Source organism: Xyrauchen texanus, chromosome 29 (genome assembly GCF_025860055.1).
Source record: "Xyrauchen texanus isolate HMW12.3.18 chromosome 29, RBS_HiC_50CHRs, whole genome shotgun sequence".
Taxonomy (NCBI): domain Eukaryota; kingdom Metazoa; phylum Chordata; class Actinopteri; order Cypriniformes; family Catostomidae; genus Xyrauchen; species Xyrauchen texanus.
In genome coordinates this window covers 7,718,416-7,782,962 of record NC_068304.1, presented here as the reverse complement: position 1 = coordinate 7,782,962, position 64,547 = coordinate 7,718,416, and the positions used below count along the sequence as shown (strand labels likewise).

General features: G+C 40.1%; 2 protein-coding genes across 2 annotated transcripts; both read left to right on the top strand.

Moving 5' to 3' along the window:
• The first annotated feature begins 3,853 nt into the window (after positions 1-3,853).
• On the top strand, positions 3,854-40,111 carry LOC127622852 (neuronal acetylcholine receptor subunit alpha-5-like). Its single transcript, XM_052096961.1, has 9 exons — positions 3,854-3,992; positions 4,385-4,492; positions 18,197-18,348; positions 18,602-18,646; positions 18,870-18,979; positions 24,171-24,348; positions 26,628-26,960; positions 30,278-30,649; positions 39,418-40,111. Exons 2-9 carry the CDS (start codon positions 4,420-4,422, stop codon positions 39,574-39,576), a joined length of 1,422 nt encoding a protein of 473 aa, XP_051952921.1. The 5' UTR covers positions 3,854-3,992; positions 4,385-4,419; the 3' UTR covers positions 39,577-40,111.
• A 6,013-nt stretch (positions 40,112-46,124) lies between these two features.
• On the top strand, positions 46,125-50,266 carry zgc:101040 (Arylamine N-acetyltransferase, pineal gland isozyme NAT-10). Its single transcript, XM_052096969.1, has 3 exons — positions 46,125-46,208; positions 46,715-47,166; positions 47,718-50,266. Exons 2-3 carry the CDS (start codon positions 46,749-46,751, stop codon positions 48,170-48,172), a joined length of 873 nt encoding a protein of 290 aa, XP_051952929.1. The 5' UTR covers positions 46,125-46,208; positions 46,715-46,748; the 3' UTR covers positions 48,173-50,266.
• The last annotated feature ends 14,281 nt before the right edge of the window (positions 50,267-64,547 follow it).

Genomic DNA, 64,547 nt, shown 5'->3' with positions numbered 1-64,547 from the left:
AGTGGCCAGATGGAAGCCACTCCTCAGCAAAAGGCACATGACAGCTGTCTGGAGTTTGCCAAAAGGCACCTGAAGGACTCTCAGACCATGAGAAACTAAATTCTATGGTCTGATGAAACAAAGATTGAACTCTTTGGCCTGAATGGCAAGCGTCATGTCTGGAGGAAACCAGACATTGCTCATCACCTGACCAATATCATCCCTACAGTGAAGCATGGTGGTGGCAGCATCATGTTGTGGGGATGTTTTTCAGCAGCAGGAACTGGGAGACTAGTCAGGATAGAGGGAAAGATGAATGCAGCAATGTACAGAGACATCCTTGATGAAAACCTGCTCCAGAGCGCTCTGGACCTCAGACTGGGGCGAAAGTTCATCTTCCAACAGGACAATGACCCTAAGCACACAGCCAAGATAACAAAGGAGTGGCTACAGGACAACACTGTGAATGTCCTTGAGTGGCCCAGCCAGAGCCCAGACTTGAACCTGATCGAGCATCTCTGGAGAGATCTAAAAATGGCTGTGCACCGACACGCCCCATCCAACCAGATGGAGCTTGAGAGGTGCTGCAAAGAAGAACGGGTGAAACTGCCCAAAAATAGGTGTGCCAAGCTTGTAGCATCATACACAAAAAGACTTGAGGCTGTAATTGGTGCCAAAGGTGCTTCAACAAAGTATTGAGCAAAGACTGTTTGTAGAATTTTGAGTAAAATAATGAATTTAATCCATTTTGGAATAAGGCTGTAACATAACAAAATGTGGATACTTTCCGGATGCACTGTATCTATATATATATATATATATATATATATATATATATATATATATATATATATATATATATATATTACAGTAGTCTGCTTCAGTCTGCACCATGCCATGTCTCAGCCAAGCCCCACACTGCTCCATGCTATGTCTCAAGCAAGCCTTTGGTCCATGGTCCAGGTCCGCCTCTGTTCCAAGGTCCAGGCCCGCCTCTGCTCTACGAGCCGGTGCTCACGCCTACCACGGCCAACGAGTCAGCATCCACGCCTACCATGGCCAAGTACGTGATCCTGCCGTACCATGTTACCACATCATGTGTGGATATGTACAAAAGTGTTTTTGTTCATGTTTTGTGTTAATGTCTTTTATTTTGAAAGTGTTTCCATGTCAAGTCGTGATTATCCTGTTTCCCTCATGTTCATGTGTCCTGTTCCCATTGGTTATAGTTTTGTTATTAGTTCTGTTATGTCACTGGTTCATGGTCATTGTCTTGTTATCTTATTTATTAGTTCAGTCTTGTGATTGGCTGTCTTGTTTACTTGTTAGCCATGTCTGTGTATTTAAGCCCTCATGTTTGCTGTTGTCTGTTGTCAGGTATTGTATTTATGTAACGTTGTTTAGCTAAGTCAAGTCAAGTTTATGTTTTGTTCACGTTTGGATTTAAGTTTTTTGGATTTCACGTTTGTAATAAACTGCACTTGGCTTCTTCACATCGTGCCATCTTCGTCTGCCTGTCATTGCCTGCCAGCAAATGTTATATACACTGTTTACATACAGTATTTACAGTATATACTCTCACTGAGCACTTTATTTTGAACACATTTACACCTACTTATTCATGCGATATCTAATCAGCCAATCATGTAGCAGCAGTGTAATGCAGAAAATCAGGCATATATGGGTGAGGAGCTTCAGTTAATGTTCACATCAACCATCAGAATAGGGAAAAAATGATCTCAGTGATTTCGACCATGGCATGATTGTTGGTGCCAGGTGGACTGGTTTGAGTATTTCTGTAACTTCTGAACTCCTGGGTTTTTCATGCACAAACGTCTTTACAGTTTACTCAGGATGGTGCCAAAAAAATAAAAAATTCAGTAAACAGCAATTCTGACTTGTTCAAGCTGACATAAAAGCTACAGTAACTCCGATAACCACTCTGTACAACTGTAGTGAGTAGAATAGCATCTCAGAATGCACAACATGTTGATCCTTGAGGTGGATGGGCTACAACAGCAGAAGACCACGTCAAGCTCAAATTCTGTCAGCCAAGAACAGAAAGCTGAGGCAGCAGTGAGCACAGGCTCAGCAAAACTGGACAATTAAAGACTGGAAAAACATAACTTGTTCTGATGAATCTCGATTTCTTTTGATTTACAGAGATGTTAGGGTCAGAATTCGGCACCAACAGCATGAATCCATGGACCCAACCTGCCTTGTGTCAACAGTCCAAGATTGTGGCGGTGGTGTGGGGAATGTTTTCTTGGCACACTTTGGGCCCGTTAATACCAATCAATCTTCTCTTCAGTGGCACAGCCTATTTGAGTATTGTTGCTGACCATGTGCATCCCTTAATGGCCATAATTTACCCATCTGCTAATGGGTTGTCCCAGCATAACAATACAGCATTGTCACAAAGCAAAAGTTGTTTCGAACTGGTTTCATGAACAAGAAAATGAGTTCACTGTTCTTCATTGGCCTTCCCAGTCACCAGATCTGAATCCAGAAAAACACCGTTGGGATGTGGTAGTATGGGAGATTTGTATATATGGTTGAACAAAATGTAACAGTAAGGGCATTTTAATTTGTAATACTCTACATGTCAGTTTTGAACTTTCATTGAATAATCCCATGAATCAGGTCACCAGCTTTAAGTTGAATTATCATTCAAAATTGCAGTCAGATCCATTTGAGATGAAAAATGTCAATTGAATGTCAATTTACAGCCCATATATCATTTACTGTAAGTTACTCAAACAAGGAAATTATGTTAACATAGTAATGCATCACATAGAGAGCTGTCATTAGAGCTTGAAATGTATGTACAGTTTAGGAAGTAACCACACTTCAGCTGTTGTGCATATAACCAACTTCTCACACTGTGTCTCGTGCTATTATAAGTCTGCTCTCATTTCATAGCTCTAACCACAAAACACAGCATTCAATTTATTTTTGCTCACTAATACTAGCAGGGGAAATGTATTCAGTAACATAACACCATCTGTGTTTCGCACAAGAATAAATGAGCTTCAGAAGAACACCAAGCAAGGTCTAAATTAGCTGGTTTAATTTAAGTTAAAATTATTATTGATTACAATTTACAACAACAATGGCTTGTATACACTTTTACACAAATCATGAGTAAAAGGGCAGATAATCAGTTCATAAATGCTTATTTTTCACCATGTTCCTCACACAATGCTATCTTATGACATCTAAGCATCTTTACTATAGTGCATGACTTGTAGGGTGATACATTTTAACGTTTGGATGACATAACCAACTACATTCAGCAGACTGCTCTCACTGTGAATTCAGAACAGCAGGCTGACATTTCTCGAGCAAATTATCTTTGCTTATCGAAATGTGCAACACTGCTCCCAGTGGCCAAAGCAGGAAGTGTTTTTGAACATAAGTGCACGTGTGAGCTCCAGTTGACGGGAGAAATTTCCACTGATGGGCACCAAAAGTGAATTGTTTTTAGCTGTAAATGATGTAATACAGTGAAAAGAAATGCATATTTGATTACCTCCCAACCCTAAACCTAAACGTCAGTGGAGAAAATCTATAATGTTAGAGGGAAAATGGAACATCCAAATCGCACACAACATTGATAATATGAACATAATTACTTATTGTCCTAAAGGCAAAGATCATATTCAGTCTCCCCTTATTAACCTAAAAGTATGCATGTGTGTAAGTGTAATATGGCCGCTAGTGTAAAATGAATATGTGTGTTTGGGCAAGAGTGGGCAGAATTTACAAGAGAATGGACAATCTATAACTGTGATTGGATTATTCTTCTTAGCAGGAAAATGAAAGGAGGGGGCAGGGCTGCTTTTCTGGAGAAGGTGGAGGAGGAGCAGGAGCAGGAGAGCATGACAGTGTACAGTGTGTGTGTGTGTGTGTGTGTGTAAGCAGCAGCACACATGCTGGTCGGCATAGACACACAGCAACCAAATGGAAAAGAAAAATTCTGAAGATTCTACTCTCTTCAAATTCATAATCAGGTTAGTAAAAAGAGAATGACAGAAAAAAGAGAGAGAGACTGGATATTTGTAGACTGGTGGATGTATGTATAGTCTCACCAGACATGTGGATAGATGAATGCTGTCTTTGTTCATGTAAAGGTGTGTTCACATGTACATCATAAAACTTCGTAGTATTTCTACAGATATTTACATGATATGGTCTATATATGATTAAATATATATATGTATTTGTGGTCATTCACAATCACATGAAAGATGCAATAGATGCAACGAACAGGTACCTGTGCATGCGCATTGTCTTAACTGCATGTCTATTTTTGCATTTAATTGTCAATGTGCTTGTAAGTGTTTAATAATATATCTGACTGTAATTTGTATATAATAAGAGGTTTACTTCTGGCTGCTTGCAGGTCTTCTGTGTGGTTTTGCTGCTCCTGATGGAATCATGGTAACAGCTCACAGCACAGTCACATCTTTCCTGCTGTTAGCCTGTTGTTCTGTCCTCTGCACCTCTATAGGTGAGTCTCTCTGACCTTGGCTCATTGCCTCATCCAAGAACATGTCCAGGTAATTTCATCCAAAAATTCAAAGAAAGTAAGAAGATAATATATTTTGCTTAAAGAAAATGAAGCCTAAGGGTAATAGTTTAAATTGTTGGTAAACAAATCATTTGGTAAATTTTACTGAGATGATTACCTTGCATTGTATCTTCATTTGTTTAATTTAATATTTAGTGTATTCAGTTAAAAAAACATTCATCCATCTAAATGATGTGATCTGAGTTTGAAGAGCCGAGAAACACTTTCTTATGATGTTACATTCATATATCAGAAAGATTGAAAGGGTGTTCTGTATCGTATCAAGACTATCTCTCATATATCTCACATATTCTATATGTATAAGGAATGACCCACTTGGTCTGGTGACATCAAAACACCATTTCAAGGATGTAAAAAATAACTAAGGAATTGGATCACTACTCCTGGGAGCACTTCCTGTATCATTACCGGATCCTTAAATAATAAGAAGCTGAGTTAACGTATTTTCCTTAATGAGTCATTTATTTTTAATATATAATTAACTTATCCAGACGTGTTGTTGAGAGGCAATGAAGTTGTATCATAGTTTATTCATCATAATTATTTCCTTTGCGGAGAGATCGGGAATATTGTATTGCTCCTATTATAATCAATAAAACTGAATGTCTGCGTGACATGCAGAAAACATGAGGATTTCTGTTTTGTGTTCATAATTTGTAAATCGTTTTGGATTAAAGCATCTGCTAAATAATCAAATGTAATAGTAATTTACTTGCGCAGCTTCAATCAAATCAAATCAAATCACTTTATTGTCACACTACCATGTACACAAGGGCAACAGTAGGTGACAGTCTTCTGTGCAGTTCCGAGCAACCTAGCAGTCATGACAGTGATGAGATATATCGTTTGATTACGTATGTAACCTCCGTTCCCCGAGGGAGGGAATGACACGTTGTGTCGGAGAAGCGACACTAGGGGTCTCTCTTGAGCGCCGATATCCACCTCTGATCGATGAAAAAAGGCCAATGAGAGTTGGCAGCCAGTATTTGCATGTCCCGCCCCCGGACATACGGGTATTTAAGTGGCGCAAATACAGGAGTTCATTCAGGATTTTTCTGAGGAGCCGGAAATGGTCCGCCACAACAGTGGCTCGGTTCAGCGACATGGCGGAGGAAAGACACAACGTGTCTTTCCCTCCCTCGGGGAACGGAGGTTACATACGTAACCAAACGTTCCCCTTCTGTCGCTCTCTCCACGTTGTGTCGGAGAAGCGACGCTAGGGGACCCATTCCAATCTTGCCATGCGCTGAACCGTGTACGTGAACCGCCGATACAGATTTCATCCAGTGCCGCGCATCGTCTGTACCTGGCTGCATGTACCCTTCCCCAATGCCCCATAAGAACATCGGGATCCTTCTAGTTACCCTGGGAGTGGAACAAGGCGATGTTTGCCAACATGGGAACGGGCCAGCCTGGCTGGGCCTCTTTTCTCTCTATGTTTCTCGCATAGAGCAATCACGGCCGGGGCCCTTACACGCATATAGGGAAGGGGTCTTACCCAGACCCTCGCGGAGACCACACCTGCCCTTTTTCTTGGGGAGGAAAAGTGGTAGACACGTCACACGGCCGTCTTAGGGCTCGTGTGGAAAGTATGGTGCGGTGGTAGATCCAGCCTCGAAAGGGGAGTTGCTACAGCACGGCGATCGGGCAGCTTTAACTGCCTAAGGGAGACACGGGGTCCGCTCGTAAGGGGACAGAACCGTGGAATTACACACAGGGGGAGTCCGAACTGGAGGCCTTCTTATTTTACCTGTGGAGCCCCTATACCAGTACGGGGTGGCCATCAGGGTACCCGCAGTGGCTTGGGTCGGCGAGTTCCTCCGCTGAACCGCGGACCCGGAGGGCTGGGGAGGAATCGACCAGGGTCCCGACTCGGAGTGGGGCGCCCTGGGAAGAAGGCGCACTACTTTACCTTGACGTCAGGAAAAGGGCGTTGGGCGCAAGCGATCCACCCGGCCGGTCGGTCTACGTGTTACCGAGTTCTACGGGCTCGGACCTGAGAAAACACGAGACACAACCGACTCAACGCAGAGGTTGTAAAACCTCGCAAAGGTGTTGGGTGTTGCCCAACCCGCGGCTCTACAGATGTCTGCTAGGGAGGTGCCTTTGGCCAATGCCCACGAGGACGTAACACCCCTTGTTGAGTGAGCTCGGACCCGCAAGGGTAGGGGCACGGCCTGGGTGTGATAAGCCAGTGTGATGGCATCGACAACCCAGTGGGCGAGCCTCTGTTGGAGATGGCATTCCCTTTCTGCCGTCCCCCAAAGCAGACAAAGAGCTGCTCAGAGCGTCTGGTGCTCTGTGTGCGGTCCAGGTAAATGCGCAGGGCGCGCACTGGACACAGCAACGAAAGGGCTGGGTCTGCCTCCTCCGGGGCAGCTTGCAGGTTCACTACCTGATCTCGGAATGGTGTGGTAGGAACCTTGGGCAAATAGCCCGGTCGCGGTCTTAGGATCACAGACGTATCCGCCGGACCGAACTCCAGGCAAGTGTCGCTGACAGAGAACGCTTGCAGGTCCCCGACCCTCTTGATAGAGGCGAGCGCGATCAGCAGGGCTGTCTTAAGAGAGAGGGCCCTGAGTCCAATTGATTCAAGCGGCTCGAAGGAAGGTCTCTGGAGTCCTGCCAAGACTACCGAGAGATCCCAGGAGGGAACTAGGCCTGGCCAGGAGGGATTCAACCTCCGGGCACCTCTCAGGAACCTGAGGATCAGGTCGTGCTTACCCAAAGACTTGCCGTCTACAGGATCGTGGTGGGCGGCAATGGCGGCAACATACACCTTGAGGGTGGATGGGGACAGCCTCCTGTCCAGCCTCTCCTGTAGGAACAGGAGCACTGACTTGATCACGCATCTCTGCGGGTCTTCAGTTCGGGAAGAACACCAATCTGCGAACAAGCGCCACTTTAGGGCGTAAAGGTGCCTGGTAGAGGGGGCTCTGGCTTGGTTGATTGTATTCACAACGGTCGCCGGTAAGCCGGCTAGCTCTTCCGCATCCCATCCAGGGACCAGACGTGGAGGTTCCAGAGGTCTGGGCGCGGGTGCCAGAGCGTGCCCCGTCCCTGAGAGAGGAGGTCCTTCCTCAGGGGAATTCGCCAGGGAGGAGCTGTCGTGAGATGCCTGAGTTCCGAGAACCAAGTGGGCCAGTAGGGGGCCACTAGCGTGACTTGCTCCTCGTCCTCCCTGACCTTGCACCTCCCTGAGAATGCTCACTGGGGGAAATGCGTACTTGCGCAGCCCCGAGGGCCAGCTGTGTGCCAGCGCGTCTGTCCCGAGGGGAGCCTCTGTTAGGGCGTACCAGAGCGGGCAGTGGGAGGTTTCCTGGGAGGCGAACAGGTCTACCTGGGCCTTGCCAAACCGTTCCCAAATCAGCTGGACCGACTGGGGGTGAAGCCTCCACTCCCCACCGGGCAGGCGTTGTCGTGATAGCGCGTCCGCTACGACGTTGAGCTTGCCGGGGATGTGAGTGGCACGCAGTGACTTGAGTCGCTGCTGGCTCCATAGGAGGAGACGGCGGGCGAGTTGTGACATGTGGCGGGAGCGTACGCCGCCTTGGCGATTTATGTACGCCACCACAGTGGTGCTGTCCGATCTCACGAGGACGTGTTTGTCCCGAACTAACGAGAGGAACTTCCTGAGGGCAAGAAGGACGGTCAGCAACTCCAGGCAGTTGATGTGCCAACGCAGCGGGGCCCCTTTCCAACGGCACTCCACCCGGACCGGGAGGCGTCGGTTGTGACCAGAACGCATCGGGACACCTGCTGCAGGGGCACTCCTGCCCGTAAAAAGCAGAGGTCTGTCCAGGGTCGGAGTGTTTTGAGGCAGGCTGGGGTGATCCTTACCCGATGCGTGCCGTGGTGCCATGCTTGTCTCGGGACTCGAGTCTGGAGCCAGTGCTGGAGTGGTCTCATATGCATCAACCCCAGCGGCGCGACCGCCGCGGAGGACGCCATATGCCCCAGGAGCCTCTGGAAAAGTTTTGGAGGGACCACTGTGCCTGGCTTGAAGGAAGCGAGGCAGTCCAGCACCGACTGAGCACGCTCGCTCGTGAGACGTGCTGTCATTGAGACTGAGTCTAACTCCAACCCAAGAAAAGAGATGCTCTGAACCGGAGTGAGCTTGCTCTTTTCCCAGTTGACCTGAAGCCCCAAGCGGCTGAGGTGCCGGAGCACCTGGTCTCTGTGTGTGCATAGTAACTCTCGAGAGTGTGCTAGGATGAGCCAGTCGTCGAGGTAGTTGAGAATGCGGATGCCGGCTACTCGTCAGGATCAGGATCAGGTCCACCCCCGTGCATGAGTGCTTTGGCCTGGTGGACTTGCAGGAGGGCCATCGCATGCAGGGCGGAGGCAGCGCGTCCAGCCGCACTGTAGGCCTTCGCGTTGAGCGAGGATGTTGTCCTACAGGGCTTGGATGGGAGTACGGGGCGGCCACGCCAGGAGGTAGGGCTACCGGGGCATAGATGGTACGCTAACTGCCCTATCGACCTGGGGAATCGCCCGTATCCGTGGCGCTCTCCGCTGTCGAGGGTGGTGAGAGTGGAGCGGGTGGCACCTAGACGAGCGGAGAGCGGGGCTCTCCACGTAGACGCCAGCTCATCATGCACCTCCGGAAAAACGGGACCGGGGATGCGTGGTCGCGAACGGCGTGCTGCCCCCAGGAACCAGTCATCCAACCGTGAAGGCTGTGGGGAGGATGGAGGGTTCCAATCCAACCCCACGCTCACGGCGGCCCGGAAAGCATGTCAGACATCTGAGCTGCCGGCCTCAGCCTGGGCCTGCTGGCCCGAAGGCGGCAGTCCAGGGGAGTCCTCGGCATCAGACATCACACTCTCCAATGCGGCGGCGAGCTCATCTGCTTCGGGCTCGGGAGGATAGACAGCCAGGCCATGAGGCGAGCCGCTAACGCCGCGAGCGTGTCGGGGAACGGGAGGTTCGCGGGGGGCTATCCGGCGAAACTGCACCCGCTGCCGCCCCCAAATCGCCCCCAGCGCCAACTGCATCGTCCTCAATCCCGTGGGAAGAAGGAACAATGCGGGGTGCGGCTGGGGTGGCTTGCTTTCTGTTGAAAGCAAGCTGCGACCGCAACGTGGTCATGGTCATGTTCACACGAGACAGCGCCTGTGGCCGTCTGAAGCAGAGAGGCTTCTACCGCATCCAGGAACAACACAGGGGCGGAAGGGCATTTTAAAAAAGACGCGTCCTGAAAAGGACGTTCAACGCCGCTGTGTTTTGCTCTTTTAGAGAAATTCACTCTTTTAAGGGACATAACTCTTTTAATACACAGTATGTGTGTGTGTGTCTGCGCTGTCGAAGCGCTTAGGGGCAACAATGCACGGCGTGCAAAGTAGGAGAAAGCCGCTGTTGTGCGCCGTCAAATCCAACAGCATTCAGATCATCAGAGGAAACAGGAACGTAGTGGTGTGTAAACTCACAGGAAACTGCAGACAGACCATCGGCTCCGAAGAAATTTTCTGAATGAACTCCCGTATTTGCGCTGCTTAAATACCCGTATGTCCGGGGGCGGGACATGCAAATACTGGCTGCCAACTCTCATTGGCCTTTTTTCATAGATCAGAGGTGGATATCGGCGCTCAAGAGAGACCCCTAGTGTCGCTTCTCCGACACAACGTGGAGAGAGCGACAGAAGGGGAAACCAATTTATAATAAACAACATATTAACACAACACAATTTACATATCAAATGTACATATACTTACACAACACAATACTAATATACAATGTACAGTAAACAATACACACAATATAGAATACACATACAATAAAAATAAAAAATAAGAGTATATAAAAATGTATATGCAGTATTTATATTGTGTAGAATATATTTGACAGTCCAGTGTGGGATATAAGATGAAGATTAATAAAGTGCAGTGCTGATTGTTGATCGTAAGAGATCAAGTGTTCAAAAGTCTGACTGCTTGGGGATGAAGCTGTCATGGAGTTGGCTGGTGCGGGTCCTGATGCTGCGATACCGCCTGCCTGATGGAAGCAGTTAGAGCAGACCATGACTTAGGTGGCTGGAGTCTCTGATGATCCTTCGAGCTTTATTCACACACCGCCTGTTATATATGTCCTGGAGGGAGGGAAGCTCACCTCCGATGATGTTTCTGGCAGTTCGCACCACCCTTTGCAGGTCTTTGCGGTTGTGGGCTGTGCTATTGCCGTACCAGACAGTGATGCAGCCAGTCAGGATGCTCTCTACAGTGCTGGTGTAGAACCGTGTGAGGATGTGGTGGTTCATTCCAAACTTCCTCAGCCGTCTCAGGAAGAAGAGGCGCTGGTGAGCCTTCTTCACAATGGCCTCAGTGTGGACGGACCATGTGAGTTCCTCAGTAATCAAAACACAGAGGAACTTGAAGCTGCTGACTCTCTCCACTGGTGCTCCATTAATGGTGATGGGGCTGTGTTCTCTGTCTTTCCTCCTGAAGTCCACCACAATCTCCTTGGTCTTACTGACATTGAGGGAGAGGTTGTGCTCCTGACACCAGTGTGTCAGAGTGTGCACCTCCTCTCTGTAGGCTGTTTCATCATTGTCAGTGATCAGACCTACCACCGTCGTATCGTCAGCAAACTTAATGATGGCATTGGAGCTATGTGTTGCCACACAGTCATGTGTGTACAGGGAATACAGGAGTGGGCTGAGAACGCAGCCCTGCAGGGCTGCAGTGTTGAGGGTCAGTGATGAGGAGATGTTGCAGCCCATTCTAACCACCTGACGTCTGCCTGACAGGAAATCCAGGATCCAGCTGCACAGCGAGCTGTTTAAACCCAGAGCCCGGAGTTTCTCATCAAGCTTGGAGGGCACTATGGTGTTGAATGCTGAGCTGTAGTCTACAAACAGCATTCTCACATACGTGTTCCTTTTTTCCAGGTGGGAGAGAGCAGTGTGTATTGTAGATGCAATGGCATCATCAGTAGAGTGGTTGTTGCTGTAGGCAAACTGCAATGGTTCCAAAGAGGTGGGCAGCACAGAGCAGGTGTGATCTCTGATTAACCTCTCAAAGCATTTGCTGATGATGGGGGTCAGAGCAACAGGACGCCAGTCATTTAGGCAAGTGATTTTGGCTTGCTTCGGTACAGGCACAATGGTTGACATTTTGAAGCATGTGGGGACTATAGACAGGGAGAGGGACAGGTTGAAAATGTCCGTAAAAACACTAGCCAGTTGGTTCGCGTATGCTCTGATGACACGGCCCGGAATGCCGTCTGGACCCGCGGCTTTACGGATGTTCACCCCTCGGAAGGATCGCAACAGAGACGGAGAGTGAACCAACCTCTGTAGTGTCGGCCGCGAGTGCTCTCTCCACGAGGGCGGTGTTGTTGTCCTCGAAACGAGCATAAAATTTATTAAGCTCATCCAGGAGAGAGGCAGCGGTGTTCACAGCGGAATTTGTATTCCATTTGTTGTCCGTGATGATGTTAATTCCCTGCCACATACTTCTGGAGTTGGTGGTGTTGAACTGTCCTTCAATTTTGTGCCTGTACTGGCATTTGGCTGCACTGATAGAGTTACGGAGGTCATAACTGGCTTGTTTACGCTCCTCCGCATTCCCAGAATTAAAAGCGGAGGTCCGTGCATTAAGTGCTGCCCGAACATCGCCGTTAACCCATGGTTTCTGGTTGGGGTAGATCCGTACTGTTTTGGTTGGCACAACTTCCTCTTGGCACTTCCTGATGAAACGCTTTACGCGATCAGTGTAAACCTCGATGTCGTCATCAGAGGCGGACGGAACATCTCCCACTCCTCTGGCATGTCTGTAAACAACGGGTCGGCATTGAGGAATCTGAAGTCCGGATTTCGGTGTGTAATGGACGAAAAAAAACTAAAAACTGTAAACAAAACAAACAATAAACTGCAGTGTTGTTTCGGAGCTCGCAACGCAACAGCCATACTCAGTGACATCTTGAGTCCAAAAAAGTTAATTTATTATAATGGGAGTGATCTATTGTCCCTTTTAGAGCTCTGCCTATCAAACTTACAATTAGCCCTCATTAATGTTGTTCACCAACCAAAGATATGATGTTTACTACAGTTGTCAGTACTGCACATATCAAACTGTCTCTTTTCACTACAGCTCTTCATGTGTCCATTTGCGGTTGCTTTATTTGAGATCTAAACACTTTAATTTCCATCAGATCTAGGCTTCCAATGAGCATCCAGCCACAGAACAAAATTGTCTACATTTTAATAATGGCATTTTGACTGTAATGTTAACATTAATAATGTTAGTTTTGTTAAAGTCACTATGAAAATATTAGAGTCTGACTATATGGGATTGAAAATTCACTGATTACCGATAAAGTACATTTTTGAGCTGGAATGAAAACAGACCTTTACTGTGTGGAATGTGCACCGATTTTGCACTGATATGACTATGCAACAAATATTTTATCAAAGAATATTTAACATTATTATTATACATTGTCAACACATTCTAGAAATTAACAAATAAGAATAAAGAATAAATAAAATACAATAAATAGCTAAATAAACATAATTAATGTATATTCAGTATCAGTCTGTTGCTGACCATTTATATAAATAACAAATTAAAAATATAACTATATAAACATCCGTAGTACTGTTTAGTATCAGTTAAATGCTGTCGACAGCAGCCATATCACCCTGTAGCTTAAGTCCAGTTACCCACTGAAGCTAAGCAGGGTTGAGCCTGGTCAGTACCTGGATGGAATCCTCCTGGGGAAAACTTAGGTTGTTGCTGGATGAAGTATTAGAGAGGCCAGCAGGGGGTGATGTGTGGGATGTGTGGGATGTGTGGGTCCTAATGCCCCAGTATAGTGATGGGAACACTATACTGTAAAAAGGCATTGTCCAATGGATGAGATGTTAAACTGAGGTTCTGTCTCTCCTTGGTCATTAAAAATCCTGAAGCACTTCTTGTGAAGAGTATGGGTGTAATCCCAGTGTCCTTGCTTAATTCCCCCCATTGGCCCTTCTCAATCATGGCCTCTTAATAATCCCCATCCATCAATTGGCTCAATAACTCTACTCTCTCCTCTCCACCAATAGCTGGTGTGTGGTGAGTATACTGGTGCACTGTGGCTGCTGGAGTGGTGTTTGAGGAGAGTTCACTGTGTCAAGTGCTTTAAGTGTCGTGTCAGAAAAGTGCTATATAAATGTAATGCTCATTCAAATGCTGACTATTTTAATACTGGCAATCAATTAGAGGCAGGTTGTAAAACAAGAAGAATTTACACCTGCCGAGTCAAGAGAAAAACAGCGGCAGTGGTGTTACACAGTTTTCTGCTATACAAGTTTACACATTAGCTTCCACTCAGCTATCAAGCTATGAAAGTAGTTATGTGGATAGCTTGTTAGCTATAAGCTCTGTAATGTTTGACGTGTTTGTTCATTTTGAAAGTTTATTTCTTGTTTCGTGTCATGTGGTTCCCTAGAAATGTGATTTCATGTTTCTCTCCATGTTCATGTGTGTTGTTTTCATTGGTTTATTGTTTGATTATCTTGTTATCAGTTCTGTCTGTTCATTGGTTCCCTCATAATTGTTTTACCCCTTGTCCATGTATATAAGCCCTCATGTTTACCATTGTCCTTTGTCAGTTATTATGTGTTTGGTAATGTTGTCATGCTATGTTAAGTCAAAGTTTATGTCAAGCCAATATATGTCAAGACTAGTCAAGTTCATGTTTTATGTTTCTTTCATGCTTACAGTATTTTTTTTTTTGGATTTCACTTTTGTTTGTTTTTTGTTTTTGGTGGGGATTTTTCCCCCTTTTTCACCCAATTTGGAATGCCCAATTCCCACTGTGCTTTTAAGTCCCCATGGTCACGTAGTGACTCGCCTCAATCCGGGTGACAGAGGACGAATCTCAGCTTCCTCTGCGCCTGAGACGTGGCGATCACGAGGAGGTTACCCTATGTGACCCTACCCTCCCTAGGGGCCAATTTGGTTGCTTTGGAGAAGCTTGGGTCACTCAGTTGCCTGGTTTGGTTGCTTAGGAGAAGCTGGAGTCACTCAGCACACCCTGAGATTTGAACTAGCGAACTCCAGGGGTGGTGGTCGGCGTCTTTACCACTGAGCTACCCAGGCCCTGGTGGCTTCGAGCTGGCAACACATGGTGTGGTTCTCAGACATTCTGCCTCTTTGTGGCAGGGTGTCTCTCTGAAAGGGACTTGTGAAGCCACCACATGATCATCTCCATCTACTTTCACTAATTTCTATCAAGCAAACGTTGCAGCCAGTCCCTCCTTTAGAGAGTGTGTGCTGGGAACAACTAAAATCTAACTTAGTCGTATCCTGGCTGGGCTAAAGCCTGGCTGTATTGTCACTTGTCTGCTTGCTTCTGGAGGGCTGATGTGACTGGCCTCTTCAAACCTCAGTTTAAGGTCTCTGTGTCTGGCGAGATTGATGAATAATGTGGCTGTGTCTTGCTCCTCAGCTAAAGGAAGTACTGCATCTGGCAGTATGGATAACAGTATTACAGCTAATAGCTGTGAATAGTGCTAGGGTTGCTCAGTACCAAAATTTTGGCTTTGGTACGATACCAGCCCTGGTACCTCAGTTTCAATACTAAATCAATACTTCGGCAACAAACAAATAACCTCAGATTACTGGTAAAAACACAGAAAATGAACTGATTATAAGAACTGTACAAAGTCATGCAGTTGCAAATTCTGCATTTTCCTTAAAAAAAATTCTGGATTACATGTTTTATGTTTTAATTAAATTTTATCATAAAAACAACCAATCATTTTGTACACTCTCTGGGTGTTGAAGCAAGTTTGGAGCAGCAGAAACAATTACCCTTGTGTAAATTGTCATGTGAACATTTAGCTTTATGCTTAGCTAAAATTCTAGTTCTAGCTCTTACATGAACCTGTAACCAGGCTCAATCATTTTTTTAAATGAAATAAAGAAAATCCACATCAGGTCTAATTATTTTCTCTAGCTAGACCTTTGATAGTATTAGACCTTTGACACTTGGTAAAATGCACAACAAATGAAAATTCTGTTTCAGGAATATATTAATATCAGAAATACCAGGAGAAACCATTTAACAACATATTCCACAGCTAATGTGGCCAACAAATTCAGCATCATCTGGTAAAATAAAAGAATCATTAAATTATAATTTAATTAAATAACAAGTATAAAATAATTAAGTAATAGTAATAATAATAATAATGATTATTATTAGGCTATTATTATGCAAAGGCATCTACAAGGCATATTTTATTAATATAAACTATAAACGTAAGAGTAACATTTAAAAATGGGCGTTTCATTGAATTTTAACACACTTCCGGTTTAAGCCCCGTCCACACCAGGTTTTAGGGCATAATATAACTTCATATTATGCCCTAAAACCTGGTGTGGACGGGTGTGGATGTAAAATGTTTAGCTAACAGCAGTGGAGAAATTTACTAGCCACTTTTTAACAATCAAACTATCAAACTAATCAAACTATCGCAAATTGTTTGACTTGAAAAAAATACAAAACATATTTTTTTAAAGAGCCGTTTAGGAGCCATAAGAGCCGGCTCACTCAAAAGAGCTGGAATACCCATCACTACAGACTGGTTCTAACTGACAAAGTCTACAGTAACTCAGATAACCGCTCTGTACAATTGTGGTGAGAAGAATATAATCTCAGAATGCTATTCTGAGATGCGGGTTGGCGCTCTTTTGGCGGCACGAGGGGGACCTACACAACATTAGGCAGATGGTTTTAATGTTGTGGCTGAATGGTGTATATTGCTATGTGTAGTTTGAAAGTTTCAATCTATATGTGCTGTCTTCTTGGGAGAACAATGGAGTTTCCAGATATGAAAAACAGGTGATATTTTGAAGGTTAATACTCTATCGATTTTAAAATATGAATAAAATAAATGTGATATGATAATTGCTGATGCAAAGTCATGGTTTTCCATCTGATTATCCATTTAAATGTGAGTACAGGTTGGGTGTGACAGTGTGACGTCAGGAGTAATGTATTTCCTAATCAGCCTCATATTGATTGAGGGGGACCAGAACCACAGGCATGGACAAACAAGCTGAAACTGGATTACCATCTGCAGCTGGCTTTGGACTGGCTGAGCTAAAATCGCAAAATCCAATTAATGTCTAAAAATAGAGCTAACTTAGAAGCACATACTGCATCAATCAATAAATGCTATTTAGGTCTTTCCACACATTTAATAGGTAAAATGCAGATATACTGACCAACGTCCAGTTCAGAAAAAAATTATAAAATGATAGAACGTTTCTCTTCAAGATCATTGGATAGTGTAGTTCTTCACCAGAAAATCTGCTATTAAACATGATTATGTCAAAATGAAGATGAAATACCATGGACTGATGTCTTCAAAAGAAGCATATACTATACCATCAATTAACAACCTCTGAGCTCGTGGTTTATAAGCTATCATTAAAAATATATTCCCCAATGAAAAAATAAAGTAGTTTTTACTTCAGGAACCAGACTTTTGCACTCTATTGATAGTCAAAAGTAGGTGGTATTCGTTGTAGGAAACATTCTCATTCTACAGAACATTTTATTGGTAAAAAAACATAATTGGATACGCCCACGAGTACAAGATGAGCCAGCAATGTTTTTGTCCATTTTACCTTACCTTATTCCAGTGTCATACATAATAAACTGAAGATACTGAAAATATATCATAATTAATCAAAATAGCCCACAAATTGCACTCTGTTGTCCATACATATGCAGGCTACGGAGTGTAGTAAGGCTGTAAAGACATAGTGTGACATTTTCCTTTGTAGAGCATCCCACCCCCAGTGATGCTAACACAACCCAGATCAGCTAAACCAATTTCACACCCAGAGATTCATAAATCTCTATCTATGGATTCAATCTGCCCCGGCATACATGAACATGTGTCCAGCAAATCATGTTGGGGGTTCCCTAGTGACTCAAAATGCAGGAAAGATAAATCAGCTCATACAGGATGTCAGAATGATAACAGCAGCTGCTGGAATCCAAATAACACAACATCAAATGAGTTTCATGAGCGTTCATCAAGTAGGCTGCAAATTGAAGCAAATGGCACTTTGGCAGGTTTGATTTAAAAAAAAAATAATTGTTTCATGGTCACTCATGGGCATTTCATAAATTTTCGAGGTATAAGCTACTATGAAAACATAATGTATCTTTCAGAACTCAAAACGTCTTATCCTGTTCAAAAATACTATCAGAATTAAGCTGCAAAAACATTTTTTCCTGAACTTTCACAACTTGCTGACGTGCATCTGATTACCATGTCTGCCACAATTTACATGTGATCAACACCTATTCAGTGTTCAAAAAGTTGACCTGGCCAGTCATGGTGGGGTAATAAAGATAAAGCATGATACCTCCTTTAAAATTCCCCCAAAAATCTGTAGCTTTAAATTTGACAATCTGGCAGGTGCATTATTGTTTCAGAACCAAAGGTTTACATCAATACGCTCATTGACAAAGTGTCAACTGAAGTTTCACAAATTTGACAAGCCTTTGTAGTCGATGTGTCTGGGAAAGTTGCCATCTAATTATTATTATTAAGTGCAACAACCCCTCATGATTAAATATGAGACTGATTAACATGAAGATGTTCTTTTGTTTAAGGGCCTCCTGTGCTGTCTTCCTATGCCAAGACAGAGGACAAACTTTTTAAACATCTCTTCAGAAACTATCAGAAATGGGTGAGACCAGTGGAGGATCTAAATGGAACAGTGCAGGTGAAATTTGGACTGGCTATTTCCCAGCTGGTGGATGTGGTGAGCAGACTTGATCGTGAAACACTGTTTTATTGTCATCACCCTGGAGAATCTCACATCACATTAAACTTTAAATCTTAAATGATTTACAGTAAACATAGGAAAATACATATTTACTGTTGTCATAGCAGTTATTGTTGTCCCTCATGCTCTGTTTGAAATGTGAGAGACCCCAAGGTTGTTTTAATTGGTTAAAAATAAGTAAATAAAAAAAAAACACCTTGTTGATAACATCTGGGGTTTTGTCTGTTAGGATGAGAAGAACCAGCTGATGACCACCAATGTGTGGATGAAACAGGTAAAGCAGATAATTTCTAATAATTCCATTACAATTCTACAATTCTACCTTCATATTGTCTGCAGTTTGATAATGGTTTATGGAAGGCATTAATTAATTGCGCTATTACTGTTACAGTATATGTTCCCTTTAAAATACCCCCCCCCAACCACACAGCTTTCACGACTATTTTATTTATGTGGGGTTCACCTCTGCAGATACATTTCTTTGTCTCTACACTCAGGAGTGGAGAGACATGAAGCTCCGGTGGAATCCGGATAATTATTTGGGTATCACTTCTATCAGGGTGCCCTCAGACTCCATCTGGACTCCTGAAATTGTGCTGTATGACAAGTATGTAGTGCAACTTAATTTCTACTGTATTAGTCAAAATAAACCCAGCCTGATCTCATGAAAAATATGTGACTGTGGCGATAATTTCAAAATTACATTACATGGTTCATTACACGTATTGTGGCAGTTATGATGCTAAATGTTCATGGTGTGGTGGTAAAAGCAAGTTACATATTCTCCCAGCACAGCTGAAGTTTTCAAGGTTAATGCTCTACTGAGTTTTAAATCGACAAAATCGACTTCTCTACCTTAAACCTTAACCCAAACAGATAGTTTCATTAAAACAAATGTGAGATGAAAAACAGGTGATATTTTGAAGTTTAATGCCCTATCAAGTTTAAAATAAACAAAACTCCCTACCCTAAACCCTGAAAATCAGATGTGATATTATAAACTTAATTGCTGAAGCAAACATGCCATTTTGAGGTTATTCTATGACACTTTTAGCTCATGTTTTTACTCATATACTCTTCAGTACTTGTACCCCAGTGCTTCGCATTGCAAGTGCAACACTCTATCAGTTGAGCTACTGAGTAACTTGATCACATTTGAACAAGCATGTACAAGTCACGCACTATGGTAAAAGTGTTTCGATATCATTGGATAGCATTGTGTGAGGAAGAGGGTGAAAGGAATGTGATTATGAAGGGATAATCTGTTGTTTTACTTGTAATTTATTTAAAAGTGAAAGTTGTTGTAGCTCCTCTAATGTTCATTTCACAAGAAAACTGCTGTGATACAATGAACAATATAAATTTGCAAAAATCTAAGTATAGTAAAAAGTTTTTACTAGTTCTATTAGCAATTGAAACCCCCAATTCCGAAAAACTTGGGACAGTATGAAAAATGCTAATAAAAACAAGGAGTTATTTGTAAATTATATTCACACTTTGCTATATTGAAAGCACTACCACTAAACATTATGTGATGTTTTACCTTGTGGATTTCATTGTTTGTTGGGATAGTTGAATGTTGCTTATCAAAAAGCTAAACTTTGATGATGCTTTGGGAATGTCTTTAGGAGTGACCAGCTGTGAATATGTGTGCAACACGTCAATGAAATTGACTAGAATTTATAGCCTCTGCTGGTGACATCATCAGGATATTACCTGAAGCAGGGCTATAAATAGATGCGTCACAGGTGCATCGTCAGGTCTTTTGTCTTCAGACCACTCTGTGTGTGTTGTGCTTCTCAAGCTGTCAGAACTTTCTTTTCCTCTGTTAGGGGATAGAATTTGTTAGGCAGTTCACAGAAAACCTTTTCTCCTTTCCAAGAATGAGTGTGAAGCAAAGCAAGCAGTGTGTGTTCCCGTGTTTACGCTCTCTGGCTGAAATGGACACACACCAGTTTTGTTTTGTGTGTTTGGGGGAAGAGCATGCTGCTCTTACGTTTGGGCGGGTACAAGCATTGTGATCTGTTTACAGACAAAATGCTTCGCACTCTCTCGCTTGCATCCAAGAGCCAGCGCCCACTCTTTCATCATGGGGCTCTCGCATGGATCTGGCTGAGGAGCGAGAGATGTGTCCGTCCGTATCGCTCTCTTTCTCGAGGTGGTTACTCGGGCTGTGGCCAGGCTACAGTTAGAATGGCCACGTGAACAAGAGATCCCCAAACGCTCCAAACTAGAAGACAGATTTCTGTCTGGTGGCCAAAAAAAATAAATAAAAGGAAGGGAATGCTATATCGGTCCCTTCCTTTCTTCGATGACCTCCATAATGAGCTTTCTCGTTCATGGAGGAATACTTATACTTCCTGTGTCTTCGTGCCCTCGACATATTCGACTGTTCAAGTTCAAGATGCTAACCATCAAGACGGTCATGTCTCAAATCCAACATCGCGATTGGTTGGTCACGATCTATCTCATGGACGCGTACTTTCATATAGAAAGTCTGTCACAACACAGGAAGTCCCTGAGATTCTCTTTCGGGGGCGAAGCTTTCCAATATCGGGTTCTTCCATTCAGTCTAGCCTTATCACCCTGCACATTCACGGAAGGCATGGATACAGCACTGGCTCCTTTACGACTCCAGGGCATCAGCATTCTGAATTACAAAGATGACTGGCTGATACTAGCACAGTCATAAGAACTGGCATTACAGCACAGGGATATCGTCCTATCTCATCTGGTTTCTCTGGGGTTGAGGCTTAATGCCAAGAAAAGCGTCCTCTCTCCCACTCAGAAAACTACCTATCTGGGGATCGTATAGAATTCGATCACAATGCGGGTACAATTTTCTCCCGCTCGAATCGAGTCCATTCAGAACACCCTGAGCAAAGTCAGGCTAGGCCAAGTTTGGGGATCCCCTTGGGGCTTTTGCACATGAGACTGCTTCAGTTGTGGCTCAAAGCCAGGGAATTTAATCCAAGGGCCAGTCCCCTAAGGCTGATAAGGGTTACGCGCCACGTGCTACGTACCCTTTCTATGTGGTTCAGACCCCGGTTCCTCTCTTTGGGTCCCACTCTAAGTGCGTCTTGCCGTCGCATGTTGCTAACGACAGACGCCTCCCTGACGGGCTGGGGAGCGGTCTTATGTGGTCGTCCAGCTCAAGGGGAATGGGAGGGTCGTCAGCTCGATTATTACATCAACTCGAATTGACGGCTGTAATACTTCTGGCCCTGAAATACTTCCTCCAGAGGCTGCCATATCTTGGTGCAGGTGGACAGCACAGCGGTAGCCTCTTACATAAACCATCAAGGAGGTCTACGTTCATGCCAGCTGAACAGACTGGCACGGCAGATTCTCCTTTGGGCCCAGGGCAAGCTCCTGTTAATCAGAGTAGCTTATATCACTGGATACCTGAATAGGGAGCAGATTTACAGTCCAGATGGGAAATAACAATGGGGGAGTGGAAACTACATCCCTAGGTAGTCGAACAAATCTGGTTGAGATTTTACAGAGCAGAAGGGGACTGGATCTTGACGCGATGCACATACATGGCCCAGAATGCGACTGTATGCATTTCCTCCGGTTACTCTGCTCCCAGGAGTCTTGGCCAGAGTTTGCCAGCAATGGTCCTGCCTCTTACTGATAGCGCCGCATTGGACGAACAGGGTATGGTTCTCAGAGATAATGTCTCTCCTTGACAGCTCCCCTTGGGCGATTCCAGAAAGGAGGGACCTTCTGTCTCAGGTACAGGGGACAATATTTCACTCCCGGCCCGAGCTGTGGAACCTTCATGTTTGGCCCCTGAAGGTTTCCAACTGAGGGACACTGGGCTTTCACCTGAAGTTATCAAGACCATTCTAAGTGCTAGGGCTCCCTCTACTAGAAGTTATGCCAATAAATGTGGTGTCTTTGAAAGATTGTGCAGTGCACATAATGCAGATCAAGTTAACTGCCAGATTGCTGCAGTTCTGTACTTTCTGTAGGAAAAAATATCAGCAGGCCCCACCACTCTCAGGGTTTATGTGGCCGCTCTATCAGCTTGCCACACCTTGATTGACGGGATGCCATTGGGGAAACATCCTCTGCTCGCTCGCTTCATTCATGGAGACATGCAATTGAGACCTCCTGCTAGGACCAGTATCCCTTCATGGGATTTAGCAATAGTCCTTGAGGGTCTGGTTGAGACCCCCTTTGAACCTCTAGAGTCAGAGTCTGATAAACTTCTGACTCTAAAGGTGGTTTTTCTTATGGCAATTACTTCTCGAAAAAGAATTGGGGATCTGCAGGCTCTGTCTGTCTTGCCATCCTGCTTAGATTTTGCAATATTGCACCCTCATCCTGACTACCTGCCAACGTACACTTTTACTTTCTCGACATACATCCGGTCACTCTTGAAGCCTTCTGCTCCCTGCCGTTTACAACGTCAGAACAGGAATGTCTTCACGGACTGTGTCCAGTCCGTGCCCTTCAGACTTATGTCCACCACGCTAGCCAGTGGCGTAAGTCAGGGCAACTATTTGTTTGTCATGGGGGCCATAAAAAAGGGGCGGCTGCTACCAAGCAAACTATGTCACATTGTGTGAGGGATGCTATTGCCCTGGCCTACGAGGTGCGTGTCAACCTTTGCCAGTAAGTATCAGGGCTTACTCTACCAGAGGGGTCACCTCCTCTAAAGCTTTGACCAGAGGTATCCCTCTGCAGCATGTTTGTAATGCGGCGGGCTGGTCCTCTCCATATACATTCATACAATTCTATAGTTTGTATGTTCATGCCTTTCCGGGCTCTTATGTCCTTGAGTCTACATCACAAGCTCATGTCTGAGACCTCTCGCGCTATTGTGAGCACACCTACACAACCGTAAGGGGTCCGGACATCCACAGTGTGGCTTGGGTATTCTCGTTCCCAAAGAGCTAAATCAGCGCAGCATCAGAGTGTAGCTTTTTGATAGGGAACGTCTCAGGTTGCTTAATTGTAACCCCTGTTCCCTGATAAAAGCGTAACGAGATGCTGTGCTTCATTGCCGTACTGAGGATGCCCCAGGACGGCTCTTCAGACAAAATACCTGAAGATGCACCTGTGACGCATCTATTTATAGCCCTGCTACAGGTGCATCCTGATGTTGTCACCAGCAGAGGCTATAAATTCTAGTAAATTTCATTGATGTGTTGCACACTTATTTACAGCTGGTCACTCCTAAAGACGTTCCTAAATCGCTAAATCAGTGCAGCAACTCAAACAAAAACTTTGGGGAACATTGCTATCAAAGTGCTGGATTATTTGCTGAAGCATCTGATGACAAATTGACAAGTCTTGAATGATCCTTGCTGTTGAAGGAGTAGGCTGTTATTTTAGCTCGTCAAATTGTTATTAGTCTTAAATTACCTGTCTCAAATATTTTTGAGCGTGTTGCAATAACCTGATTTGAAATGACTGTACATTTGAAAAAAACTACGAAATTCACAAGGTAAAACATAATATAATATGTAGTTTTTTCAATTTAGCAAAGTGTGAATATAATTTACAAATCATTTCTTTTTGTTTTATTACCATTTTTCACACTGTCCCAAATGTTTTTTGAATTGGGGTTGTACAAAACATATTTGAAATTATGTACAATATCTATGGAATTTTAAATGTTCAAATTTCCAACCATGATTCCTGCTGAAATTACACTCTTGGCGTTTTGAGAATTTGAGATACTTTTAATAAGCAAAATGAGAACTGTTATATAAAAGGTACAGTGGATTTAAGAAAACAATCCTTATATAGCATCTGTGTTAAATGAGAATAATTCTCACCCTCAGTGCAGATGGTAATTTTGAGGCCACAGTGACAAAAGCAGTGGTGAGGTATGATGGCATGATCTCCTGGACTCCTCCTGCAAACTACAAATCAGCCTGTACCATCGACGTAACTTTCTTCCCGTTTGATCTTCAAAACTGCTCCATGAAGTTTGGCTCCTGGACCTATGATGGTTCCCACGTACGTTTTATGGTTATTTAACCTGAATATGCTGTGTTCCAAAACCTGTGAATATTTATGCTTACAGTGAGGGAAATAAGTATTTGATCCCCTGCTGATATTGTACGTTTGCCCACTGACAAACAAACGATCAGTCTATAATTTTAATGGTAGGTTAATTTGAACAGTGAGAGACTCCAGAAAAACGCATGTCAAAAAATGTATAAATTGAATTGCATTTTAATGAGGGAAATAAGTATTCGACCCCTCTGCAAAACATGACTTAATACTTGGTGGAAAAACCCTTGTTGACAATCACAGATGTCAGACGTTTCTTGTAGTTGGCCACCAGGTTTGCACACATCTCTGGAGGGATTTTGTCCCACTCCTCTTTGCAGATCTTCTCCAAGTCATTAAGGTTTTGAGGCAGATGTTTGGCAACTCGAACCTTCAGCTCCCTCCACAGATTTTCTATGGGATTAAGGTCTGGAGACTGGCTAGGCCACACCAGGACCTTAATGTGCTTCTTCTTGAGCCACTCCTTTGTAGCCTTGGCTGTGTATTTTGGGTCATTGTCATGCTGGAATATACATCCACGACCCATTTTCAATACCCTGGCTGAGGGAAGGAGGTTCTCACCCAAGATTTGACGGTACATGGCCCCATCCATCGTCCCTTTGATGCGGTGAAGTTGTCCTGTTCCCTTAGCAGAAAAACACCCCCAAAGCATAATGTTTCCACCTCCATTTGATGGTGGGGATGGTGTTCTTGGGGTCATAGGCAGCATTACTCCTCCAAACACATAGAGTTGAGTTGATGTCAAAGAGCTCGATTTTGGTCTCATCTGACCACAACACTTTCAACCAGTTCTCCTCTGAATAATTCAGATGTTCATTGGCAAACTTCAGACGGGCCTGTACATCTGCTTTCTTGAGCAGGGGGACCTTGCGGGCACTGCAGGATTTCAGTACTTCAGGGTGTAGTGTGTTACCAATTGTTTTCTTGGTGACTATGGTCCCAGCTGACTTGAGATCATTGACAAGATCCTCCCATGTAGTTCTGGGCTGATTCCTCACCGTTCTCATGATCATTGCAACTCCACATGGTGAGATCTTGCATGGAGCCCCAGACCGAGGGAGATTGACAGTTCTTTTGTGTTTCTTCCATTTGCTATTAATCACACCAACTGTTGTCACCTTCTCACCAAGCTGCTTGGCGATGGTCTTATAGCCCATTCCAGCCTTGTGTAGATCTACAATCGTGCCCCTGACATCCTTGGACAGCTCTTTGGTATTGGCCATGGTGGAGAGTTTGGAATCTGATTGATTGATTGCTTCTGTGAACAGGTGCCTTATATAAAGGTAACAAGGTGAGATTAGGAGCACTCCCTTAAGAGTGTGCTCCTAATCTCAGCTCGTTACCTGTATAAAAGACACCTGGGAGCCAGAAATCTCTGATTGAGAGGGGGTCAAATACTTATTTCCCTCATTAAAATGCAATTCAATTTATAACATTTTTGACATGTTTTTTTTTTTTTTTTCTCACACTGTTCAAATTAACCTACCTAACCTAACCTAAATTATAGACTGATCATTTATTTGTCTGTGGGAAAACGTACAAAATCAGCAGGATTTCCTCACTGTATTAGACTATTGCGTTGTTAGCGAAGCAATGTGCTAACTAAAAAATACTAGCTGCAAACTTGCCACAAATTTGCTGTAGATTTACCACTCGTTATTATCACATGGAAATGTTTGCCAGAATTTTACAGCTCTTCACCGGTAGTGGTGAACCTACACCGAACCTTTGGCAACAATGGAAAATTTGCCACAGGTTTGCAGCAAAATTCATTTGCATTTGAAAATGATCAGTCAAGTCCAGTGGTTTTTATTGTCGTTCAACCATATAGTACAGTACACAGTTAGTACAGTACACAGTGAAATGAGACAACGTTCCTCCAGGACCATGGTGCTACATAACAACAACAAACACAGAACCGCATGAGACTACACAGACTAAATAACATTTCTACATAAAGTGCACGTGCAAACGTGTGCAAAAAAGGTAAAAAAAAAAGTAAAAGTGTTGAATTTGCAGTAAACTCCTGATTTTTGCAAGGGACGTTTTTTTTGTATGACACAGAGTTGCAAATCGGTTATTTAAAGGTTCCATTTCAGTTAGGATGCTGCAACTGCTTATCTAGGCAGTAGGCAGCTCACTAGCTTTTGGAATACAGCATTAGTCTCATTAAAACTGTGTGGCTATTGCTGTAATAACAACATACTAATTTGCATTTTAAGGTGGACATTCTCCTTGAGGATGTGCATGTAGATAAACGTGACTATTTTGACAATGGGGAGTGGGAGATGGTGAAGGCCACTGGCAGTAGAGGCTTGAGAACCGATGGTACATCTTTCTACCCCTCCATCACCTACTCCTTTATCATCCGCCGTCTTCCTCTCTTCTACACCCTCTTCCTCATCATCCCCTGCATCGGCCTTTCTTTCCTGACTGTGCTGGTGTTTTATCTTCCTTCTAATGGAGGGGAAAAGATCTCCCTATGCACATCTGTCCTCGTCTCTCTTACTGTCTTCCTTCTGGTGATAGAAGAGATCATTCCTTCTTCCTCAAAGGTAAGTATTAATTTAAATTCAACATAAAATTAAATTGTACTCCCTTAATTCACACAGTAAAAAGTGGTAACTTGCACTTACCTTAAAGGGGCAGTCAGTAGTTCTCTAGCTAGCATTATTATTGCTCTTCTTCATTTACTTTAAAAACCTTTGTGACAGAGGTGTTAGACGCTGTACTGCCATCTATCGATGTAGATAAGCACGATCGTCTCTGCTGACCCCGCCAGCTATAGAATATAATTTGCATCTGGAAAATCTCTGAGTTTGACTCAATTTCTAAAGTTATTTATTACTCCTATAATATAAGTGCTTTGCCCTTAACAAACATCAGAATTAAAGTGAACATGCTTCTACTGTTAAGGATAGATTATTATTGTTCCTAATATCAATAATATTTGGAGACTGTCTACGTTTCAGTTATTACATTTATTAGAGAACTGCTTAGCATAAAATTAACCGCATTATCTAGCGATACAGAATGTCAAAGTAAAGGAAATATTAGAATAGTTTTGATTATCAAATTTAGGATCTCCATGAATACTGTTTTTGATAAACTCATTTTGTTTCCAACAACCAAAATCATGGTTTATACTAAATCCACAACAATCGCTGTGCCAAGCTACTTTGCACAAAAGGAATGAAGATGTTGTAGCGTATTTAGGAGTTCAATGAAAGTTTGCTAACTGGTTAGTTTAGCGGTGTTGTGTTATGCAATTAGCTTAGCTGTACAGTGTTTACAATATGGGTCGATAGATTGTGCATGTGCGGTTAGTTTCTTTAGGACTTCCTTTGAACTTTCGTTGCCATAGCAACCCACACCAGTGATTTGTGATCTGGGTCAACACCAATGAATCAGTTTCATCGATGCATATGAACGTCAGCGCGTTGCACAGTGCACCTACAAACAGTAATCAGTTAAAGTGCCCAGATTCTCACACCAATATATATATAGCAAATTTGGTATGATGAATATACACTGCACGGGTTAAAGTGTTGTGTATATTACCATTATTTGTAAGAGAAAAAGTATGTGTGAGCTAGGAATTAAATTAAACAGTCCTATTTCTACATCACTATGTAAGGAAATTTATAATGGAATTAGTCGCTTTTGACAACCGTTATAATTTAGATAAATGACAAATAACTAGATTATTTGTCTGAATAAAATTCTCCACCATTAAAATCATAATACAACATCTTGTTATATCAGCTCACAATTTCTACTGTAGGGAATTAGATTTAATAAGAGAATTATGATTAATTCTCTTATTGGGGTAATATTATTCTCATGCCTTATTGACAACAATTTTACAATATTGTAATATTTAGTTTTGAAGCTAAATCTTTTAGAAACAGGGATGAGATTATTGATCAAAATATACCACAGTCAATATGTCTTTAAAAGGGAAACATGAATAATGAATCATAACTCGTTATAATTAATTATGAACATTTGGATCGGTTAATAGAATTAACTTGAGGTAGCTGAATTAATATTAAAATCAATTTATTTGTTCATCCAGCGAACACTCAGTATTGATTGTTTATCCATTTTCAGAAAGGATATTTTTCATGGCCACACAAAACTACTCTTTCTTAGCATGTCCTGGGGATATACATGTGAAATTATAGGCAGTTTGTCTATAATTCAATGAAGAAAAGTCTGTCGTTCTGGGATTTGAGTCCATTTCTTATGGGGAAAAGGAGTGAATTAATCTTTCTGCATTCTTTTCTCTAGCATGCAGCTAACTTCCCCTGCTTGGAATATCACTGGGGGTCCACTCTTTGCTGGTCCAGTGGCAGCAAAGACAGTGTAAAGGCTTGATAATGATCAGTGGGGGAGCAGACATAACGGAGTCAGCTTGGGCCTACTTGGACCTTTGCTTGTTACAATCTTGAGACATCTGTTTGCTTATTCATTAAATAATGAATAATTGTGTGTCTGATTGGTCCAGATGCTACAACGTAGATGTCTTATCGTTAAAAATGTTTACTCTAGTTTTTTGCCTTTGCTGGTCTTTCTGTCTTCTTGCTTTAAGCAAGTTGATTTTTTGCAGACCTTTTTTGCTTTTTTACAGCTACTGGATCTCCCTTTGTCTCCACTGCTAAAGCACAATAAATAAGTATGTTCCTTTTTTATCTTTTCGCTCTTCGAACACCAAACAACACTGTTCTAAGCATAGCCAAGTGTATCTATACAGGCGGCAGCCAATTAGCACAAGGTTTCTCTTCTTTGACGTTTAATGAAAAACTGCGGGTCATGTCATTTCAACATGGCAAACCACATTGAAGGGGGCTCGCACCATGTAGAATAAATATATACTTATAAAACTATTATAAGTACAGTCTTCATCTCATATGAGTGTACACCATTCGGCTCAAACTTCACAAAAAACAAGCATTCTTGAATGTGTAAAACGTATTAAATTGGCTCCAAACTACTGAATGCACCTTTAAGGAGCTACTGTATTTCAACATGATCACACGGCATGTTGTTTACGTATGTTCCAGTACCATAGGTTTGGCCACATTATGCAGAGTTGACTCAGTGACAAGTGATAATGCCCAGAATTTGTTTTCAGCTCAAGCATGTTTACCTTCCCTTGTGGCGTGACCTGAAGCACATTGCATCAGCATCGTGGGGTTTGTATCCCACAATGAAACCAAGAACTAATTAAGTTTGAATAATCAGTGATGATCATGATTCAGAGATTGCATTTTCCTCTCTAACATTACATTTTTACTCCACTGATGGTAAGGTTTAGGTTTAAGCATTTCATGCTGAATGTATTAAATTACTTTTTGACAAATTATTACTTGATTAAAATAACATAATAACATATAGAGAGGCAAAAAATACAGATACATTTTAAAATGTACTCTTCATTTATATTTATCTGATTATTATTTACTTGAGTGAGAGTAAAAAGTACCCACTTTTAAACCTACTCTAAAAGTATTTTTTCCCAGTAAGTTACTCAAGTAAATGCAAAGGAGTAAATGTAGTGCATTACTACCCACATCTGCCTGTTTCTCTTGGAAATAATTAACATTATATAGGTAAATGGGTTGGAAATATTTTATGATATTAAAATTTTTAAAGGCCAAATTTAAGGCTTAAGCAATCACACACTGCATAATAAGATTTTGTGATAGTCACAAACCTTTTTTATTTAGTAAACTTCACTATAATGTACTTATATCAGCCATTGGTCTTCCACATGGTACACTTTTGATGATAGCTTTCAAGTTTGTTGGCTATTTTGGAGCCCTCTCCTCCTCCTCCTTTTTCAGATGTATGTTTTCCCTGTTCCCAGGTGATTCCTCTCATCGGAGAGTATTTGGTCTTCACCATGATCTTTGTGACACTTTCAATTGTCATCACTGTCTTTGCCATCAACATCCATCATCGATCCTCGTCTACACATCACAGCATGGCGCCGTGGGTACGGCGCATCTTTCTGCACTACCTGCCTAAACTTCTCTGCATGCGTAGCCATGTGGATCGCTATGTCACCACTGGGGGTAGCCAGAGTGCAGAGAGGACTGGCAGAGCAGGGCTGGGAAACGGAAAGAGTTTGGGCCAGGAAAACAGCCATCTGCTCAATGCAGAACATAGTCTACAGGCAGCCATGGAATCTATACATTACATCACCCGTCATGTTATGAAGGAAAATGAAGTCAGAGAGGTAAAATGCCAGTTTTTGTCTCACTTTAGTCTTGCAGACAACCAGTATATAGTGTGACCATGTGACCAATAAAAATTTAGAAGTTTGACCTGGTGGGTGCACATCTGCTGATATACGGGCAAACCAATTTTAATCTATCTTGATGCAATATTAAGTTTTAATTAGTTACAGTTTTGTAAAGAACAACACAACAAAATATCCATTTAAAGTGTTTATTTATAGAAATCTAATTAAAGCTAATACATATTATCAGGACAAATGGCACCAGACTGTAACTTTTTAGGAATACGAGTCTTTCCCAATTTTATTGGTGAGTCTGGTCACCCTAATGATGTTATTATACTTTTATATTTAATATATATATTCTCAGCAGGAAACCGATGGAGTGCGTACTCCAGGCAGGGAATGAGGTTTTGCCCCAAGTGAAGGAGTTCAAGTACCTCGGGGTCTTGTTCACGAGTGAGGGGACAATGGAGCGGGAGGTTGGCCGGAGAGTCGGGGCAGCAGGGGCGGTATTGCACTCGCTCTATCGCACCGTTGTCACGAAAAGAGAGCTGAGCTGAAAGGCAAAGCTCTCGATCTACCGGTCAATTTTTGTTCCTACCCTCACCTATGGTCATGAAGGTTGGGTCATGACCGAAAGAACTAGGTCAGCGAGTACAAGCGGCCGAAATGGGCTTCCTCAGAAGGGTGGCGGGCTTCACCCTTAGAGATAGGGTGAGGAGCTCAGTCATCCGTGAGGAGCTCGGAGTAGAGCCGCTGCTCCTTTGCGTTGAAAGGAGTCAGTTGAGGTGGTTTGGGCATCTGGTAAGGATGCCCCTGGCCGCCTCCCTAGGGAGGTGTTTCAGGCACGTCCAGCTGGGAGGAGGCCTCGGGAAGACCCAGGACTAGGTGGAGAGATTACATCTCCACACTGGCCTGGGAATGCCTCGGGGTCGCCCAGTCAGAGCTGGTTAATGTGGCTCGGGATAGGGAAGTTTGGGGCCCCCTGCTGGAGCAGCTGCCCCCGCGACCCGACTTCGGATAAGCGGTTGAAGATGGATGGATGGATATATATTTATAACATAATATACCATGGTACATATACACTACCAGTACAATTTTCAAAAGTAAAATTTTGAAACACTTGACTGAAATGTTTCTCATGATCTTAAAAATCTTTTGATCTGAAGGCGTATGCTTAAATACATCTCTGGTATAGGAGGCAGGAGGACTAATGAGGAGGCTAAAAATTACAGCCTCTTGCATCACTCACTAGTGTGCCTATTAAAGCCAGTAGGGAGGTTTACACACACTGCACAGCACATACCAGTTGGCTACCATTACACATACACTGCGTGCACAATTATTAGGTAAATTGTATTCCTCAGGATACATTTTATTGTTGAAGAAACACAATGCTCTCAGTCAATCCAAAATGTTATTGAACCTCAAACCTGCATGTTTAACAAAGGAAAAGTGAGTTTTGTCTTTCTCAGGGGGATATAGAAGTGTGCACAATTATTAGGCAACTATTAGTGTGCACAATTATTAGGCAAATAAATTAAATTTATATTTATTCATTTGGCAGACACTTTTATCCAAAGCAACTTACAAAAGAGGAAAACATAAGCAAATCATCTTTAGGAGATATTTGCACGAAAAGTGCCATACTACAAAGTTTCACTAACATCAGAATAGTATACAAAACAGATTTAAGTGCAACAAGAATTATTAATATATATAATATATATATATTTTTTAGTGACTGGTTAAGTGCTCTTGAAAGATGTGTTTTTAGACGTTTTTTGAAGACTGAGAGTGAGTCAGCTTCATGGATGGAGTTGGGAAGGTCATTCCACCAACCTGGTATGATGAAACTGAAAGTCTGGGGAAGTGTTTTGTGCCTCTTTGTTTTGGTACGACAAGGCGACGTTCCTTAGCCGACCGCAGGCTTCTGGCGGGAGTGTAGTTCTGCATAAATTATTTTAGGTATGCTGGAGTAGACCCAGTGACTGTTTTGTATGCCAGCATCAGAGCCTTGAATTTAATACATGTATCAACCAGCAGCCAGTGGAGAGAGACAAAGAGTGGTGTAACATGTGCTCTCTTTGGTTCATTAAAGACCAGACGTACTGCTGCATTCTGGATCATTTGCAGAGGTCTAATTGCACATGCACGAAGGCCTGCAATGAAAGCGCTACTGTAGTCCAGTCTAGTTTTGACAAGTGACTGAACAAGCAGTTACAAAAGGAATTTCAAAATTTTTTAAAGTGCAAAAATCAAGTAACACAAAATTACAATTAAATAACATTTTTGGCATTTAAAAAATACTCAGCGACCAATATAGCCACCCTTCTTTTCAATAACTGCCATGAGCCTTCCATCCATGGAGTCTGTCAGTTTCTTGATCTGATCTGTTTCTTGAACTTTCACTGAAGCAGCAACCACAGCCTCCCAAATGCTGTATAAAGAGGTGAATTGTCTTCCCTCACTATAAATCTCACATTTGAGAAGGGCCCAAAAGTTCTCAATATGATTTAAATCAGGTGAGGAATGGGCCAATTCATTATTTGGAAATCTTTTAGGCCCTTGCTGGCTAGCAAAGCAGTGGAGTACTTGCATGCATGTGAAGGAGCATTGTCCTGCATAAAGATCATGGCCTTCTTGAATGCTGAGAACTTCTTCTTGTATCACTCCTTGAAGAAAGTACTGTCCAGAAACTGGCAGTAGGTTTGGGTGTTGAGTTTCAGTCCATCTTAAACTCGAAAAGGTCTAACTACTTCATCCTTAATGATAGCAGCCCAGACAAGTACCCCTTCTCCACCTTGCAACTCGAAGTGGTTTCCTGTGTCCATTAGTGATCCAGCTATGGGCCCATCCATGTGGTCCATCAAGAGTCACTCTCATTTCATCTGTCCATAAAACCTTTGAAAAATCTGTCTTCAGGTATTTCTTTGCCCAATCTTGATGCTTCAACTTGTGAATCTTATTCCGTGGTGGTTGTGTTTCAGCCATCTTGACCTTGGCCATGTCTCTGAGCACTTGACACCTTGTACTTCTGGACACTCCAGGTAGATTGCAGTTCTGGAATAAGGTGACACTTGAGGACAAGGGCGCCGTAAAGGGGTGGAAGGTTAGGACGATTCTAAGGGCCCAGGCTGATGTAGGGCCCAGAAGAGCAGACCCCCTTTTTCTTTTCTTATTTCTTTTCTCTTTTTTATACATACATTAAATGTGCTAGGGCCCCTCATTCACTAAATGTGTATTTTGTCTGTTTTGACCATAGATTTAATATTTAAAAAACAAATAATGTATTTACTGTTTCAGTCACACCCCTCCCCCTCACAATGGTTCATTCCACCTGCGCTGTTCGAGCTACGATTGCTAGTGTAGCGTCTCTTGCTTATTGCACTTGCTATGATGCAGTGCAGACAGTGGCACACGCAGGCATGTCAAATCAAATGTCAAGGCATCAAAAATGGAAAGAAGGTAAGAGAAGCCAGAGAACGCCTAAGTCGACAGCATGTCACACAGTTTTTCAAAAAGAAAGGTAGCTTGCCCTATTCCTGTATTCCAAAACTTTCAGAGTTACTTATTTTTGTTGCTACATGACCTGCTTTTATCTAGGTAGCTTAGTAAAATAATTACTGAATTATGATTTACATCCAAAAATAATAACATCTCTGCTGTCTCCGGGGTTATCATGTCTCGTAGACACAGATTCAGCGGCTGCTGCACACCCACGTCCTCCTTCCCCCACGTCCCCCGTCTCAGCCGAACAAGGTGAGCCTGAGCGCGAAACTTCACGAAGATTGAAGCCTCTAAACACGTCTTATCTACTGTGTTCGCCACATGATGATAACTTTACAAAACAAAAAGTAATCTACACGCTTCAAAAATTACAAAATCAGTTTGCAGCGTGTGTGTCGTGTGTTCTGTGAAGTGACAGTGCTGCTGCTACGATCGATGCTGTCAAACTTGACGTTCTTAATGTGAATAAAATGCCCCAGAAAAAATAATATAAAATTGAATAAAACATGTTTCTGTAGTAACCATTGGCTGTAAGGAGTTTACAAAATAGATATTTTAATATTTTATATTAAGAAAACTAAATAGGAATGTGCTAAGTATCTTTTTTAAAGTATACTGGGCATGTTTATTGGGTTAAATTTTATCTGTAAAAAATTTAGGGGGCCCAGAAATTTTGGTTTCCATAGGGCCCAGAATTTCTGGCAGCACCTCTGCTTGAGGATAATGAGTTCCTGGTAACTTCACTTTTAATTTTCCTTAAGTCTTTTGCAGTTAATTTGCACCTTTCTTCTCCATGTTTTTATTTGCACCCCAGGTGATGATTCGGAAACAAAACGTTTGATTGTCCGGTGGTCACACCTCAATATTCTAGTTATTTCAAGAGTGTTGCATGAGAGCCTGAGAGACATTTTACATTTTTTACTTTTCAGTGTCAGTTAAATCTGTTTTTTGGCCTGTTTTGAGTTAATGAAGCTGCCTAATAATTATGCACACCTTGTTAGTGTAAGGATGATGTTGGCTGAGCGGATTCCATTTGCGAAAATTTATTGGAAGGTTGAACAAACAATTACAGTATTCCTTAAACGTAATCAGATCACAACATTGAAAAATTGGTCCACAGGCAAACATATCCAAAACAGTAATCCAGAGAGGTAAATCCAGTAAACGTACGCAATGGTCATAACAATAGTCAAAAGGCAGATAACTGGCAACATTTCACAAAGATAAACTATGAGCACATGGCTTATATACGCAGTGAATGTTCAAACAGGAACTGATGTGGCAGGAACAGGAAGTGACAAAAGTTCAATATTCAGGTGAGGGCTCCCTCTGGTGGATGGGAGCCTGTTCAGATGTTACAGATATAATGTGTTAGTCACCTTCATCACACCCTCCTTCATTACACAAATACGTAACAACTGAAAATTATTGATCCAATAAGCATTCAAGTTTATATGGTTCGGAGTTGGAAAATTTTATTTCTTGATGATAAGATCAGAATGTGCATGCAGTGTACATGCATATTATGGGGCCAAACAGGAAATAATTATATAAAATCTGAATACATAGTTGTAATTCTGAATATATAAATCTGAATATATATATTTACAACTTCATGATCAGGAATGATCATAGACAGATTTTCTTGAATTAAATGTGTAATTAAAAATAGATCCTATGTCTAAATAATTCAGTATTGTAAAATGATGATCCAAATCAGTTATCCAGACCAATTGGAGTCTTTTTCTGCTTCAGTAAAAATGGAAAGCTTGCCGCAACATGAAAGCCAAAGGATCCATAGACTTTGGGGTCCTTAGAAATTGTGGCGAGCAGGGCAGGCCTGAGCGGCGACTGGGCAAAGCGAGGCCTGGAAAATAAGTGGTGAATGACTTCCACCTGTGTGCCACACCGGTCATGTGTTCCAGTGAGGGGCAGCGGGAATATTTAAAGGGCACCTATTATGGCATTTAAAATGTTCCTAATATTGTTTTGGGAGTCCCCAACAACAGTTTTACATGCATGCAATGACAAAAAACACTTTTGTTGTCTTATAATATGCATTTATGTTTACCTGATTTGCTCACCGACTCCCAAATGATTCGTTCAACGACTCATTTTTCCAAACCCCTCCTTTGCGTGACGCTAATCTGCGGTGATTGGTCAGATGTGATTGGTATACTCTGTGCAGAGATTGTCGGAAACGGAACGCCCATCACCGCTTTGTAGTTAAAAAAATCAAAATCAGAGAAGGAATTTGAGTTGATTTATGTTAGCGATCATAGTCCAAAGTTCGGTGGTAAACACCCAATCAGTTATTGTTTGCTTTAGCCCAACGCATAAACATATTGATAAAGCACTGCATTACTACAAGTTATTGCTCTATTCTTTATGACAACTCCAATAACATCGACAAACATTTCACATATTTCAAAAAAATTGACATTGGAGACCTAGAAGCTGCGCTGAGCGTAACTTACACAACACACACAAATACTTAAGCATGCTAAAAAACACATAAAAGCAACAATTATTAATAATACTTACAGGTTGTGATTCGGAGGAGGAAGCTGATCCAAATAAACTTGGTACTGAACCTTCCTTCAGTATCAACCGCTCACTGAATCCACACTTGAAAGCATTCATGTTCGTAAAGCAATCGTCATTAAAATGACGTGAACACAGCACAAGGTTCGGGCTATACTTGTGTGGTATAGTTGTAAATATAAACTCTAGCCACTGATTCTTCACATGCTCGTCCCTTGGCAGTGAAAAAAAGGTCACTTTTGATATGCACTTCAGAACACAGCGTCTTGTTGTCGACAAGATGTTTTCAAGTTTCCCTGGTGTCTGCGCGCGCAATGACTGGGCGTGGACAATTTGATAATTTTTCGTCTTGACGTCACAACGAAAAGGAAAATGACTCGTTGGAAAATCGATTCACTACATTGACTCAGAGTCGACTCCTACTTTTGAGAGACATAACTTTTTTTACGGTGAACTTTCATATATAAAACTTTGCAGGATGTTTTTGTTCACTGAAATCTATGTAACACACTACATGAAAGGTCATTTTCAAAATTCCATAATAGGTGCCCTTTAAGGAGACCAGACAGTGGCAGACGAGAGAGAGAGATGCACAAAGCCTGTCTGTGTGTCTTTTTATGTTCATACGTAGCTGTTTATTAAATGTCTCTGTGTTTGTTAAACTGGTCCCAGCTTTTTCCTTTGCCATCTATTAATTATTACAGAAATCTAACGCTGAGTCCGGAGTCATGATCAATATGTAAAATATTTCCTAATTTCGTGGTTAGAGATGTGCTGAATGACTAATTTCACTGACATTTAAACTGCCATTTTGAAGTCGACGTGTTGACTAGTCTGAAAAGAAACCAACCTACAGTAAAAAAAAAAAGTGTTTATGCAACCCATTTCGCTCGCTCCTAGCTTGCCAAAGGTAAGCTATCTGAAAAACACACTGAACAATGTTTAATTTTACGATCTATAGCTGTGTTAATATACTATTATGTCAAAAAAATTATTTAAAAAGTCATTAAATGTCATATTTACAAAGTTATATTGACACAGCATGAAATTATTTTGTAGGATTTTTACTCAGGCAGTGAATAAAGTACTCATTAAAAGCCCTATAACTCAATGGAATCGCTAGGAATCTCTAAGACTCTATTTTATGGGTGGACACAATTTACCACAACACTGAATTGCATACTACACGTTACTCTTAATATTTCTGCCATAGACAGATAGTAGTAGTAGTATTATTTGTAGTATGTAATTCCGAAATCAGCATAAGGCTATAGGTTGACTGTTCACCAAACAACTGTGATCCAGTCGCTATTCCACCTGGGCGCCCAACACGTCCTCTGGCACCTATGTGTAATCTCCGTCACTTTTTCACTGAGAAGCGATAAAGGAAATTGTGTAATTCTACAAAATAATTAGAGAGGGCTGCCATTTTTAACTGCCTGTGATGAAGGACCCCTTGGGCTTCCAGACTCTGGCCAGCAAGAAATTGATGAAGCAGATAAATAATAATAATAAAATAAAAAAAATACAAAACTAACATAATAACAATAATTAAAATAAATTGTTACATGTGGAAAACTGGCTGATAATGATAATCGTGGTGTAAAACAAATATGTATTAAACATGTTAACTATTTTAGTCAGATATGAAAAATTAGAGCTTGTCTATTAATAAGCCTGATCACAAATTGATTTTATACAATGATATATATTGATTTATATTTATACATTCAGTCATACTACTATATATTAAAATGTATATTTATAATCAGACTTAGAAAAATATTTCTAAAAAACATATCTGATAAATATTCAGATTTATATTTATATATTCAGACTCACAACTATATATTCAGATTTATATTTATATATTCTGACTTTCAAATACAACCCCAATTCCAAAAACATTGGGACGGTATGAAATATGCAAATAAAAACAAAAAAAGTGTGATTTGTAAATTATATTCAGCATTTTCTATATTGAAAACACTACAACTACACATTATATGAGGTTTTACCTTGTGAATTTCATTGTATTTTGAAAATGTACAGTAATTTCAATTCAGTTGATCGCAACACGCTCCAAAAAAGTTGAGACAGGGGCAATGTAAGACTAATAACAATTTGACGAGTTAAAATAAAAAAGGTGATGTGAAACCGGAGTTGTTAAACAGGTGATGCAATCATGTCATAATACTTTATACTGTATAAGGAGCCTCAAATACAGCCTAGTCCTTCAAGAACAAGGATCATTCGAGACTTGTCAGTTTGCCAACAGATGCTTCAGCAAATAATCCAGCACTTTGAGAACAATGTTCCCCAAAGACAAATTGGAAGGATTTTAGCCTCTGCAGCGCACAATATAGTTAAAATATTCAAGGAATCTGTTCAAACAACTTCTGAATGCACATGATCTCTGATCGCTCAGACGTCACTGTCTTAAAAAATGGCATTTATCTGTAATGGATATCATGAACATGGGCTTGGGATAACTTCAGTAAACATATGTTAGTCAACACCACTCGCCGCTACATCTACAGATGAAATTTAAACTTTACTGTGCAAAGCAGAAGCCCTACATCAACACTGTCCTGAAGCGCTGCTGAATTCTCTGCTCTCGGTCTCATTTTAGATGGAAAGTAGAACAGTGGAACTGTGTTTTTTTGTTCAAAGAGGCCACATATAATCTAATAGATCGCCTTTCTTTTTAGGTGGTGCAGGACTGGAAGTTTGTGGCCCAGGTTCTGGACCGTGTTTTTCTGTGGGCATTCCTCTTGGTATCAGTTCTTGGTTCTGCTCTACTTTTCATTCCTGTCATCTATAAATGGGCCAACATCATTGTCCCCATCTACACTGGAAGTACCAGCTAAAACACACAAATGTAGACTATATAGTATTTCAGGACTTTTAATTGTGAAGAGAACAATTGAATATACATGTGAATTAATGATAAACAAGCATTTGTGACTTTGATAAAGCTTTTCATTACAATTACATCTGTAGTCTCCAAAACATCTATGCAGCTTGTGGCTATAATGTGCTGTCATTTCTGCTGTGATATGCTGCATGTCATATTCATTGTCATATGTTGAAGTCATTATAATAAAATTTACAATAAAATAATTGTGTTTTAAAAAGGGGTTTAAAATACACAACAATGTTGAGTTCTGCACACAGCTCAAGAATTAAAATGACTTTTTTTTAATTGTATTTATTCTGGGGAACACCTGAAGCATAGTCTTTATAGATGTGTAAAGACTGTGTGTAAAGACAGTGCTGTAAGCATTTTAGTTTGTAATACCAAGCATAAAATGTCCCTAATAACTGACATAAACCAATCTCTGTGACAGCACTAGGCTCTGTATTCAGAAAAAAAAAATGCATCTTTGCCTTTCTATAAGCTTTTTTAATAAACAATCTTTAATCTTAAGTGTTTTTCTTCACCAAATATTAATACTATTGCTAAGACACGCAGTGCACAGCAGTGTATATATTTTTTTTGCATTAATAATTAAAACGTGCTGGTGTCTTCACAAAATCATATATTATGTGCCACTCTTAATAGTTGTTAATAGCTGTGCTGTTTTTGGTAAATATAATAATCTAAATGTCTAGATCTAATCAATCTAATAATGGGTCAGACTGAAGTGGGATTTTGTTGGTTTGGAATTTTGCTTTATTGTGTGCATTATATAAACTCTTGAAGCATTTAAATATCACATTTAAGGGTTTCAGACAAATGTATAACACAAGTAGATGTACATGGCAATAATATACAATTAAACATTTGTTTTAAACATTTGCTTTAACAGTTATATATGGAGAGAGTGAATATCAAAACAACTGCGAGCAATGAAACTGCAACATCTATTGAGTAACAGGAGGATCAAGGCAGTTTGTAGGATTTTGTACAAAGGTGAGTTTCATTGTTCATACAGAGTTGTATTCCCACCACTAGAATACCATGATGCAAAGCTTCCTGAAGTCCATTGGTTCCACTGTGAGCTACGAAAACTTTAGCTTTTGGATGTCCTAGAAGGTCATTCTGTGGCATCCAGTCAACCAGTAATGTGTTGTTGCCCAAATTAGATGGTTTCTTTCCAGTGAATCTCCAAATCACCTTTTGAGGGAGCTGAGAAAAAGCAGCAGCTATTTCCCCAGTTATGTCATCTGATAGGTCACTGACAAACATCCCTAAAGACATGACAATGACTCCATGTTCTCCAGAACTTTGCATGAAGTCCTCCAGTTCTTGTGGAAGGACCTTTGCTGGTTTGCACTGGAAGATGCCAATGTAAATTATATTTGGCAAGGTTGGATGTGGAAATTCAAAAATGATATCAACCCTCACTAGCCAAATGTCAGCGCCCTGGAGAACTTTATAAAAATTTACAGGTGAGAGCTTGGTACTGTGGCTTATTCAAAAGCTTGTATGGAAGTTAATTAACAAATAGAAGAAGAGATTGTTAACTCTTTGAAAGAAATTCATTTTGTCAGTGTGTCCTGATACTGCCATTGGAATATAAGTCTTTGGTGAGGGATCGATGTCGAAGTGTCCTTCTCCATCACTAACCTGTGCACTTACATGCTTCACTAACAGTGCCACCAACAGAGGTGGGTAGAGTAGCCAAAAACTGTTCTCAATTAAAAGTACCATTACTTCAAAAATATAATTACTCAAGTAGATGTAAAAGTACTAACATAAATAATTACTTTAGAAAGTAAGAAAGTATCCAATTAAAAGAGTACTCAAGTAGTGAGTAACTTGTTACTTACACAAATTACATAATAGATATTTACTCCCCTATATTGCATTACATAATACACACGGAACATGTACTACAGCATTACTATTATTATTAATAATGGAAATTCTGTCATCATTCACCATCATGTTGTTCAAAACCCATATGAGTTTCTTTCTTCCATGCAACACAATAAGGATATATTAGACATAATGTTTGCATGAGTCACTATAGTAAATTATATATATATATATATATATATATATATATATATATATATATATATATATATATATATATATATATATATATACATATATATACACTTTCCAAAAATGAAATTATCTCATCATTTACTCACCCTCATGCCATCCCAGATGTGTATGACTCCCTTTCTTCTGCAGATCACAAATCAAAAATTAATATTTGAGAAGAATTTCTCAGCTCTGTAGGTCCATACAATGCAAGTGAATGTGTGGTAACATTTTAAAGCTAAACAAAATCACATAAGTCAGCAAAAAACTAATCCATAAGACTCCAGTGGTTTAATCCATGTCTTCAGAAGTGATAAGATAGGTGTGGTTGAGAAACAAATCAATATTTGTAATGTTTTGCTAGAAAACAGGGGCGATATACAGAGAATGTGAATCACGAAAAACACAAAAACAAGAATGTGAATGTGATCTGTTTCTCTGTTTCTCATCCACACCTATCACATCACTTCTGAATATATTGATTTAACCACTGGAGTCTTATGGATTAGTTTTATGCTGACTTATGTGATTTTGTTTAGCTTTAAAATGTTGCCACACATTCACTTGCATTGTATGGACCTACAGAGCTGAGAAATTCTTCTCAAAATCTTCATTTGAGTTCAGCAGATGAAAGAAAGTCATACACATCTGGGGTGGCATGAGAGTGAGTAAATAATGAGAATTGTAATTTTTGGGTGAACTAACCCTTTTAGGGCTCTTGTCAGATCTGGATGAATTTATCAATAAGCAATAAACATTTCTAGTAATTATTACAGTGAAAACGTAACAATGCCCCACAAGGACATTATATATAATGCTGAAATATAAACCAAAGCAAGATCCTGCTTTATTAATGCCTTCTTTCACTATTTCAGAGCTTTTATTGTCCTGTGTCTATTCTTATTTCAGTGTAGTTACAGTTTTCAGTGTCGTAAGTATTTAGATCATTAGTACCGCTGCTCTCTAAACGCATACAGGTGAAACTCGAAAAATTAGAATATCGTGCAAAAGTTCATTAATTTCAGTAATTCAACTTAAAAGGTGAAACTAATATATTATATAGACTCATTACAAGCAAAGTAAGATATTTCAAGCCTTTATTTGATATCATTTTGATGATTATGGCTTACAGCTTATGAAAACCCCAAATTCAGAATCTCAGAAAATTTGAATATTGTGAAAAGGTGCAGTATTGTAGGCTCAAAGTGTCACACTCTAATCAGCTAAACACCTGCAAAGGGTTCCTGAGCCTTTAAATGGTCTCTCAGTCTGGTTCAGTTGAATTCACAATCATGGGGAAGACTGCTGACCTGACAGTTGTGCCGAAAACCATCATTGACACCCTCCACAAGGAGGGAAAGCCTCAAAAGGTATTGCAAAAGAAGTTGGATGTTCTCAAAGTGCTGTATCAAAGCACATTAATAGAAAGTTAAGTGGAAGGGAAAAGTGTGGAAGAAAAAGGTGCACAAGCAGCAGGGATGACCGTAGCCTGGAGAGGATTGTCAGGAAAAGGCCATTCAAATGCGTGGGGGAGCTTCACAAGGTGTGGACTGAGGCTGGAGTTACTGCATCAAGAGCCACCACACACAGACGGGTCCTGGACATGGGCTTCAAATGTCAAACGTCTTACCTGGGCTAAAGAAAAAAAGAACTGGTCTGTTGCTCAGTGGTCCAAAGTCCTCTTTTCTGATGAGAGCAAATTTTGCATCTCATTTGGAAACCAAGGTCCCAGAGTCTGAAGGAAGAATGGAGAGGCACACAATCCAAAATGCTTGAAGTCCAGTGTTAAGTTTCCACAGTCTGTGTTGGTTTGGGGAGCCATGTCATCGGCTGGTGTTGGTCCACTGTGTTTTATTAAGTCCAGAGTCAATGCAGCCGTCTACCGGGACATTTTAGAGCACTTCATGCTTCCTTCAGCAGACAAGCTTTATGGAGATGCTGACTTCATTTTCCAGCAGGTCTTGGCACCTGCCCACACTGCCAAAAGTACCAAAACCTGGTTCAATGACCATGGTATTACCGTGCTTGATTGGCCAGCAAACTCGCCTGACCTGAACCCCATAGAGAATCTATGGGGCATTGCCAAGAGAAAGATGAGAGACATGAGACCAAACAATGCAGAAGAGCTGAAGGCCGCTATTGAAGCATCTTGGTCTTCCATAACACCTCAGCAGTGCCACAGGCTGATAGCATCCATGCCACGCCGCATTGAGGCAGTAATTAATGCAGAAGGGGCCCAAACCAAGTACTGAGTACATATGCATGATTATACTTTTCAGAGGGCCGACATTTCTGTATTTAAAATCCTTTTTTTTATTGATTTCATGTAATATTCTAATTTTCTGAGATTCTGAATTTGGGGTTTTCATAAGCTGTAAGCCATAATCATCAAAATTATATCAAAGAAAGGCTTGAAATATCTTACTTTGCTTGTAATGAGTCTATATAATATATTAGTTTCACCTTTTAAGTTGAATTACTGAAATTAATGAACTTTTGCACGATATTCAAATTTTTCGAGTTTCACCTGTATATGCAGCCTAGTGAGTAGGGCACCACCCCCTGTCATGGAACACTCGTTGTGTCAGAAACCGCCCGCTATATACTATATAGTATACTATTTCGGGTGTCTCCCATTTTGTAGGATTGTCTGAATTCTGAGTGAGCTACTCGTTCCCTACTTTTGTTCACTCATTCTTAACCACAATGCACTCTAATTTCTAGTACACTCGACAATGGTTCATTTCTCACAATCCACCACAGGGAAGACGTATGAGCTGGGAGTTTACTGCTTTCTTCACTCCTGCAGTGTTTTTATTTAATAAAATAACATAATAACATAGAGAAAGACAAAACATAAAGATACATTTTAAAATGTACTCTTTATTTGATCAAATGTGTTTACTCTTATATTAACAAACAGTATATATTAAAAATGACTAACAGAATGAAGATTTATTGTATTAATATAATATTTAATAAGAATAACAAATAAGGCTCAAGAATTTTTCAATTTCATATGTGACATTGTTTCTGTGACAGCCCGATAGCACTTCTCGATAGTTTCCAGTACCCTGCAAGGGCCTGGGGTAAATGCGTAAATACTGCTCATGACATGTGGGATGCGGGACAAAGAGAACTGATATATTGCTGCCCTGATTTAAAAATGTACACTTAAAAACTGATGTCATAAGAGCCCAGTTACAGAATCGCCCTGAAAATTACCATCTCATTACACAGAAAAGCCCTCATTATCATCAGAGCCTAAATATACCTCAGCATGCTGCCTTAAATTGGAGCTGTGATTTTAATATTGAAATATCATCTTGTCTTGGTGTTAAATGAAGGCATTGCATGATGAAACTATTCTTTTTTCACTGTGAGGATCGAAGAAAGTGTTTCACTTTGAAGAGTTTGATGCTGCAGCAGTGATTGAGTGACAATCTGTGACAGCGGCTCAGCGCGCGCAGCCATGTGAACTTCCACGCTTGTAAAAGTCCCATTCAATAATCTCTCAATAAATTACACATTAATTAAAATGAAACCCAGTAAGGTAATGACAGGAATGCCACCCATTGTAAAGAAGTAAAAGTAAAAAGATTTAATTAGAAATTTACTTGAGAGTAAAAAGTACCCAGTTTTAAACCTACTCTAAAAGTTTTTTTTTTTTTCAAAAAGTTACTCAAGTAAAGGTAACAGAGTTAATGTAGCACGCTACAACCCACTTCTGCCTATTTCTTAGTAAAATAGCAAATTGCGCAAACACTCCCACCCACGCTCATTTACACTTTGCTCTGGCTTGAAAACTGCACTTAGAATTAGCTCTCTCAAGAAATTGGATGAGATGCAGCACATGCACTACACCTATTGCAGTCCCGGGAAAAAGAGCACAACAACTTTATTCTCAAAACATTACTGCTTTTATCTTGTAATTTTATTACTTGATTATGGTAATTTAGCCTTTTTTCTCAAATGATTACTCTAATCTTGTAATTTTATAAATTTATTTTCAAAACTTTTGGACTTTTTTCTCATAATAAGCCATTTATAAGATAATTCTAAAAAACAAACAAACAAAAAAAATACTTTATTCTCAAAATATTAGATTGTTGTTATTATTAATATTTTAACTCTGCAAGAAAAATCCATTGTAGTTTTCAGACTTAAGTCCTCTTGAAAATAGGCTACCAAACTCAGACCCTTTAAGTGAAAAAACAAAAAAACAAAAAGGCAAATATTATTTTTGTCCATTTTGTGACCAGGTCTCAGTCCACTTTCTATTTTACAATCACATAACTGATATGTTATGCAATACATACTGTACATATTTACATTTGTGGATTTTGCCCTGCATCTGTGATATAGTTGATTTATTTAAACTTGTCACACGACCCTATGGTTAATCTATTAACATTGTGTGTTAACCAGCATCTAGTCCTTTACTTTGCAGACATTCTGTCAGAATCCCCCTGCCACTTCAGCTCTCACTAGCTTCATCTAAGGGTAAGATGTCTTTTAAAATATGAAAATAATGAGTTTAACAGTTCTTTATTGATTGCTTTAAATGACGAGGATTGTTGTCATATTGGCACAGATGCCACAGATTCTGTCTTTCCCTACATGTCTTTCTCTCTTACTCTCTATGGCAGCATTGTATGTTATAGGATACTTACATTTAAATAACTGTATATGAAAAAAGCAAATCAGGAATTCAAGTTATATGAGCCATGCAAGCAAATGTACCAATTGTTTTTACATAAAAGGACACACAACTTGTATATTAACCACCGAACAATAACGTTTAGCAACAAAATAGTGTCCAGATCTTCTTTTGATTTTCAGCATTATATTGTTTTATCATTTCAAACCCTTTGTTAACTATTTTGCTTTAAAAGTGTGCTTCTGCTATCATTCTATAGGATAAATCCCACTTGGTTTGACATATTTTATGATCATGCAATGACATTCAGACATTTTAAAGTGTGAATTAATAATCCAAATACTTTTAGGGGCCACTGTGTCTTTTGCATCTGTAGGAGAAGAATGGATCTGAGAGGTTACTTCAACAGGATTGGTTTTACTGGCCTATATGACAAAGCCAACCTGGACACTTTACGCACCATTCACAAGCTACACGTTATGAATATTCCCTTTGAGAACCTCAGCATTCACTGTGGAGAGAAGAACACTTTGGACCTGCAAACCATATATGATAAAATAGTCAAGAGAAATCGGGGAGGCTGGTGCTGTGAAAACAACCTCTTGTTCTCATGGGTCTTGAGGGAGATGGGTTACAAATACACCACACTGGGCTCAAAGGTGTTCAGCCAGTTCATAAATGATTTCTACCCAGTTGAATCTCATCTAATTAATCTGGTGGAGATAGATGGGAAACCTTACATTGCAGATGTGAGCTATGGAGTGTCATGCCAGATGTGGTATCCCTTAGAGATGATCTCAGGTATAGATCACAAAGTCTACTCGATTATTTGAATGCATTTTAAAGTTTCAGACAAAAATGAAAATTCTGTCACAAATTAATCACACTTATATTGTTCCAAACCCATATGACTTTTTTTATTTAAAGTATCATAAAAGAAGTCCATGTGACCTGTGTATTGTTGTGTCTTGCACATTCATTAAGTGCCTAAAAGAGGCTTATTCACAGTAGCACACATGTTCATGTAAGAACTTGCATTGTCCTAATCAAAAGATGGACAGTGATATTCATTATTATTTTTCCTTTTGTGTTTGGAATGACATGAGGGTGAGTAAATGATGACAGAATTTTCATTTTCGTGTTAACTATCCCTTTAAGCCTGAAGAAAAGTTGGATCTTAAAAATGTACATGTACTGTAATATTATATCTAAAATGTATAAATTACTCAATATTTTTATATAATATGCTCTTCCTGCCAACGTTTGTGAATATACTGTACATAAATAAAGACCATTTCACGATTGCAAGTGTTTATCTGTATTTATTTTTCTTTTGTTTTTTCTTTTCTCAGGTAAGGAGCAGCCACAGCTTCCAGGTGTGTTCCGCCTGCTAAATGACAGAAAGCGATGGGTTCTGGAGAAGATTGCCAGGAAGCAATTGGTCCAAGATGAGGCCTTTGCTAATTCCAGCCTCCTTGACAAGCGGCTGACGAAAACAATGTATTGCTTCACATTAAAACCACGTGGCATAGATCATTTCACAGAGATATCGGGGTGTCTGCAGACTAGTCCAGACTCTCGGTTTGTGCTCAAATCCATTGTCTCCCTTCAGACACCTACAGGCTTCAGAGCTCTGATTGGCTGGACTTTCAGTGAGGTCACATTCAAACCACAGGAGGACTTAGAATTGGTGGACATGAAGGAAATTCCAGACTGTGACATAGAAGCTTTGCTCAGGGAAAAGTTTAACCTGGTGTTAGTTAATAAATTCACACCTAAAAACAACAAGGCTAATTATTGCATGTAGTACTCAAAAATACTCATCTGTACTATGACCCACTGTTTAGATTTCATATTAAATAAAAGTGATCTACCTATGGCAAGATTTGTGAGCAAACATCTGCATTAATAAAGACCATTCATGCTACTGCAAAAGTTGGAGTTTATGAGCCAGAAGAAGTACAGAACTCCATACCGATAAGCTAGCACCAGATCATACAGCCTTTCCTTCAATGTCTTCATCATTTCCTCACTTTCAAATATGTTTGTGGCAAGGTGAGGTGGTCCTCCTGGGGTTACAAGGGGGTGTGAACTTATGCTTTCATATTTCTACTGGTTTGAAATTATGTTTTGTCATCATGGTGACACTGTACTTATACAACATATCAGCAAATGTGTTAATGAATAATATCTATTTCAAAATGATTCCAAGTATTATTTTAAGGTCCTTGATGTCCGAGTTACCTAAACAAGAGCATTGTTTTATTGGTTGCCAGTATAACCACATAATTTCATAGCTATAAGATGTGAAAGTGAACAGATTTAAACAAAGGTGTGAATCACTGTCTAATGCGTTCTGATAATGTTTGTTCAAGTAGCCTGTTTTATTGAGTAAAGATGGCCTATTTTAAACAATATATATGTTAGGTAGGCCTATATCAGAAAAAGTGTATACCTTCACTACAAACATATTTTTATGATGTACTCATTACAATTCCATAACACGTTTCATCTAACTTTACTGTGTAAAAAAAAAAAAAAAAAAAAAGGTTATTTAATTTATATTATACTTGATAATTGTATAATAAATTGTATTAATGAATTGTAAATGATTATTTGTACAATTTAAATTTTAAGGACTGAAATTTTTAAAAGTTTGTGAATATGGAGCAGAGGTAGCAAAAACACCACATTTTATTGTGATGTAATTTAGTTATGAAATTGAAATGCCTAAATCTTAAGAAAATAGGCCTAAATTTAACAATTTGTTTAAATTATATTAATCACATTTATATTAAATATTTATATTATTTAGCCTATAAACTTGCGCTTATCATGTGGTTATATGAGGAAAATAACTAACATTGCACAATACCTATGCAAAATTTAATATTAAAAGGTCTATACCTTATTCAATTGTAACAATGCTGGCAATGACAGGCAGATGATGATGATGATGATGATGAAGTGTAGAACCCAAGTGCAGTTTATTACCACAAGCATGAAAACCAAAAACGTGACTACAAAACATAAACTAGACTTGACTTCCAAACAACGTTAAAGCAAAATACCTGAAAAAGGACCATAGCAAATATGAGGGTATAAATACATGGACAAGGGAAACAAGACAACCAATGAACAGACAGAACTATAAACAAGATAACAAGACTAATAAATTTGAACCAATGACCAATAAAACAAGACACATGAACATGGAGGGAAACAGGATGATCACATGACTTGACATGGAAACAGGGAATCACATGACAGGGCAACAGGAAATAACATGTCAAGGAACAACTTTTCAAAATATACACAAAACATGAACAAAAACACATCTAGACGTCACATAATTACCAAATCATGGACTGCTTGTTTACATTGTGAACTGACTTATGAACTGCTCCTTGACTTGCAAAGCGAACTATGAACTGTTGAGTGAATCTCAGTGAACCGAGTGCGATGTTGAAGTTGAAATGCAAGAGAACCAATCTGTGTTTGGAGTTTGATTTGAATATTGAATAATTAAGAATTTTAAGGAATGTGAGTTTTCTTTGTTTTCATTTAAAGGAAGCAAATCATGAACTTGAGTATTTATGGGAATCAAACTCACATTGTTTGAAGTGACTTAATGACTTTTTTTCTTCTCCATCTGAATAAAGTGTTATTTATTTTTCTTCATTTTCTTAACAAGAATTACAGTGTAATTTAAGAATTTGTCTTGCAGTTTTATCAATATTTCACCTTTAGCCTTTGCAGGGTTCACTTTACACTGAATTAGTGACTCCTATGCAGGGTTGACTGACTTTACGACTAAATTTTTTAGCAGATTAAATCATTTGTTTCGTACCCCAGTCATCTGTGTCAATACGCTACATATATAATGACACCCCAGATGGGACCTCATGCTTGGATGAAATAAATATTGGAGAAGAAATTCTCAACAAATTGTCGCTGTATTCTTCAAATTTGACATTAGAAATGGAACCTCTGAGATTTCTTCAACCCTATTACATAGGACTTTCTTATTAACATCCAATATGACAATATGAGTTTTTTACCAGCACTGGATACTGGTGTTATTCAAGAGCCTACTACTCTACATGATCGTTCTCCTTCCTTACTACCCAGCTTTTGTTGATCTTCCACAACAAAGAGAAGTCTATATCTGTGATTTTGATGACACAAATATTACATCAACACAGAAAAAACTTGGCACCTCCTAGACCAAAATTCACAAGTCTTAAGGACGAGCAAAAACAAGTCAAAGCTGAGCTTATGAATACCTTGACAACCAGAAGTTAAGATCTGAGACTGTTGTATTATGATGGGCAGAAGGATTTGCAAAGCATCCTAAACCAGCAATTGGAGTATCATCAAACTCAGAGTTCTGCTAACTTAAAATGGCATTTGGAGCATTTCCAGAACCAGGTTCTGAAAGATATTGAAACAATTATAACACCTCTTACTACTGCCATAGAGAATCTTCAGACAGAATTTAATGCACAAGCTCAAGCGAATGCAATGTCGCAGGACTTGGCCTTTCTTAAGCAGGATAGCTTTAACTATACACAAGTGACTACTACTTCACAGCAAACTATGACATACATACACATCTCAAGTAACAGCTTCTTCACTGACTGCTCCTGTAAATGCTCCACTTCATGTTCCAGGTGTGCCATGCCTGTTATAATCCAACATGCAGCCAGGCCTTCCTGGTGGGGGCTCAAGGGGACTCGCATACTCTCTCTTACAAGGAGAAATCAGCCAACAATATGCTGGGAAGAGACTTATTAAGTTAGAATTCCCTTATTTTGTCAGGAAAGAGAATGTTAACAACTTGAGTTATCCCTTCAAGCGTTATTGGGTGTGAATTATAAACTTTCTGCAGACACGATTACATAAATTGAACTGTTGGACAAAGATTCCCTTGGAAATTTGGTATACAGAACTAAGAAATTCTAAAATGGAAAGACAAGGAAGAATACAAAGATAGGTGGAGCATAACTTACTGTTTAATCCAGCAAAGCTGGATCTGAGATTTAAACAATGGAGTTCACAAGGTATAACTGTCACGGTATTTAATCCTATGTCTCTTCCTTGTCTCGTGCCTTGTTCTTAGTGTGTGTTGTGTGGGTGCGTGAATGTGTGGGCGTGTTGTTTGTACCATGATTAGCGCTCTGCCGCAATCACTCCTCTCACCAGCTGTTACTCATTCCCATTCCCTTTAAATTCTCACCACTCTCTCATCTCCTTGTCAGATCGTTGTTTGTGATGTCCGGTGTTGTTCGCTCTTCAGAGTTCCAGTCCAGTTCTCTCGTTGTCCCTGTTTCGTGTCCTGTTTGCTGTTACCCGGATTCGCCGTGTCTGCTCAACACTTCTCTTCACTCTTCTCACCACGATCATCTGACCATCGGAGACTCTGCGCCACTAGACCATCACCCCGGACTTTTCCCCTATCTTCTCAATTTGACTGTCAATAAACTAATTGTCAACTTGCAACTTGCTTCCTAGCTTCATTACGTCACAATAACTCTACCGAGAGTGGACTAGAGAGCTTCCAAAAACTTTCTCAGAAATACAATTTAGATAAACAAGACTTCTTCAGATATCTTCAAGTTATACATTACTTCAATAAGAATATAAAAGATGTGGAAGATACTGAATCCTCAATAGTACAGATATATGTTGATACATATATAAAGAAACTGAATAAGAAACTTGTATCAATAATTTATCCCTGTTTAATATCAACAAAAGATCAGGGAAAAGGAATCCAATATAAGCATAACAGAAGAAGAATGGCAAACTATGTGTAAAATACAGATGACTACAACAAATAACCCCAAAGTAAAATATCTGCAAACTGGGAATCAAAAGGCTGGTGAATGCTGGAGAAAAGGGGCAGTGGTGGCTCAGTGGTTGAGGCTCAGGGTTACTGACCAGAAGGTTGGGGGTTCAAGCCCTTGAGCAAGGCACATTGATCCGGGGGGATTGTCCCTGTAATAAGTGCACTGTAAGTCGCTTTGGATAAAAGCGTCTGCCAAATGCGTAAATGTAAATGCGGAAATGAAATGGCTGACCATTTTCACATCTTTTGGGACTGTAACATTATTCATACTTATTGGCAGGATCTGAATAGAGAGATAAATGCAATAATGGGGGTTAAATCTTGAGTGTAACTTTAAAACAATTTGTACTTGGGCATTTCTCCTTCAAAAATAACAAAGAAGGGCATATACATTTTTTATATATCACTAGCAACTAGTAAGAAGACGATTATAAGGAAATGGCTCAAAGAAGATCCCCCTCTGTATATGAATGGCAAGAAATTGTAAATGTTGTGTACAATATGGAAAATCTGACCTTTTCATTAAGACAAAATAATAATAGAATTTCATCATACTGGGGGAAAAGATTACATTGGTTACCAAAGTTTTTTTCCCCCATGTATATATGAGATAGAAGGCTAGAAAAAAGAACTCTTGAACCATTTTTGACTTTTAACTCATGGACTGTGTCGGATGGGTAATGTAACAGAACCACAGACTCGAAGATAGTGTTAAACCCGGAGGTGTAGTTTATTGAAGGATTGCACACATCACGGGAACTTGATGAAGGAGCACTGGAGTTAGGAGCTTTGAACACACCGGAGCGTTGGAGAGGAGAATCTCGTAGAACGTTGCTGGAACGAAGGAGCGTGGAGCTCTGGATGAAAACCAAGAAACGTCTAGGAGTTGAAGCAGGTAAGTGAGTCTATGTTCAACGTGTGAGACCAGACAATGAGTGAATGGAGAGTGGAGCTTATATTGTGTGAGGCAGATTGATGTGGGAACAGGTTTCAGGTGCGGGTGATTAGTACTCTGGAGAGAGGGAACGTGGAGTGTAAGTGCTGGGAGTGTCAGGCGGAACTGTTACAGGTAACACTTAACATAATGTTTTACTGCAGAATTTGAACGAAATCTGAATATTCACCAAAGTAATATAAGTTATGCCTGGTGGCCAGTGTATGTTTATGTTTATTTGTTTGTATGCTGTTCTTTGGAATATGTTCCCTTTTCTGTTTTTGTTCGAAAAAAGGAAAAAAACAAAGTAAAAAAAAAGAAAAGAAAAATGTCATGATTATCTGGCCTTGAACACTCTTTCAAATGAAGAACTAATGGCCACCCTTCGTAATTTACTACACAGTACAGCCTGTGATTTGTGGGATGTAGCCTGGTTTTTTATTCAGGACAGCAACTAGAAAATGTCAAAGAAAATCAACAACAATATGAGCAACGTAGAATTTCACAAACAAAATGTCATCACTATAATATACAAAAGAGCAAAGAATCTCCAAAAAGCACGAATGCTGCTACAACTATGGATTCATATGGTCCTCAGCATCATCTTACAGTAAGTACCTTAACACAGCAGAAGGGTTCTAAAACAAAGGACAGTAATGCTGACACTCAAAAGATTTACAGAGCTCCTTTACTTGCAACATGCAAATTAAGTCCTCACCAGTTCCCTTGTCTGTGTGTCAATGTAAGGGAACTGCTATTTCAGATACAGGATCTTATTTCACCCTTCTTTCTAAAAACCTCTGGACAAGTGTGACTTTTCCTGAGGAAGGATTGAAAGTTTGGAAAGAAGGGCTATTGTACTTGGCAGATGGTGAAGAGAAACAATCAATTGGGTGGACTAAGATGGACTGGGTGTTGCCTGCTGTGATCTTATCAGAAATAAAACATGCATTTTCAGTGGTACTAGGGCTCAATTCCCTATTTCTCAGTGGATTACACTTACTGGTTTAAACATTACGAGAAAGACAGATTTACTTTTAATGGAGGAATTCCAAAACTGCATGATTGGGGACCTGAACAAAGTCTGCCTTATTTACAGCTGTCAACTCCTTTGACTCCAAGCACTTCAGATAAATTGACAGATCTATTACAGCAAGCAGTCCAAAATGCTCAGTTGGAGGAAAATGAAAAACTGCTGTTCATGGAGCAAATGCAACAAAATTCTGATGTGTGCACATCAAAACAAGGGCCACACCAAATTGTTGGTTAAAAAAAAAAAATTCTTACCGAGGATATGCCTGTGAAATAGAAACCCTTCTGGGTTTCATCTTATAAGTTGAAAATTATGAAGGAACTAATTGATGAGATGTTGACTGCAGGGGTCATTGAACCATCATCTTCTGCTTGGGCTTTGTCAATGGTTTTTTTCTAAAGAAGACAGAAGGTATACAATTCTGTGTAGATTACAGAAAATTAAATGCTATTACTCACAGTGATGCATATCCCTTGCCTGCAATTCAAGAAAATCTTGAATCCCTAGCTGGAGCTGCTGTTTTCACTTATCTTTACTTAAATTGCAGATATTGGCAGGTGCAAATGGATCCAGAAAGTCAAGACAAAACTGTTTATATGTGCTCCTATGGGCTATATCACTACAAAGATATGCCCTTTGGGCTCATAAATGCTCCTGCCATATTCCAACATCTAATGGAGACTCCCTTAGAGGAGCTCAGGGACAAGATCTGTTTGTCTGCAAGGACAATATCATTGCCCCCCCCCCCCCCCCCTCAAAAAAACAAAACAGCATTTTCATGTTCTATACATGGTGTTGGATAAATTGAGAGTGGTGGGACTCACTGTGAACATGCAAAAGAGCAACTTCTTTCAGAACATCTTTAAATTATTTAGCCATGTTGTTTCTTCAGATGGTATTCAAGGAGATTCTTAAAAGACCCAAGCTATTCGTAACTTTCACATACCTTCCAATCTGAAAGCCCTACAATGCTTCCTAGGAAGGGCTTGCTGGTATCACAGGTTTGTGGCTAATTTTTCACAAACAGCTGAGCCCCTTACTGCCCTGACACGAAAAGGAGTAAATGGGCTTCCAAGTGTCAGAGTGCTATTGACACTCTTAAGGATCACCAGTCTTGGGTTATTCTGATTTCAACATACCTTTTGTGATCTACACGGATGCTAGTGACATCATTCTTGGAGCAGTGCTTGTTCAGCAAAGAGTCTTGGGTTCAGAAGTTCTTGCCTTTGCTAGTTGAACTCTAAACAGGGCAGAAATAAATTATTCTACTACAAAACATGAGTGCAGTAGTGGAGGTAATATTTGGAAGGGCATTACTTTACTCTGGTAACCAACCATGCCTTTCTAGGGTGGATATTCAAGACCAATAAACCCAGCACACAACTCGTGTGATGGGCACTATGTCTGTAAGAATAGACATTTGCTGTTGAATACAGAAAAGGAAAATACAATACCATTCCAAATGCCCTGTCCCATGCAACATATGACCAATCCCTCTTTTCAGTCTCTGCCACAATGAAATCCAACAAAAAGGAAACGTCATTCTTCTTACTGATGGCGAGGTATGGAGAGCCCAACAAGACAGGTAGTAGTGGAGGCGGTGTACCAATCCATTCGTGAAGATGGAGAAAAGATTCTAAACTCCTTCACTAAGCTGACAATCATTGAGGACAAAGTCTATCAGATAGTCCAGCTTCCCCACCATACCCTCTATCTGGTGTGGATACAAGGTTCTTTACATTTCAGGCTGTTGTGCTTCTTCCATGACGATCAACTTTCAGGTCATCTAGGGAGATACAAGACCTACAGGAGATTGCAAGATCTCGCCTACTGGCCAAATATGAGTCTAGATGTAAAGAGCTACGTCAAGAATTGTCCAATTTGTCAACGTTACAAACCAGAGGGTAAGAAGCCAGCAGGCAAGTTACAACAAACCCTGGTAACAAGACCCTCTGAGATGCTTTGTTTTGATATAATGGGCCTGTGGCAGGGCGGAGGGCGGGGTCGGGTTGTGATTATACACACCCGGTCCCTTATCAGGCTAATTAAGCCTCCGAGAGGGATAAAGGCCGATGACAGACGGTGGTGCGGGAAAGAGAGATTGTTAACGGACATGTCCGTCATGTGTGTGTTTGTGTCTTTTAAGTTTATCATTACAAATATTATTTGTATCGTCAAGCCGGTTCTCGTCTCCTCCTTTCCATTGAATAAGTTACAGGGCCCATTTCCAAAGAGTTCCCTGCTAAATTCTAATTTACTAGTCTTTGTTGACTACTACTCAAGGTGGGTGGAACTATTTCCCCTGCAAAAAGCTACAGCTGAGTCTGTCTCAAAGATATTGGTCAAAGAAATCATCACTCACTGGGGAGTAAAAGACTATGTGCTGTCTGACTGAAGACCTCGGATTGTGTCAGAAACCTTTGTGAAAACCTGTAAGGGCTGAAATCTGACTCAAAAGTTTACCACGGCCTACCACCCTTAAACGTACTTTACTGAAAGAATTAATCGAACATTGAAAACAATGGTGGCATCTTATGTAGGAACCTAGCATACTCACTGGGACCAGCATCTTCGTGAATTCCATTTTGCTCTCAATTCAGCTGTACAAGAATCTACTGGTGTCACACCTGCTGAACTTAATCTCAGTAGACCCCTCAGAGGCCCCTTGGATTTAGTGTTACAACTGCAAGACATTCTTCCTGACACTTCAACACATACCAATATTGCACAACTCAACGACTTGAAGGGTCTAGTCACGAAAAATCGGAACAATGCTCAACTCAGAGGAATTATGACATAAAGAGATGTGACCTTGAATTCACAACCATTGACCAAGTTTGAATATATTCTCATCTTCTTTCCAAAGCATAAAAAAGGTTTTCTGCTACACTTGTGTCAAAATGGCAAGACAATTATAGCATTAAACGAGCACCTTTATGTAGCCCATAACGTAGCTCCCTATGACCATAAGCGGCATCAGCCAATAAATTGGCCTGATTATATAAAGGCTTCAGATCACGTGACACTCGGATGGTGTCCCATAGCATTCAAATGCAGCTCGAGTTCCTACGAAAGGGAACTTGCTACTTTCTCTGAAGTGGAGCTTTTAGCTTAGCTTAACTAATTTGTATGTTGAGTAGTTGGTAGCTAGGCTAGCATTTTCGTATTTTATTTTAGTAGCTTGCCCAAAACTGGTGGCACATAGGTCATTTATCATGAACACACTGGCATGAAGAGTTAGTAGCGAGCTGGTGCAAACTTACCTACATCTGTATGATTGTTCACATAGAGACACTTTCCGAGAACATATCATGATTTTTTTGTTTTGTTTAATTAGTCTACAAAAGGAATAAAATCTACTGAAATTCTCTTATGTGCCCATTCACTCATGTGCCATCTGCATATGACCACAGTAAGATATGCCTATCATAATATTTCTGTGCCTGTATTCTATCCCTTAACGCACTTTTGCAGTAGTATAAGTGTCATCATAAATTACTACAATAGAGTGTAATTGCCACATATTATTGCCACATAGAGCATGTTAGCGCATTAGTGCCATGAATGCACAAGGTAAACATTAAAAATTACACATTAAATACTGCATATATATTACTTTACATTACCTTTGAGTAGTTAAAACAGCTTATTTTACTGATCTCATGTGTTCTCTATTCACAGAATGAGGCATGATGTCACTGAAAGCACATTTTAATGTCATATTAGTTGATGTTTCATATGTAGTCTTGAGCGTCCTCACTGTGTCTGAATGTTCACAAACAGTATGCTGTTGCTCAGCTGATTCAGACTGCTTTTTGGCTCAAAGAATAAAGAAGCACTTTGACCTGAGTGTGCTGGGGAGATAAGCCCCTTCCAACCCTAGCAATGCCCCAGAACCGGACCTATTTGGCACAAAGGGAGCTGAGTTTATAACCCTAGTGTTCTATGTAGAACCCCAAAGACAGTTTTTGTAAAGAAATGATGTTACAATTTACATAAACCATGATGTAAACTATATTATTTATCATTAGTTTATGATATCTATTGCATTAACAAATGTTAACAAATACATCATTTTGTAAAGTGTTACCATAAGAGCTGTAAAAGTATTGTTCATTGTTAGTTCATGTTAACTAACATAGTTTATTAATGTTAACAAATACAACCCTATTGACAAGTGTTTCCATTTAATTCATAACAGCAGTGCATTGTGAATGAACTTTTTCCATACGGCATTGAAATTGTTCAAGACACTGATAATACATGTTCTTAAAAATAAATTGATTAATTAAAAAATTTCTTCCAGTTGAGCATATTGTTTGCTTCTATAATGAAAGTTTGTTTTCTTAAGATATAAAATAAACCCTCGTCCCGCACCTACAAGGATCATCTTTGTATTACTAAACTACATAACTTTCTCTTTCTCAAATATATAAACAGCTACAAACAATCTCTGAAATGATATCAAATGTATTTGTAATAAATACATAAAAAAAGCCTTTTGTTTTAATTGTAAATTATAATGAAAAGAAATGAGTATTTCTTCTGCTGTGTTCAGTTCTGTCATTTCATTCTGGCATGCAACTTGTTCTCTTTTAGCAACACACATAGTCAGCAGGTGAAAAGTCATATCATAATGTTCATAATTTTCAAAGCAATTACAAATTATTTTCAAAGGCAGTAAGCAGCCCACAGCAATACAAGGTCAAAGAGCACATTTGTCACATGATGGATTGGGATGGCAATTACGTATTTTTAAAGGCACACATTTTCTCACATTTAAATTAGCTAGTGATATCAATTCTGCAGATAACTGCTACCATAACTCTTATTACTTTTCACCATTATGACTATATTATGACTTTACAGGCTTGCTTATCGTATAACAATACAGCTGTATCAGAGTGATTTATCTCAGTGCCTGTTTAACTGCCTGCTAAATATACCAGTAGATCTGGACTCTAAACTTGAGTCAGAGCCAAGATTAACAAGAGTGTAATAATATATATATATATATATATATTATTATATATATATATATATATATATATATAATAATATATAATAATATATATATATATATATATATATATATATATATATATATATATATATATATATATATATATATATATATAGTGACTGCAAATTAATCTATCTGTAAGAACTAGAACAATACATTGTTGAAACTGGCTATATATAAATTAATTTGCAGTCACCATGCACAGCAACAGCACCTAGCACAAAGTACACTGACCCGAATAAGAAAAGCCCAACCCCATGTCTCTACGATGTTCTGGTGCCATCTGCTGGTAGACAGCAAACCTGTTTTGGAGAACTGAGTTAATGACTTAATAAAAATACCAAATAATAAAAGATGTATATGTATGGTATGTGATGCCAGGATTTTTCATATAATGTTTTATTATTTATTTTTGTATTTTTTTTGCAAATTCTGTACTCTGCAGGCTCAATCCATCCATCCATCCATCCATCCATAAATCAAACTTTATTTATCAAACTTTCAAACAAAATCAAATGCAATTAAAAGTGCTTTACAAGCAATTGATGCAAAATACAAGCAGTAAAATAACAATAGAAATACAATTATTAAATACTACACAAAATAAATAGATTATAATAACACAGTAAAAAGTTAGTAAAACAGTAAAATGCTGATAAGACTTAAATAGAACAAAATAAATAATAATGATGATAATGAATAAAATACTAAAACCATAAAATACTACATGAAAGCCAGACTGAATGGATGTGTTTTTAGTTTACATTTAAAAATATCAATATTTTCAGCTCCTGTCACATCCTCTGGAAGGCTGTTCCAGCAGCATGGAGTGTAATGGTTGAATGCAGCGTCACTAAATGTTTTTGTTCTGCTATGTGGAACAGCTAAAAGCATTCCTCATAAAGCAAAATCATTTCTGAAAGGTAGTCTGGTTCTAGGCCATGAAGTGCCTTATAAACTAATAAAATAATTTTTAAATCAATATGAAAAATAACAGGTAGCCAGACTTTAAAATAGGTGTAATGTGTGCTCTCCCTTTGGTCTTAGTCAGCACACGTGCAGAAGAATTTTGAATTAGTTGTAGCTGATTTATTGTATTCTTCGGGTAGACCAGAAAGGAGAGGTTACATTAGTTTAGCCTGCTACTTATAAAAGCATGCATAGGACTCTGTGTTGCCTGGAGAGAGAAATGGCCTCACTTTGGTGATGTTCTTCAAATGATAAAAAGCTGTTTTTGTGACACCCCGCACATGAGCCTTGAAATTATCAGAGTCAAAAACCACTCCAAGATTTCTTGCTTCTTGGCTTGGGTTGAGTCCTAGTGTATTTAGTTCTGGAGTCAGTTTCTCTCTTTGAGCCTTTGAACCAATGATCGATGCTTATGTTTTATCCCGGTTGAGCTGTAAATAATCAGCATAGCTGTGGAAAGGGATGCTGTGCCTCCTGATGACACTGCCCAGTGGTAGCATGTACAAATTAAAAAGTAACGGTCCCAAAATGTATCCTTGTGGTACCCCACATGTAGACTCAGTGTTTGGAGGAGTGCTCATCTATAGATGCAAAATAAAATATGAGGTAAACCAGTTAAAACTGGTACTGTTAACATTTCAACGTGGACGTTGAGAGATTTAATCATGGCAGCGAAACTCAATTACGATGGATCAGGAAATTCACAGCCTAGTGATTCGACTGTGAAGGAATCCGCTAACCAATCCAGTCAAACTCAACTCTCCCCTCAGGGAAGACATGATGAAATGGATAAGGAGGTGCTAAAATCCGAAATCTTGGCCTCCGTGAGATTAGAGATTGGCTCAATAATAGGCTACGATCCGAAATGAGAGCGGTGCTGATGGAGGACTTTGACTTTCTTAAAAATTAGTTACAGAAAATGACGTCTGAAATAGCAAATAGCACATTAGCTATGCACACCAAACTTGACAAAGTGAAGGTCAACATCAGAGACATGGAGGAAGGGTTGTCGACATGGTCAGACAAAGTTGTAACAATGCGAACAAAGGTGACCAAACTAGAAAGTCAAGTAAAATACTTGGAAGAGAAAGGTGAAGATATGGAGGGAAGGATGAGGAGAAATAATGTGCGGATTGTGGGAGTTGCTGAAACACCGGGTTCGAGTAGCACGACAGTGGTCTCTAAATTGATCCGAGAGGTGCTTAAAATTGAAAGAGAGTTGCGAGTTGATCTGTCACATCGAAGTCTAGCACCAAGACGACCCGGAGGGAATCCGCAAGTTATCATTGTCCGCATTCATTATTATCAAGATTGGGAGGATATCCTGAAGAAAGCGCGATGGCTGGCACCACTACATTTCAACGGCCAACCAATAGCCATCTTCCCTGACTTCACAGCAAGTGTTGCAAAAGCAAGAACGCCGTTCACAGATGTGAAAAAGCAGATTCACAACCGTGCAGATGTCCGTTTTGGCTTAATTTAACCTACTAAACTATGGATTATGTTTAATGGAGACGAAAGAGAATTCATTGACTTAGACAAAGCTATGGACTCTGTGTATTTGTTTCAATGGTATTTTTGTTTTACAAGTGAGAAATAATTGTTTAATGGACTAGTGATCCGCAATTGTGTGGATAAATGATTCAGAGACTAGAGGTGTGTAAATAAATGAATAACTCTCAATATCTCTATTTTACTGATATATCTTGGACTAGATAAGTGACAAGCGGGTGAATAACTGACTCATGGACTACAGAATTGCAATTGTGTGAAGAACTAATGCACAAAATTGTTAATATTCATGGTCAGATATCACATTGGAGGTTGGTTAAATCACCTAAGTCCTGGAATAATGTTAAAGACCATGACTAAACAGTAAGGCTCTGCTTAAACTAAATTTGGTGAAATATGCTACTGCTGGAGCTTAAGGGTACTTTGATCTAACCCTTTTGGTAGACTGGGCTAGTAACATTGGTAGTAGAAATACAACCATCAGGAGAGTAGCCTAGACACAGGTTCAAAAGCCTTGTAAACACTCAGTGTTGGTTCAGACTTCTCTGTTTGTTAAGGGACATTCTTCCCCTTTTGTTAAATCCCATGTTCAATCTAGGATTTGCTCATGTTTCATTGTTTGGTAGCTTTTATGTGGCTCTAAAACTGATATCTGAAGTTAATACTTTGTTAATTTTTTTATTTTATTTTGTGTTTTTGTTTTTTCTCGGTAGGCATATGAACAGAAACAGGCACTCAGCGCACATACACACATGCTGCTACCCTTCTTAGTCATCCCCTGCTCCCAAACCTCTCTTTAATACCTTAAACAAGACAATGGACTCACTTAAGATAGTAAGTTATAATGTAAATGGCCTCCAAAATCCTATTAAAAGAAAGAAGTTAAACAACTTAAGTGTCAGATAGCATTTCTTCAGGAAACACATTTGTCAGATAATGAACATGAGAAAAAGGTCCTGGGCAGATAAGGCTTTTTACTCATCCCATAAATCAGGAAATAGAAGAGGAGTCTGTACTTTAGTTCATAGAAATTTGAACTTCACATCTACTACAGTTCATAAAGATACAGAAGGCAGATGTATCCTGGTAAATGGAGTCTTTGATAATTGGACGTTTCATTTATGAATGTTTATGCTCCAAATGAAGACGATCCAAATTTTATAAAATCTGTTTTTGGTGTTGTACTGCAATACAGTAAAGGGACCCTTTTGATGGGTGAAGATTTAAGTTGTGTTATATCACAGCATTTGGATAAGCAGCCGACTCCAAAATCCCCTCTTCCTAGAATGAGCAAGATGTTAGTAGGACAACTTAAGGAAATAGGGTCAGTGGATGTGTGGAGACCCAAATAGGATATATTTTACCTTTTTATCTGCAACGATGGAGTGCGTACTCCAGGTAGGGAAGGAGGTATTGCCCCAAGTGAAGGAGTTCAAGTACCTCGGGGTCTTGTTCACGAATGAGGGGACAATGGAGCGGGAGGTTGGCCGGAGAATCGGGGCAGTGGGGGCGGTATTGCACTCGCTCTATCGCACCGTTGTCACGAAAAGAGAGCTGAGCCGAAAGGCAAAGCTCGCGATCTACCGGTCAATTTTTGTTCCTACCCTCACCTATGGTCATGAAGGCTGGGTCATGACCGAAAGAACTAGGTCACGAGTACAATGGGCTTCCTCAGAAGGGTGGCGGTCTTCTCCCATAGAGATAGGGTGAGGAGCTCAGTCATCCGTGAGGAGCTCGGAGTAGAGCCGCTGCTCCTTTGCCCCCTGGCCGCTTCCCTAGGGAGGTGTTTCAGGCACGTCCAGCTGGGAGGAGGCCTCGGGGAAGACCCAGGATTAGGTGGAGAGATTACATCTCCACACTGGCCTGGGAACGCCTCGGGGTCCCCCAGTCAGAGCTGGTTAATGTGGCTCGGGATAGGGAAGTTTGGGGCCCCCTGCTGGAGCAGCTGCCCCCGCGACCCGACTTCAGATAAGCGGTTGAAGATGGATGGATCTGCAAGGCATTCATCATATTCGCAAATAGATTATTTATTCACCCCCATATAAGAACTATACAGAGTAACAAATATCAAAATATTGCCAATAACACTTTCAGACCATGCTCCTGTGATGCTGTCGTGGGATCTAGGTCATTGACCAATATCGAGGCAGTGGAGATTTAACTCATCTTTGATTAATGATAGCACATTAATTACATTTATAAAAGATGAATTACAGATCTATCTGGAAACCAATGCTACTCCTGAGATATCGCCATTAATATTATGGGATTGTGCTAAAGCTTTTCTGAGAGGGCACATAATCGCATTTGCATGTGCAAAAAAAAAACGGAACGAGAATATAGACAGCAACATCTAGAAAATACCATTATGAAACTAGAACAACAACATAAAAAGGTCCCAAATAGCATTATTAAAGGAACTGACTATGGTACATAGAGAGCTAAATGCATTGCTTTCTAGTAAGATAAAAGGCAGGCAGAGGTTTGCCAAGCAAAAATACTATGAATATGGTAACGAGCAGATATACAGTACGAGCAGATCATTATAACTCCGTCTAAAAAAACAACAAACCACGAACATCGTACCAAGGCTCAAATCTAAGATTTCAGCTACTCCACTTACAAAACCTGATGAGATTTCTGTATAGTCCTTGTATAAAAATACTGATACATGAAGAATTAAAACGATTCATAGAAAATATACAATTACCCCAATTAAATGAACTTATGAGAGCTGAATTAGGTAAACCCATCACAGAAGAAGAGATTTGGGAGGCAATTTCAAAACATAAAAATAACAAAAGCTCAGGTCCGGAAGGCTGTTCAAATGAATTTTACAAAATATTTAGAGAAGCTATCT

Excerpts from the sequence above, each read along its gene's own strand:
- LOC127622852 (XM_052096961.1), top strand. The coding sequence starts at position 4,420 with ATGGTAACAGCTCACAGCACAGTCACATCTTTCCTGCTGTTAGCCTGT. Across the intron at positions 18,647-18,869 it reads CCAATGTGTGGATGAAACAG|GAGTGGAGAGACATGAAGCT; the intron begins GTAAAGCAGATA and ends CTCTACACTCAG. Across the intron at positions 26,961-30,277 it reads TCATTCCTTCTTCCTCAAAG|GTGATTCCTCTCATCGGAGA; the intron begins GTAAGTATTAAT and ends CCCTGTTCCCAG.
- zgc:101040 (XM_052096969.1), top strand. The coding sequence starts at position 46,749 with ATGGATCTGAGAGGTTACTTCAACAGGATTGGTTTTACTGGCCTATAT. Across the intron at positions 47,167-47,717 it reads TCCCTTAGAGATGATCTCAG|GTAAGGAGCAGCCACAGCTT; the intron begins GTATAGATCACA and ends TTCTTTTCTCAG.